Here is a 60,948-nt window from a genome sequence, read left to right on the forward strand (position 1 = left end):
TCGGAATGGCCCCAGACTTGGCGGGCGGCCTCCGTGTGCCAAAAATAGGCCACGGGCACAGCCGCGCCCAAAAATCAGCCCCCGAAGGTCGGGGTCCCAAGACCCCCCAGCGGAAAAATGGCCAAAAAACGGGTGGGCTATAGCCTTGGTGGGGGGCGTGGGCGAAGTTCGTCCGCGGGACTCGGAATGGCCCCAGACTTGGCGGGCGGCCTCCGTGTGCCAAAAATAGGCCACGGGCACAGCCGCGCCCAAAAATCAGCCCCCGAAGGTCGGGGTCCCAAGACCCCCCAGCGGAAAAATGGCCAAAAAACGGGTGGGCTATAGCCTTGGTGGGGGGCGTGGGCGAAGTTCGTCCGCGGGACTCGGAATGGCCCCAGACTTGGCGGGCGGCCTCCGTGTGCCAAAAATAGGCCACGGGCACAGCCGCGCCCAAAAATCAGCCCCCGAAGGTCGGGGTCCCAAGACCCCCCAGCGGAAAAATGGCCAAAAAACGGGTGGGCTATAGCCTTGGTGGGGGGCGTGGGCGAAGTTCGTCCGCGGGACTCGGAATGGCCCCAGACTTGGCGGGCGGCCTCCGTGTGCCAAAAATAGGCCACGGGCACAGCCGCGCCCAAAAATCAGCCCCCGAAGGTCGGGGTCCCAAGACCCCCCAGCGGAAAAATGGCCAAAAAACGGGTGGGCTATAGCCTTGGTGGGGGGCGTGGGCGAAGTTCGTCCGCGGGACTCGGAATGGCCCCAGACTTGGCGGGCGGCCTCCGTGTGCCAAAAATAGGCCACGGGCACAGCCGCGCCCAAAAATCAGCCCCCGAAGGTCGGGGTCCCAAGACCCCCCAGCGGAAAAATGGCCAAAAAACGGGTGGGCTATAGCCTTGGTGGGGGGCGTGGGCGAAGTTCGTCCGCGGGACTCGGAATGGCCCCAGACTTGGCGGGCGGCCTCCGTGTGCCAAAAATAGGCCACGGGCACAGCCGCGCCCAAAAATCAGCCCCCGAAGGTCGGGGTCCCAAGACCCCCCAGCGGAAAAATGGCCAAAAAACGGGTGGGCTATAGCCTTGGTGGGGGGCGTGGGCGAAGTTCGTCCGCGGGACTCGGAATGGCCCCAGACTTGGCGGGCGGCCTCCGTGTGCCAAAAATAGGCCACGGGCACAGCCGCGCCCAAAAATCAGCCCCCGAAGGTCGGGGTCCCAAGACCCCCCAGCGGAAAAATGGCCAAAAAACGGGTGGGCTATAGCCTTGGTGGGCGGCGTGGGCGATGGTAAGTAAAAGTTAGGTTTAAAGGGTTCGTGGTACAAAATATAGTCAAAACATGATAAAAACGCAAATTATGGGTCGAAAAAGCCCGGCAAGCTACTTGGTGGCGAGCTTCCCTCGCTCGAGCATGGGCAGCCTTCTACCACTTCCTCCAAGTTTTCAAAGTCCAGGTTTCTCCATTTTCATTTTTTTGAATCCTAAACATAGTTTCCCATGTCCGCCATCCCATTTTCTGCATCCATGCAAAAAATCTAGGCCTTCCAAACAAGTCCGACGCTTATCAGCTCAGTCCGTCTCCCCATGCTCTGCGTCTGTTCATAAAATCTACCCCAAAAAAACCCGTTTGCTTGTCCCCTGCCCGTTGCCCTTGCCCGCTGTTCATTGGAGGCTACCTGCGCAGGAAGTTGCCTTAATATTTGAAAAGAAGATGCAAAGATTTAGCTGCAGCTTGAACCCTTTACATGGAGGTCAAAATCATAAATAAAGTTTCAAACCCACCACTGAGCCACCATAAATTCTTGTAACTATAGGCACAAATATTATTTAAATGGAAAAGTAAAATGTAAATTAATAATAAAACAAATAATTAATGATTTCACATCGTAATTGGATATTTAAGTTGTTGTTTTTTGTGGTCGAATCAAAATTAAAACGTCTTAGGGTAAAAAGAAATTAGGTTTAAAAAGTTCGTGGTACAAAAAATGTGTCAAAACATGAGAAAAATGTAAAATTAAGGGTTCAAAAAGCCCCACAAGCTCCTTTGGAACTTGACCACCGCATTCCTCTCGAAAAGTTATGCAGTTTAAAAAAAAAAAACACCTCAATCGGACCTCCGAGCACAAAGTTATCGCATTTCAAAGATTTCGACCCTTTCCAAACGGTGCACCGGGCGCCAATGACACTAAAACGCACCGTTTTTTTTAGCTTAGTATAAAGTGGACCTTTCCTCACATACCCGCACAAATGAAGTACAATTTTTCAACTTCCCCCCAAAAAACATATTATCCTCTCTAGTTCGCATTCATTGTTTCTCTTTTCCCTCGTCTCCTCTCGGGCAACCAGTAGTAGCCGATGCTTCCTGTGCTTTATCAAGGGCAGTTTGCATTGCTACAAGGTATGGTGCTGTCCGTAGACAATTCGGTTCAGAGAATGGTGGCCCTCAGGACCCAGGTATTGCTATAGAACCCAATCCTTTTTAATATTATTGAAAAATATTTTAATGTTTGGGCATCTACCTTTTATATGCTTGCGGCAAACAAAATTTCTGGTGATTGGCATGTGTGATTAGGTTCATAAAACGCACCGTTTTTGTCACCTTCCATCAAATGAAGCACAATATTTGAACTTCCCCCCAAACCATATTATCCTCTCCAGTTCCCATTCAACTCCCACCACCTAATTTCTTATTCTTTCCCCCAAAAATTCTTTGTTTTTGTCACCTAATTTCGAATTATATGTCCTCTTATCTTTGTACCCTTATTGCCTGATAAATTTGATGTTTACATTATGCTAACTTGCCTGGGCATGGACTTCCCTTGTGAAATGATTAAGGATGCCTCTGCATTTTTATTGGTTTTTCTATAACAAATTTCGAAGTTGGCTTATTTGGCTAATTAAAAGTATTAGATTGACTTGTGCTGTGGAGCCTTTTTTTTCTCGTTTTGTTTCCAGATAATTCTTCCTTGTCCTGATTTACATTTGCAAGTTTTTTTGGCTACCATTGCTATATTTTGCTGTTAAAATCAATCTGTTTCACTTATGTTCGTGCATTCTTGTTCCCTTGCCTTGCAATTGCGTATGTATTTCAAATGATCTTTCTTACTCTGATTTAGATGGCGAAGGTTTTACGCTAACGTTTTAGAATGCCAATTTTTGAATGGTTTTCTATTACTGTTCAAGCTGCAGCCTTTACTTCGTTAATCCTTTTTTGCTTTTTAAAAGAATGATTTAACTTTGCCAACTTTGGATTCTACTTTAGATGCTGCGGAGTCTACAGACAACGGTTTAAGGAATCCCCTGCCACCCTTTGTTTCCAAGAGGATAATGCTACAGAGTTCATAACCTGCTGTGATTTCCATTATTCTCAGCTTTCTGATAATGCCACTCATAAATAAACAGTTCTGGAATTTGCACATGAAAAAGGAGCGGAGATAGAAGAAATAGATGTTGGTAAAGCCAAAGCACTGGGGAATAATTGCTTACTTTACTGTTACTTGGCTTTACAGTTGTGGTCACTAGTGTATATCCGTTTCGGTTTTAATTACTTTTAATGTCCATAACATATTGCTTTTAATTCATGTTTTTAACAAAGTATGCTTGCTCAATCCTTGTATCAGGTGAGATGCATGTGTACCATATACAGTATTTACAAATACTCGTCACCTGTTTCTACTTCCTCTTTTCCAAGCTGTTGCGATTGCTGCATCATCCATGAGGTTTGTTCAACTTTGTCATTATCAAAAATTAAAATTTTCTAGTACAATTACATACATACATACATACTTTAAATTTTATGTTATCTAGTGATAACATAAAATAAGTGCATTTTATAGATAGGTAGCAGCAGCAAGTTCTGGATTTTTAGCTTCCACTTTAGAGAGTGGAGTCCTCCAGAATTAGAAAGAGTAAAGAGTAGACACAAGAGAAAACAAAGGAATTGTGTTTTCGATTTAAGGGAGCTGTCCTTTTCTTATTCATTCATTTCTTTAAATACTCCTTCAAGAGAGCTATAGACAAATTCGAGAAACGACTAAGAATATTTTCTCTAACAAACTTGACAGCACAGCAAAATAGAATTGCAAATATCTAAGAATATCTAAGTGCTGTAATCGGTTGCACCATCATTCACGAACAAAATCTTGAAACTTGAAGGGGATTTTGGGCTGTCTCTTGGGCCTAGCTTGAGCAACCGGCTGTGCAGTGGTTGTATCAGTTTAGGCACACAAAGATGACTCAACGGTGAACGGAACCCTTAAAATTCGTTCTTAGATCATTTGCCCAAGTTCTTTCTATCAAGAAAGTAGTTGCAACTTCTTCAATGTGCCGAGAATGTTTGAAAAGATTAATGTCTTCTATTATATATTTCTTCTATTTGTACTCACTATAGGATAATTTCTTCTAAGTCTCTCCCATAGTTGGTTTGGCGTCAATGTCGATAGAATACATCTACGATACGTGATTGGTTCTTTCTTACAACCAAATCTTATCTTCTTTCTGGAGCTGATACAAAATACAATTAATATCTAACTTGTCAACCTACCCCCAACATGTTCATTTTGCATATCAGTAGGAGCGTACACACACAGAAATGAAAGTTATTATAATTCTGCTGATGTTTCGTGCCAAAAATCAACCATGTGCCAAAAGTCAACCATATTAAACACGAATTAGACGAATAAACCATTGAGAGGAAAAGCACATATATGTGGAGGAAGGAGGAATCTGACATGACAACTCAAATCTAATTACAAACTACTCAAACACTAGAAGCAACTCCTTAAATCTAATTACAAACTATTCAGACACTAAAAGCAACTCCTTAAATCTAATTACAAACTATTCAGACACTAAAAGCAACTCTTTAAATCTAATTACAAACAACTCATTGGCCGTAAGTGTACAACTTTACAACTTAATTTGTCTTAGTTAAACAAAATGCAACCCCTTGCAGACTTGGAAAGATTGAGACTTGACACTCTTCTTCTCCTTCGATATCCCGTCCACCAGGAAATTGGAATCCTTGGCCAAATCTCCACCTGATTTTGCCTGGGAGTGTACTTTGGCTTAACGATAAAATGCAGTAATGCTACGCTGAACCCCCTTTGGTTTTGGTGATTCGAACTTCCCATTGGACTCTTCAAATCTCAAAATTGCTAATCATTTGCTAATCTTTAATTCATAATCATTAGCTTTAATTCCTTTAGTCATGTAACTTTTGATGAAACAAACACAAACTTTATGCCCTTAATCGTGCATTTCCAAATTAAACACATATTTTCAGGAATTTCGAAAATTACCGTGATCTCCCATGAATCCGACCTTGAAAGCTTTTTATGGAGCCTCAAGAGAGTTGCTAGTTGCTTGATCTAGCTTCTGAATTCCTTTCTCTTGCCTCAGTTCAAGGATCGGCTTGCTTCAAAATTTGCTGTACACACACTCACGGGAGAGAAAAGAGGGAGAGGGAGAGAGAGAGGTGCACTGCACTCATGCCACTGATTTTTCCAACAGTTAACTCCCAATGGGCTGAAGTTACTTAAATACAGCGGTTGAGTGCAGGGACCCCTCATGTGTTAGTACAAAATTGCCCATCCCATTATGGGCGAAAATAACACAATTAAGGATATACTTGTCCATAATATACTACTGTACAGGGTATGTCAAAATTGCTCAACAATATTTGACTTTAGTCACGTATTAATTCGGTAAAATATAGAAAATAATTAGAATGATTTATGTCAGTCCACATAATGTGAGAAATAAATCTAACAATCTCCCACTTGGACGACAGAAATCACTCTAATGATAAATTTAAAATAAAATAATATTTTGAAAACAACCGAATTAATCAATATGTGACTATAACAAAAGGTCAAATACAAGCAATCACCCAAAACATAAACAAGTCCAAAATGTGCCATAAATATCAAATCATATGTGCACCGACAGGATGCTCCATATAACAAGACACTTATAAACACGTGATCATGTAGTAGTATACAAGTATAATTATGGAAATAACATGACAATGTGATCAACATGCTCATTTCCATAAAGTCCAGATGTCTAGCAAAATGAGACAAAAACAATATGTCTCCTAGACCATCGCTTCTTTATAACCATAATGAGACTATAGCAAAATGTCTCGAGAAGCGAGCTTCCTTTTTAATCATAATGAGACTAATACCAAGATGTCTCACAGAAGCCGTGCTTTCTTATAATCATAATGAGACTGAATCAAAATGTCTCAAGAAAGCACACTGAAGCTAAGTCATAATGCTTCAATCTTTAATGTCCATATTGAGACTTAGCAAAATGTCTCGAACCATAATATCCTCAGTATATATATATATATAATGCCATACGTAACCAAATGTGTACACAATATATGGCATATCCATTTCACATAACAACATGCATGCTTAATAACAAAATGAGTAATACATAAGCTCATTTAAGTTGCAACTCATAATACAAACCAGAACTCCCACTGACTCAGCATATATAAGTGGATTGAAATAATCCCATATGCGTCACATGCTCCCTAAATACCTTTGGAGCTAAAGCTTTAGTAAGTGGATCGGCTAACATGAGTTCTGTAGGGATATACTCTACTGATACACAAGATAGAGCAATTTTCTCTCTCACAAACAAGTATTTAATGTCAATGTGCTTGGAACGTGAAGAACTCCCTGTATTGTGAGAAAAAGAAACAGCAGCAGAATTATCACAGTATATCTTTAATGGCCTCGGTACGGCCACTATACAATCTAGCCCTGTGATAAAATTTTGCATCCATAAAGCATGACGTGTAGCCTCAAAGCATGCTACATATTCTGCTTCCATTGTTGAAGAAGCTATGAGTGTCTGCTTGACACTTTTCCATGATATAGCTCCTCCTGCCATCATAAAGATGTAACCTGATGTGGATTTCTTGTCTTCCAAGCATCCTGCAAAATCAGCATCATGCAAAATCAGCATCAGAATATCCAACTATATTCAAATAGTCAGATCGCTGATATGTCAACACAAAATCTTTAGTGGCTTGCAAATATCTAAGTACTTTCTTTGCAGCCTTCCAGTGTTCAAATCCAGGATTGCTCAAGTATCTTCCAAGTACTCACACTGGAAAGGCAATATCAGGGCGAGTACAGACTTGAGCATACATCAAGCTACCCACAACGGATGCATACGGAACTGTTTGCATTCTAGCTTTGTCTACATCATTATCGGGACACTGAGACTTGAAAATTTTGTCACCTTTCGAAATTGGAGCTTTCCCAGGAGCACAAGACTGCAAATTGAACCTTTTCAAAACGCGATCAATGTAAGTCTTTTGAGACAAACCTAGAATTCCTCTAGGTCTGTCACGAAGAATCTCTATCCCTAATACATAATGGGCTTCACCAAGATCCTTCATATCAAAGCTGCATGACAACATTTGCTTTGTCTCAAGTAACAAATTAGTGTCATTAGCAGCGAGCAAGATATCATCCACATAAAGCACCAAAATGATATATTTGCTCCCACTGACTCTCAAGTATATACACTGATCAACGGCATTCTCCTGGAACCCATAAGAGGTGACAATATCGTGAAATTTCAAATACCACTGTCTGGATGCCTGTTTAAGTCCATAAATGGACCTTTTAAGCTTACACACCATGTTTTCTCTACCAGACTCAACAAAACCATCAGGTTGCACCATGTATACATCTTCAGACAAGCTCCCATTGAGAAAAGCTGTCTTCACATCCATCTGATGCAATTCTAAATTGAAATGAGCTACCAATGCCATGATAATACGAAAAGAGTCTTTGGTAGAAACAGGAGAGTAGGTTTCAGTGTAATCAATGCCTTCTCTTTGACTGAAACCCTTAGCCACAAGCCTGGCCTTATACCTCTCTACCTGACCTCTGGCATTTCTTTTGGTTTTGAAAACCCATTTGCAACCAATTGGTCTGCATCCATCTGGTAACTCAACTAAATCCCAAACCCCATTATAATACATAGATGCCATCTCATCAGGCATCGCATGTATCCAAGATGATGATTCTGAACAACTGATGGCCTCTTGAAAGGTAATAGGATCAGATGAAGAGTCAGCATCAAAATCATGCTCCTGCAAGTAAATAACATAATCATCAGAAATTGCAGGTCTCCTGATCCTCTCTGATCTCCTCAATGGCACATCAGTACCATCATCCTCTACAATCATGGGCTCCATATTATGATGAAGTTCAGGATCAACAGAAGAATCATCAATATGTGGTAATCCCATCACAGAAGTCGAAAAAGATGGAATAGGCAAAACCACACGTTCTTCTCTCAATGTCAGACTGCGAGGCTCAGAACTCCCACCATTGTGATCATCTTCAAAATAAATGGCACGATCAGACTCAATGATTCTAGTAGTGTGGGAAGGACAATAAAATCTAGAACCCCTTGAGCCGATACAATAGCCAATAAAATGACCACTAATTGTTTTCAGATCAAGTTTCCTTGATTGTGGATTATAGGGCCTCACTTCTGCTCTGCATCCCCAGACATGAAAATGACGAAGACTCAGTCTCTTTCCTGACCACAACTCATAAGGAGTTTTGGGCACTGACTTACTAGGTACTTGATTCAAAACGTAAGCTGCAGTCCTTAAGGCTTCACCCCATAGAAAATCTGGTAAGGTGGAGTTACTCAGCATACACCGCACCATGTCAAGAAGGGTACGATTTCTCCTTTCTGCAATTCCATTCTGTTCAGGAGTCCCGGGCATTATATACTGGGCTTCTATTCCACATTCCTGAAGAAATTTAGCAAAAGGTCCAGGATTACGCCCAGTTTCATCATATCGCCCATAGTACTCACCACCTCTGTCTGACCTTACTGCTTTAATTTGCTTGCCCTTTTGGAGCTCAACATTAGCCTTAAAGGCTTGAAACACAGATAAGGATTCAGACTTTTCAGCAAGAAGTTCAACATGACCATAACGAGAAAAGTCATCGATGAACGTGATGAAGTACTTATAACCTCCAATGGCAATAGGAGTAAATGGCCCATAAATGTCTGTATGTACCAACTCCAGCACCTGTTGACTCCTCTGAGTTCTCTCTTTTCTGGTTTTGGCAGTAAGTTTGCCTTTGACACAATCAACACAAGTGCCAAAATCAGAGAAATCCAACTTATGTAGAATGCTATCTTTAATAAGCCTCTCCATCCTCTGTTTAGAAATGTGACCTAACCGTTTATGCCACAAAATAGAGGAATTTTCATCAACCCTGACACGATTAGAGCTAACAACGTGCATAACATGAGCATTGGATGATGATTCATCAGCACGAGAAAATAAATCAATCATATACAAGCCATCATATAGAGTGCCAGAACCAACTAACTCTGAATTGCGGAATAAGTAAACTTTTCTATCACCAAAATGAAAAGTATAGCCACATTTATCCAAAATAGAGACAGATATCAAGTTTCTCCTAATAGAAGGAATATAAGCTGTATCTAATAGATCCAAAACATGGCCTGTGGCTAGATGTAGTCTGACAACTCCTATGCTTTCAACTTTGGCTGTCATTCCATTGCCCATGTGAACTATCAACTCCCCTTCATTGGGCTCCCTCCTACTTCTGAATTCCTGTAAGGAATTCGTTATATTAATGGTTGCACCAGTATCCAACCACCGAGTATCAGAAGGAACATCAATAAGATTAGATTCAAAGCCTACAAAGGCTACAGGAATACCTTTCTTTTCCAACCATGCTTTGAATCCCCTGCAGTCAGCTCTCTTGTGCCCAGGTTTCTTACAAAAGTGGCACTTTCCCTTAAAGCTCTCAGAAGTGGAACCAGAAGTGGTAGAAGAAGTACCACGTGAAGTTTTCTTGCCAAACTTTTTCTTCTTGAAAAACTTATTGCTGCCCTTTGAAGAGCCTTTCTTCACACTCCCACTCTCTTGAGTAGTGGCCACCATGACAGTGTGAGATTTCCCCTTCTTCAATGATTCCTCTTCTTGAACCACATAAGCAGTCAACTCAGTGATATTCCAAGTGTCTCTCTGAGTATTGTATTGGCTTCTCAAATTGCCAAATTGTGGTGGAAGGGATTCAAGGATTTGGAAGACCAGGTAGTCATCAGGCAGATTGACATCCATATCCTTTAACTTCTTATGGTAACTGGTCATCTTAAGGATGTGCTCTCTCACTCCAGAAACACCATCATACTGAGTGTTAGCAAGCAGCCTCAGATAGTTACCCTTTTCTGCCTTATCTACCTTCTTAAAAGTTCTTCCAACAGCTGCCAAGTAATCTTTGGCCTTATCACATGCAGGGATGCTATCTCTAGTTGTTCTATCAATTGTGTATTTCATTGTATCCAGACAGTGTCTATTGGATTCATCCCAAGCTGCCCACTCTGCTTTTTCAGCAGCAGTGCTCTTATCTGTGGGCTTGGCTGGTTCATCAACTCTTAATGCCAAGTCTCTATTCAGTGTAGACAAATAAAACAAAATGGACTCACGCCAGTCCTCAAAATTTGTCCCAGTTAAATTCTTGAGGGAGGCTACTTGGAGAAAGGAGAGAATATCTAGAGCTGAGGAAGCAATAACAAAAGAATTATCAAGCATGCAAAACTAAAATCATGCTATAATCAATTACTCCTCATTCTAAGTTTCTCCAATAGCAACACAATACGTTAGGCATCCTTTAACAATATAGGAATGCACTAACCTAAAGATAAAGCAGACAAGTTGAATATAACACCAACATTGACCTATTACCGACAGGGTAATTAAGCCACTCAGTAGAAAATACTCAACAAATCTCTTTATCTTCCCAAGCATCCTACCAAGTAGTGATTTGCCGACAGGGCAGTATCATCACCCGTATGGATCTTGGTAATAACAATAATAATCCATCACATAATCCATAATTCATAATTATAAATGGACAACCAATTGCAAAACACCAAATAATTTATCATGATTGGTCCTACGATAAGCAGATACACAATCACTCTAAATTGTAGTTTTGCATCATATATATATTTCGTATATTAACAAAATTGAGGCTAAATAAATTTTGTCAAATGAAATTAACAAGATATTAAATCAAATAAAATATCTACATGCCTCAATAAAATATATAAATGATATGCCCATAAGATTCAATAACTGATGGATTATTTTAAAATTTAAAATTCTGAAAAATCGCCAAAATTGAAAGGATTTTGGACTAAAATGAAAAAATTTCAGAATTATGTTTACTGTTTTAACTATTAAAACTTTTGGCCCAAACTGTAAATAAACTAAAATAAACTGTTGGGCCATAATATAATTTCCCAAAATTCAAGGGACCAAACTGATCTTTTACATAGTTGACCCTCGGTCAAGGACCCTTTCGAAAAGTTTGCAAAGATTTTGGGTCATAGTGACAATTCACAAAATTTAGGGATCCAAATGAAATTGTCCCATCATCTTCAACCTCGGGCTGTTGCTACAGTATTGTACAGTACATTTACAGCATCCACATCCATACCAACCCGATTTTGGCCACCAAAAAAACACGAAAAATTATATCTTTGCTCCAAAATCATCACTCATGCATTATTTAACAACCGTTTGAGGAAATATGTCCAAATTCGAAGAATTCGAAAAATTCGAAAATAATAAAAAAAATTCCATGAGTGAGATTTCTTCAACAAAACAACTATGGTTTACAAGGAAACGCATAACCATGGGCTCTGATACCAATTGATGAAACAAACACAAACTTTATGCCCTTAATCGTGCATTTCCAAATTAAACACATATTTTCGGGAATTTCGAAAATTACCGTGATCTCCCATGAATCCGACCTTGAAAGCTTTTTATGGAGCCTCAAGAGAGTTGCTAGTTGCTTGATCTAGCTTCTGAATTCCTTTCTCTTGCCTCAGTTCAAGGATCGGCTTGCTTCAAAATTTGCTGTACACACACTCACGGGAGAGAAAAGAGGGAGAGGGAGAGGGAGAGAGAGAGGTGCACTGCACTCATGCCACTGATTTTTTCAACAGTTAACTCCCAATGGGCTGAAGTTACTTAAATACAGCGGTTGAGTGCAGGGACCCCTCATGTGCTAGTACAAAATTGCCCATCCCATTATGGGCGAAAATAACACAATTAAGGATATACTTGTCCATAATATACTACTGTACAGGGTATGTCAAAATTGCTCAACAATATTTGACTTTAGTCACGTATTAATTCGGTAAAATATAGAAAATAATTAGAATGATTTATGTCAGTCCACATAATGTGAGAAATAAATCTAATAACTTTTACTCCACAATGCTGACCGACAAACTCAGAAATTGAATTCATTCTCATCTACTGTTTCTTATGTATGCCGGGTCTAATATTTCTTCAGGATTTAATATTGGACAACGGAGCCAAAATAACAGCTACGATGCTACATGATATTAGACAAAACTTGTATTTGTTGCATAAGTTAGGACAAACCCACAAACTTCTACATTTCATTTAGAAGTTATTGTAAAGAAAACTATGGAAAACAATAATTAACATTTTATTTACGTTACACACTTGATAATATGTATGATTTCCATTCATGATGATTTGCATTTCATGGTAGAAAATAATAAAAAAAAATCAAAATTAAAGCTGATAAATAATTTTTACCCCCTCCACAGAGTAATTCACAAAACTCTGAAACAATGTTGACAATTCTCTCTCTCGGGTATTATTTCAAACACCTCGACTCCATAACCAATAGCATGCATAAATTCTAAAACAACACAAATCAACGAATAGTTATTTCGGAAAATTTCAAGAACCCCTATCTCTTTTATGTCGTTGGCTGTTGTTTTCAATGAAGCTTTTACTTTTTGGCTGAGACGGCTAATGGGATAAGCCTGATAAGTTTTACTTCTAGCCCAATAACTTGCAAAATGTTTTTTTTTTTTTAATACTGTTATACAGGACTGTAGATATTACAATTAATCTTTACAAACAGATTCTACAATTGGGACATTCTTCGTGGCATGTACTCCTCTAAAGCGCTGCCCAAATTTTTCAAACCCTCTCAAATATTCGAGAGTTGTCCACTCCATTCATATTTCGTGAGGGATAAACTGACTCCACTCAATTATTTGATAATTGAGGGAGGATTATAAATAATCCTCATAAATACTTTTATGGAGGCTCGAACCCTTACACTCAACATTGTAAGTGCAAGGGCTCTCCCACTGGACTAAAGGCCCATTGATAACCTACAAAATGTTAAAGACTGTTTAATGGTCAAGTCCAAGCCGGGATCTTTCATTCAAATGGCTGCACGCGAAACCTAAAGATGGATGATGATGGGCTAAACATATCAATTTTAGCACAACAAATTTAAAGTTCAAAATAAATTTATAGTTCATCTTTTGACACCCCTCAATTTCTTGAAAAGTCCCCACTTCCAATTGAAAAATCCCTTTATTTATTTGATATTTTCAATCATAATTATATTCAACCTAAAAGCAGAGACATACGTGGTTTCTCACACCCCATGCAAGATACTTCACCTCTTTCTTACACGTGGTTTTTATTTGACTTCGTTCATTTTGATTTTTTTTTTAAATTGATAGAGCTCTGAGAATGAATACAATATAACATAACACTTTTTTTCAAGTTTTCCATGTTTAAGTTAGTGGCTTTCAAAAGTTTCGTTTGCGCTGTAAAACACTTATAATAAAGTATTAAATTTGTGATTTATTGAGAATTAGAAATTTTCAACAATATTGTATTGTTTTAGGGTTGGTGGCTTTCAAAGATTTCTTTCTCATTTTATTACAAAAAATATGATTTTTTAAATTTAAAGATTAATTCCAACAACTAATTAAGCAACATCAATAGGTAACATCAACACATTCAAAATTCCAGGTCTTTGTCAAAAGGGAAAAATTATAATAAAATTCATGTGAACACCCAATAAGGTTTTGGTACAAAAGGAATAAATCACAATTTTTTAATGTATTTTTTTTCCTACAAGTTTAAGTGGTCAATTTCAAAAGAACTCAAAGGAATTGAGTTGCTCTTTCATGGCTTCTCTGCATGCTTAGGTTCTGTATAACTTTGTGAATTATCAATCTGTAGCTTGCATTTCTTTGTCTTGGTGTACTTATAAAGGACTTTTAACCAATAATCAATTTATATTGAGTAGTGCTATATATCCCAATCTTCAGATGGCCACAATTCAAATATCAACATACATTCTTTTCCACAATTTTTCAATAACCTAAATGCTATTGAAAAATTAAAGAGATACTAAAAAATGTAAGATTATCAATGTGAGCTCCTAGATGGCTAAAATCATTAGATTGCTGTATTACAAAAGTTCACAAATTTAGTAAGCACTTTAGAAAAAGAAAACAAAAATAAGTTAGTACGACTTCCGATTCAATTGGGCTTGATGCATTTTATTACACGTTTAGCCCTAAAAAGAAATACATCACTATCAACTGTAACGCACGCATCTACATAACCTTCACTATTTAATTGCGCACACAGTGCTTCAGCCTCTCCATTCGCTTTTACAACATGCATTCCAAATATTTAATTGCGCACACAATTCCTACAAATCATAGTTATTTGCACAAACAAAATGACCAATCAATCAGATACAGTATTCAAATAAGCAATTATTATTAGCCTAAAAGGCTACACATATTGTAATTTCGATGATAACAAACATGTGTCTTAAGTGATATGATCAATATTGTATTTCACATTTTCATTAGTTCTTGAAGGATAATATTTATGGAAGTGAATCGTGTGAAATTAAGTTCAAGACAATCAACGGACAACGACTTGATCAAGAACAAAATTTAGCTCAACGGAGTCATTATTGTGACAAATTCTTGTAAAGCCGGTATGATTTAATAAATACATGGTTTAGTATTTGAGAAACTCAAGATTTTATAAAACATTACTTTTCATAAAGGTTTTATATTTAAAGTTTTAAAAAACTTAAATTTTATATTTTTGTGTCAAATTTTATTGAAATAAATTTTAAACTTATAAAATTACAAAACAAATATATAAACACATATAATATTAAAAAAATCTAAAATCTTGGTACCCGGATTAAAACCCCGACTAGTGCCGGGCTTAAAAAACCTAGCCCGGGCGTTTAAAAATTTCATTTGGGCTGGGTCCGAGCATTGCAATACCCTAAAACCCTAAACCCAGGTTTTGCCAACCTTACATGGGCCCCCTTATGGCTGCCTTGAAACTTTGACCTAACCTTTTGCACGCGCTTTTCCACGGGCGACACGAGACCACCAAAACAAACGAGAGTCATTTTGGAGCACCATAGTAGTTTTGGCGGAATTTTTTCTAAAATTAAAAAAAATTGTTTTTTTCTGCATAATTTTGGAATAAATTCCCAAACAAACTATCAGAGGCTCCTCACAGCAATGGGTCATTGCTTGGGGGCACCCCCACTAGCCTAAGCGATGTTCCAGGTTAGAAAAACAAGGTTACTTTTGGAGATAAACTCAACTCCTCCCCTCAGGCCCTTAGGCTAAAGGCTATATCTCACTCTTTTTGGCCTTTCCTCATGGGCCCCCCTAGGGCTGCCTTTAAACTTTGACTTGACCTTCTGTACGCACCTTCCCACATGCGATTCGGGGCCGGCAGAAAAAACATGATTCGTTTTGGAGCCCCAAAGTGGTTTTGGCAGAATTGTTTCTAAAATTGCATGAAAAATCGATTTTTTCTACATAATTTTGGAATAAATTCTCAAAAACTTAACAGAGCCTCCCTGAGTAGATGGGGTACTACTTGTGAGCACTCCCACTGGCCAAAGGGATATCCCAGGGGAAAGAAATAAGGTTAATTTTGGAAAGAAACGAGGGGCTACCTTGGAACTTTGACCCAGCCTTCTGCACGCTCCTTCCCACAGGCGAAGGGAGGTCGCCAGAAAAAACGGGAGTCGTTTGGGATTCCCGAGTGGTTTTGGAGGATTTTTTTTTTCTAAAATTCCCGCGGTGGTGGGGCACTTCTTGGGAGCACTCACGTTGGCCCTAGGGATGTTCCAGGGGAAAGAAAAAAGGTTATTTTTGGAGAGAAACACAACTCCTCTCCTTGGGCCCCAAGGCAATATGTTATAGCACATGCACTTTGTCCTTTCCTCATGGGCCTCCCTAGGGCTTCCTTGGAACTTTGACATGGCCTTCTGTACGTGTCTTCCCATGGACGACGCGAGGTCGTCAGAAAAAACGGGAGTCGTTTTAGAGCCTTGGGATGGTTTTGGTGGAATTTTTTCAAAAATCCCAAGAAGATTTTTTTAATAAATTGTCGAAAAACTATTTGAGCCTCCCCGCGGCGGTGGGGCACTTCTTGGGAGCACTCACGCTGGCCCAAGGGATGTCCCAGGGGAAAGAAATAAGGTTACTTTTGTAGAGAAATACAACTCCTCCCCTCAGGCCCCAAGGCCAAAGGCTATAACGCACTTGTTTTGACCTTTCCTCATGGGCCTTCCTTTGGGCAGCCTTGGAACTTTGACTCAGCTTTCTGCATGGGCCTGCCCATGGGCAATGTGAGGCTGCTGGAAAAAATGGGAGTCGTATTTGAGCCTCAGAGTAGTTTTGCAGATTTTGTTTTTAATTTCAAGAAAAAACGATTTTTCTACATATTTTTGGGATAAATTCCCAAAACTTATCAAAGCCTCCCCGCAGCGGTGGGGCATTGCTTGGGGGCACTCCTACCGACCTAAGAGATGTCCTAGGGGTAAAAACATGGTTACTTTTGGAGAGAAACCCAACTCCTCCCCTCAAGCCCCGAGGCCAAAGGTTATATCACACTTGTTTTGGCATTTTCTCATGGGCCCCCCTTGGGTAGCCTTGGAACTTTGACCCGGGCTTCTACACGCTCCTTCCCACGGGAGACGTGAGGCCGCCAAAAAACAGGGGAGTCATTTTCGAGCTTCAATGTGGTTTTGTAGAATTTTTTCATAAATTTCAAGTAAAATCGACTTTTTTCTTGGGGGCAATCCTGCCGGCATAATTTTATAATAAATTCCCAAAAACCTATCAAAACCTCCCCGCGGTGGTGGGGCATTGCTTGGTGGCACTTCTGTTGACCCAAGAGATGTCCCATGGGAGAAAAACATGGTTACTTTTAGAGAGAAACTCAACTCCTCCCTTTAGGCCCTGAGGCCAAAGGCTATATCACACTCTTTTTGGCCTTTCCTCATGGGCCCCCTAGGGCTGTTTTGGAACTTTTTCCCGACCTTCTGTATGCACCTTCCCATGGGCGACGTGAGGCCGCCAGAGAAAACGGGAGTCGGTTTTGAGTTGTGGAGTGGTTTTGGCGAAATTGTTTCTAAAATTCCAAGAGAAACCAATTTTTTTTCCATATTTTTTGAATAAATTCTCAAAAAACTATCAGAGCCTCCCCCCGACAATGGGGCATTGCTTGGGGGCACTCCTGCTGGCCCAAGGGATGTCCTAGGGGAAAAAAATAGGGTTACTTTTGGAAAGAAACCCAAGTCCTTCCCCCAAACCCCAAATGGGATAGCTCTACACGATCAGAGACATCCCCCATAGCTTTACAGAATAAGCACAAAACTTCATCAGTGTAAGAATGCAACCGATATGTGATATCAATAAATTAAAAATAAAGGGGGAAAAGACATTTAATCAGTTCTCATACGTAAAAGAATAAATCTATAAAATCTTTATAATCAAAAGATCTTCAAGCTACTTTCTGACATTTATGAGTGTTTCAATAGGGATAGTCGACCTTTTGATTGAAAATTGATTGTGGAAAATTAAGGCAAATGATCATTAAAGGGAACAAACAGAACATTAGTAGCCTATATAAGAGACCAAATTTGTCATAAGTACCAAGAATCCCAAAACCATGGCCATTGTTAAGATATCCCTTTTTAACATGAGCTTAAACAATGTCAAACCTCTGCTAATCACATGATAAAAGCTAATTGTCACTCTTTTTTAACTTTAATATTTATTTTTTTAAATGCTTGAACTTTGTAATGAGCTCCGATAACTCTGTATCCCACTAAAGAACATATAATTTGTATCTTTCTATCACAATAAATAGAAAATCCTATGCTTCACCCTGATATGAGCACAAAACATAAAATAAAATCAAACCACAACCAATATTAGTGTTGTCCTTGTATAACTCTTAGAAGAATAAAAATGGCAACTCACATGAGGGCGGAAAAGTTAAAGCATTGCAATTCTTCCATATATCGGAACATATCCAACATAGGCTAAACACGAAAACAGATAATGTCAACAAACCTTGCCCTAGTATAAAGTGCATATGTTTTCTCATTCTATTAGGGGAAAACGCAACTCAACACACTCAAGGCTCCAATTGAAGCACTAATGGGTGAATTATTGCAAAAAGAAGAGTGGTTGATCGAGTGGTTCAGAAAAAGAGTTTTCTGTCATGCCAAGAATACTTTATCAAGTGTAAGGGTCTACCTGAGAACAAAGCAAGTTGGGAGCCCTCAAACAATTTGTAGCCCCGCCATGCCAAGAATTCTTTGTCAAGTGGAAGGGTCTACCCGAGAGTGAAGCATGTTGGGAGCCCGTAAATGATTTGTCGACGAGGACATCTTCGGATTGAGTCGGGGAGAATGTCATGGCCAAGGCCTCCAAGTAGCATGGCCTGGCCCATGGATGATTCTAGACTCATGTAGTGTGTAGATATTTCTCATGTGCTTATTATGGGTAGGTGGTGGGTTAATGCTTTCAGAGATAAACGCAACTCCTTCCCTCGAGCCCCAAGGCTAAAGACTGTAGCACACCCATTTTGGCCTTTTCTCATGGGCCTCCCTGGGGTTACCTTAGAACTTTGACCTGAACTTCTACACACACCTTCCCACAGGTGATGCGAGGTTGCTAGAAAAAACGAGAGTCGTTTTGGAGCCCCGGAGTAGTTTTAGTGGAATTTTTTTTTTCAAACTCCGAATAAAAAGGATTTTTCCTACATAAATTTCGAACAAATTCCCAAAAAAAAAAATCAAAGCATCCCCGCGGCGATGGAGCACTGCTTGGGAGCACTCCCACTAGGGTTGGCAAAATTCGGATCCGCATCCGCATTTAAAGATCTATATTCGGATCCGCATCCGAATCCAGAAAAAATTATGCGGATCCGAATGCGGATAATATCCGCAACGAATGTAGGCGGATTTTTCGGATATTCGGATCCTCAAAAATTAAAATTAAATAATTTAAAATATAATTTAAAAATTCAACAATTTAAATAATAATATTAAATAAAATTCAACTATAATCCAATAGTTAACAATTCAACATGAATTACATACAATAACATCACAAATCTACAAATAAAAATATCACAACATAAATCAAACATAAAAAATAACATAAATTCAATTACACCACCATTAAAATTCACAAATAAAATTAATGCATTTAATTTAACTAATTAAACCAAAACCTAATTAAAATAATTAAAGTAAATCTGAAATTAAAGTAATTAAGGAAGATGACAAACTACATTTATGCATAATGACAATAATTAATTTAAAAGCTAAAATAATAATAATAATAATAATAATAAGAGTGTTGATGTTTGCCCCGGGTCAAACCCCGAAAATAAACAAAATGGCGTCGTTTTGTTTTTTCTTTTTCCTTTTTGCTTCTCCAAAACGCTGCCGTTTCACTTACCATTTCCAAAACCTGGGAAGATACAATCCAGCCATTCGCGATTCCTTTCTTCGTATCTTCCTTACCGAAAAAATCGTTACTTTCCATCCTCGACTGAGATCCAACCATTCGGGATCCACAGCAGAATGCTTCATCCTCTTTATCTTAAGCTGAACTGAAGAAAGTGATTAACAAAGAACGCACCCATTTAGTGAAGAACAAGACCAACAGTAGCTGAGTTTCGGCTGCAAAATTTGTCCTTGAAAGCTGAGTTTCGACGGAACAAGACCAACAGCAGCTGCAAAGTTTCGGCAGAGCAAGATTAACATTGTGCCTGAAAGCTTGAATTTTCGAAGCTTGAATTTATTTTTTCAGTACTGTCTTCTTTGCAACATTTTGTTTTTTGAATTTTTTTAATTTTTCCCTGCGTTTTTACAACATTGTAACATTGTAACATTTAATTTATTTTTTCAATTCTCATATTCTTGATATGTCTCATTTCCATTCTCATGTTTGTATGAAACTTTGTTTTGGGTGATATTGCCGTTATTTGACAATTACGTTAATATAATGGGTATTAAGTTGAGTATTTGTTTCTATATTGCATTTTGAATGTTGATTAATGAGTTGGGCATTTGTTTGTATATCTGAACCTTATACTGCAAAAGCTAGGCATTTGTTTGTATATCCGAACCTTATACTGCAAAAGTTGTATCATTTGACCTGTACAATTTGAAAAATTCTTTTCATTAGATTTCAAACCTTAATTTTCATTGTCGTCCTCAAGAAATCAATAAGATATATTGTATACAGCCTTGAGTTGACGGAGTGATGAATATGGAGAAGTTTCTATTACTAATACTCTTGTTAATTACCATTTGTTGGTTTTGAATTATTCAACTTAAACACCTTACCATCTGCTGAGTATTTGTTTCTATGTTGCATTTTGAATGTTTAGTTGTCTCATTTTGTTTTTTAAATTTTGTTTCTAAATTTAATGAATTTGCGATAAATAACTAATAAGATATTGAATTATTTTAATTTACAGCAATTAATGGATAATTTCGAACAAGTGGAGGAGGTTGATGAAGTTGGGGAATTGCAAAATTTACAGGGGGTTGATTTGGAAGAAAACAATGAGGAATTGGTGGTCGAAAATGTTGTTGAGCCTACGGTTGGGATGTCTTTTGATAGTCCTGATGAAATGTTTGAATATTATAAAACTTATGGTCAACAGTTGCCATGTCGTACGAGTTTTGCAATGGAAAAGCAAGTTGAAGAAGTGTACACTATTTCCAAGTTTCAGGAATTTCAGCAGGAACTGATGAATAAGATATATTATGAGGTTTTCAGTTGTGGGGGGTCAAAATATGAAGTTATTGAAAACGATGAAAAGAGTAGAGAAAATATTTTTAAAGTCATTTTTGAAAAAGATGAAGGTGAAATTCGTTATGTGTGTTCAATGTTTGAATATAAGGGCATTCTATGCAAACACGCTATCGCAATGTTGTCACGTAACCGTGTGCAATTACTGTTTGAAAAGTATATCCTACGAAGATGGAGGAAAGAGGTGCGGAGATTCTATAGTAAAGTCAAAGTTAGTTATGATGCAAGGAGTTCGAGCATTGAACATCAACGATATAAAGAGGAGTGCACTGCTTTTTATGATGTTGCTGAAGTAGCTTCCAAAAATGAAGAAAGCCATAAAAACATTATGGGTTGGATCGAGAAAGTAATGAAGGATGTATCTCTAAATGTTCGATGTGACGGTGACGATACAACAATTGATGGTGGACCTAGTAGTAACATACAGGATCTAGTAGTAACTCGGCGCAAAGGTCGTCCACCTTCTCAAAGAAAGCAAAAGTAATTTAAGAGGCCAAAACATAAATAGAACAACGTTTCGATAAACACATCTGTAGAGGTAATTGTATATACTTTAGATTAATTTAATACTTTAATACATTCATTTTAAATAAATTTAATTTAATACTTTGAATGTGTGTTGACTGCATTTCTAGGACGCGGAGACACATGATTTATCTTCTCAGGTGGCTACTACAATCCCAACACAAGAGAGCAATATGGCTATGGTAATATTTTTTTTATTTGTTATTTCCATTCATTGTCATATGTTTGATAATTTGTGTTTAACTTTTTTTTTTTTTGTACAATAGCTACCACAACAAATACCCCCACAACATGCATTTTTCCCCCTTACAATCAGTATTGGATGAATTATGGTACAGCTCATCACGTACACTTGCAACATGCACCGCAACAAAATTTTGAGGAGGCCAATTAAGGGGAGTTTTCAACTAATGAACCAAGCATATAATCGAAGTTAGCTTATGCTTATGTTTTATGTATTATTCAACTAATGAACTAATGTAATTTGGTGTATGTGTATTTCGACATTTTTGAAATTCTGGAGTTCATAAGTCTATTTTAAAAATGCTAGAAATGGATTCATTTGGAAAATATTAGAATAATTTGAGCCATAGTATAATTTTGAAAATACTTTTTGGGGCCAAATTATAATTTCATAACACTGTGAATTAATAAGTCTATTTTAAAAATGCTAGAAATGGATCCATTTAGAATATATTAGAATGATTTGGGCCATAGTATAATTTTGAGAATAATTTTTGGGGCCAAATTATAATTTCATAACACTGTGAATTAATAAGTCTATTTTAAAAATGCTAGAAATGGATCCATTTGGAATATATTAGAATAATTTGGGCCATAGTATAATTTTTAGAAGATTTTTTGGGGCCAAATTATAAATTCAGAGAGTTCGACACATAAATTTTTAGCTGAGTTTAGTCAAATAACTCGGAAACTTATATTTAACATTAAAATGCTATTACATATGTCTACAAACAAGTCTTTAACTTAAAACAAATTAAAAATAATACTTCAATACAAAACATAATACAACAATCATGAGTATTTTAATAAAATCACATCGTGGTGCCTCTCTCTTTCGAAGTTCGTCGTCCAACAATCGCCTCTGCACTTCACGTTCGCATATGCTCAAGTTCTTTATGCAATAATTGAAATTTAATGGCCCATTGAAAGTTCTTACATCCTCTACAAATCCAAAATTTGCAATTTGGATTTTTTATTGTGCGTGACGTTAACAACTCCATCTGATTACCACATCCATTACACATTTGCAATGAGCTTCGATTCTCATTTAACTCGGATGACATTGTTTGTGGTTAATAGTCCCTTGGGAAGAAACTGCCCAAAAAGGGAAACAATTACAGTTAATAATGCCAAAGAAATTACCCAATTCAAATTTTAATTGCAATTACAGTTAGTCAGCCTTTAAGAAAAGAAAACTGGAACATATGAACAACATAAAAAGAAAACTGGAACATATGAACATGAAAACTGGAAACTGGAACATATGAACAGCACGAAAACTGGAACATATGAACAGCATGAAAACTAGAACATGAAAAGAAATTACCACTAAATTCTACAAGCAACCAGCCAGCAACCACCCAGCAGCTAATATGAAATCTACAAGCAATATGCTAGAAAGGCTACATATGTCTCGCGTAGCCGACCCAAATTCGAAAAGTTCAACAAACAAAGTTACCAATAAATTTTACAAGCAACCAGCCAGCAGCCCAGAAATAACAAACAAGAAGAGTGCATAAACAGACAACTGGAGATAAAATAAAAGCCTCCATCAATAATATTAATCCTCATCACTCTGTTACACCTTACATTAATTCAAAAAAGAACATGAAATAACAGACAGAGAGCACCTGCAATTGACTCAAATCATAAATCTCTCATGCCCAGAAATAACAGATAGAGAGCAGCTGCATAAGCCCAGAAATAATAGACAAAGAGCAACTGCAATTGACTCAAATCACAAATCTCTCATGCCCAGAAATAACGAACAAGAAGAGTGCATAAACAGACAACTGGAGATAAAATACACCTTACATTAATTCAAAAAAGAATAGAGAACAGCTGCAATTGACTCAAATCACAAATCAGAAATCTCTCATTTCTTCAACCTCGCAAATCATAAATCTCTCATTTCTTCAACCTCACAATCAGAAATCTCTCATCATCTTTCATCCTCAACTTCAACATTAATAAATTCAAAATTGTACCCAAATCAAGTGCGAAAGGGAAATCAATTGCAATTTAACACACTTAAAATAAAACGGGAATGACAATAGCTATCCAAATTCAGCCGAAAATTAATTAAATGCGAATGACAATAGCTAAGAAATTTTAGCACTTGCAGAGCAATGATATTAACCTAGATCAACCAAATCATCCCCATTTTGCCATAACCTAAAGAGGCAAAAATGAAGCATTACCTCAGGTTGTGAACTTTGACGCTTCGTGAGTTCAATTTCCCAAACAGGTTTGGGCTACCATCGTTGACGGTGACCGTGGTTGTGAGTCCGTCGTGGTGGATCCCGAATGGCTGAACCTCGGTCAGGGAAGGAAAGTAACGACGGTGACCGTGGCTATGAGTCGGTCATGGTGGATCCCGAATGGCTGGACCTCAGTCAAGGAAGGAAAGTAATGATTTTTTCGGTAAGGAATCCCAGGTGAAACGAATTCTTCAGTAAAGAAAGTAACGAATTCTTCTATCTGTCTCAGGTGAAACGAATCCCAAGTGAAACGAAGATGCGAAGAGGAAGAGATTTACGGTGAGTGAAATAGTCTATCAAAAACGGCAGCGTTTTGGAGAAGCAAAAAAGAAAAAAAAAATAAACAAAACGACGTCGTTTTGTTTATTTTCAAGGTTTGACCTGGGGCAAACATCATTTTCCTAATAATAATAATAATGGTGGAAGATGATGATGGATAACAATTATGAGAGGGACACCTCCACCACCAAATGATGTGATTGAATGGTTCTGTGAACGCAATTCATGAAAGCACAAAAGGACACCAAAAAAGCCTAGCCTTGCTCACAGAAAATCTGAAATTGATTTGTTGGAAATTTGTGTGCCCACCTTGTGTATTGGTCGGTCAACCTTATCCTTTGACATTGAGATCTACTGCAACGAACCAACCTTCTCTGAGATTGGATGAGTATTCCCTTCTGGAAACAGTGACCAAGGACATAAATAATAGACAAGGCAACCGTGTGTGGTGTGCTTCGAGAGCTATTGATGCAGTGGTTTGCTGGCGTTCGATGGCAGAGAAATGCACTGAGTATGGCAAGGTAGGGCAGCTGGTGTTCGATGACAGTAACGCGTGCTCAACTGAGGCGAGGCATCCAGTGTTCGGTGACAGTGATTGCAAGGAGGACAACGTTCAACGGTTATGGATTTGGGGTGGTTTTTTATTTCAGCTTCTGTGCACGCCTTTCCACGAGGGAGACGAGGTCGCTAGAGAAAATGAGAGTCGTTTCAGAGCCCCAGAGTGGCAAAAGGCTGAAACTTTTGTAAAATTCCAAGATAAACCAATTTTTTCTGTACAATTTTGGAATAAATTCCCAAAAACTTATCAGAGCCCCACCGCGGCAGTGTGGCATTGGTTGGGAGCAATGCCGCCAGCCAAGAGATTTCCTAATGGAGAAAAACAGAGTTACTTTTGTAGAGAAACCCAACTCCTCCCCTTAGGCCCCAAGGCCAAAGGTTAAAGCACACTCGTTTTTGGCTTTCCTTATTGGACCACTTAGAGCTGGCTTGGAATTGGCCCAGCCTTCTGTATGCGCCTTCCCACGAGCAACTTAAGGTTGGCAGAAAAATTGGGAGTCGTTTTGAAGCCCCATCTTGGTTTTGGCAGAATTTTTTCTCAAATTAAAAAAAAAATTGATTTTTTTCTGCATAATTTTGGAAGAAATTCCCAAAAACCTTTCACAGCCCGACCGCGGTGGTGGATCACTACTTCTGAGCACTCACACTGGCCCAAGGGATGTCACAGCTGAGAAAAATAGGTTACTTTCAGAGAGAAACACAAATCCCCCCCTTAGGGCCCAAGGCCAATGGCTATAGCACACTCGGTTTGGCCATTATTATTGGCCCCGCCCAAAAATAGCACCCACAGGTCGGGGCGCCAAAAGGCCCCAGGAACCGTGAGACAGGTGAGCTATAGCCTTGGTGGGGGGTGCGGGCAAAGTTCGTCCACCGGACTCGAAATTGGGCGAGGCTTTGCGAGGGGCCTCAGGGTGCCTACAGGGGGTTTCGTGCGAGGGGCTGTGGTGTGTCATGGGCACAGCGCCCAAAAATAACCGCCTGATGGTCGGGGCGCTAAAAGCCCCCAGCGGAAAAAGGCCAAAATAACGGATGGGCTATAGCCTTGGCGTGGGGCTATTTTTGGTCGATGTTTGTCCACCAAACTCGGACTGGGACGAGACTTTGCAAGGGGCCTCCGTGTGCCCGCGGGGTGTCCTGGGGACAGCGGCGCCCAAAAATAACGGCCCGAAAGTCGGGGCGCCAAAAGCCCCCAGCGGAAAAAGGCCAAAACAACGGGTGGGCTATAGCCTTGGCGGGGGGCTATTTTTGGTCGATGTTTGTCCGCTGGACTCGGGATGGGGCGAGGCTTTACGAGGGGCCTTAGTGTGCCCACGGGCTGTCCCGGGCAAAGCCACTCCCAAAAATAACCACCCGAAGATCGTTGCGCCAAAAGCCCCTAGCGGAAAAAGGCCAAAAAAATTGGTGGGCTAAAGCCTTGGTGGGGGGCGCGGGCAAAGTTCGTCCGCAGGACTCGGAATGTGGCGAGGCTTTACAAGGGGCCTCGGTGTGGCCGCGGGGTGTCCGGGGCACAGCCGCACCCAAAAATAACCTCCCGAAGGCCGGGGCGCCAAAAGCCCCCGGCAGATAAAAGCCAAAAAAACGAGTGGGCTATAGCCTTGGTAGGGGGCTATTTTTAGTCAAAGTTCGTCCGCCGGACTCGTAATGAGGCGAGGCTTTGCGAGGGGCCTCGGTGTGCCCTCGGGTTGTCATGGGCACAACCGCGCCCAAAAATAACCGCCCGAAGGTCGGGGAGAGAAAAGCCCCCAGCGGAAACAGGCCAAAAACACGGGTGGGCTATAGCCTTGGTAGGGGGCGCGGGCGAAATTCGTCCGCCGAACTCAGAATGGGGTGAGACTTTGTGAGGGGCCTCCGTGTGCCCGTGAGGAGTCCCAGGCACAGCCGCGCTCAAAAATAACCACCCAAAGGTCGGGTCCCCAAAAGCCCCCATCGGAAAAAGGCAAAAAAAACGGGTGGGCTATAGCCTTGGTGGTGGGCGCGGGTGAAATTCGTCCGCCGGACTCGGAATGAGGCGAGGATTTGCGAGGGGCCTCAGTGTGCCCGCAGGGTGTCCCTGGGACAACCACACCCAAAAATAACCGACCGAAGGTCGGGACGCCACAAGCCCCCGGCAAAAAAAGGCCAAAAAAAGGGGTGGGCTATAGCCTTGGTGTGGGGCTATTGTTGGACGAAGTTCATCCGCCGGACTCGGAATCGGGCGAGGCTTTGCGAGGGGTCTCGGTGTGCCTGTGGGGTGTACCGGGCAAAGCCACGCCCAAAAATAACTGCCAGAAGGTCGGGGCTCCAGAAGCCCCCATCGGAAAAAGGCCAAAAAAATGGGTGCGCTATAGCCTTGGTAGGGGGCGCGGGCAAACTTTGTCTGCCGGATTCAGAATGGGGCGAGGCTTTGCGAGGGGCCTCAGTGTGCCCGCGGGGTGTCCCAGGCACAGCCACGTCCAAAAATAACCGCCAGAAGGTCGGGGCTCCAAAACCCCCCAGCGGAAAAAGGCCACAAAAACGGGTGGGCTATAGCCTTGGGGGGTGGGGCTGGCGAAGTTCGTCCGCCGGACTCGGAATGGGGCGAGACTTTGCGAGCGGCCTCTGTGTGCCAAAAATAGGCCGCGGGCACAGCCGCGCCCAAAAATAAGCACCCGAAGCTCGCGGCGCCAAAAGCCCCCAACGGAAAAAGGCCAAAAAAATGGGTGGGCAATAGCCTTGGTGGGGGGCTATTTTTGGTCGAAGTTCGTCCGCCAGACTTGGAATTGGGCGAGGCTTTGTGAGGGGCCTCGGTGTACCCGTGGGATTTCCCGGGCGAACCCGCGACCAAAAATAACTGCCCAAAGGTCAGGGTGCCAGGACCCCACAGCGGAAAAAGGCCAAAAAAACGGGTGGGCTATAGCCTTGGTGGGGGGCGCGGGCGATGTTCGTCCACTGGACTCGGAATGGGGCGAGGAAAGGTGAGGGGCCTCAGGGTGCCCGAGGGGAGTCGCGGGCACAGCCACACCCGAAGGTCGAAACGCCAAAATCCCCCGGCAAAAAAGGCCGAAAAAACAGGTGAGCTATAACCTTGGTAGGGGGCGCGGGGGAAGTTCGTCCGCCGGACACGGAATAGGGCGAGGCTTTGCGAGGGGCCTCGGGGTACCTGTGGGGAGTCATGGACACAGCCACACCCAAAAATAAGCACCCGAAGGTTGGGGTACCAAAACCGTCCAGTAGAAAAAAGGCCAAAAAAACGAGTGGGCTATAGCCTTGGTGGGGGGTGCGGGCTAAGTTGGTCCGCCAGACTCTGAATGGGGCAAGGGTTTGAAAGAGGCCTCGGGGTTCCCACGGGGAGTCACTGGCACAGCCGCACCCAAAAATAATAGCCCGAAGGTCGGGGCGCCAAAACCCCCCAGCGGCAAAAGGCCAAAAAAATGGGTGGGCTATATCCTTGGTGGCGGGCGCATGCGAAGTTCGTCCGCCGGACTCGGAATGGGGTGAGGCTTTGCAAGGGGCCTCGGGGTGCATGCGGGGAGTTGTGGGCATAGCTCTACCTAAAATAAGCACCCGAAGGTCGGGCTGCCAAAACCCCCCAGCGGAAAAAGGCCAAAAAAACGGGTAGGCTATAGCCTTGGTGGGGGGTGCGGGCGAAGTTCGTCCACCGGACTCGGAATCAGTCGACGCTTTGCGAGGGGCCTCAGGGTGCCCGAGGGGAGTCACAGGCACATCCGCGCTCAAAAATAAGCGCCCGAAGACCGGGTTGCCAAAACCCCCCAGCAGAAAAAGGCCAAAAAAACAGGTGAGCTATAGCCTTGGTGGGGGGCGTGGGCAAAGTTCGTCCACCGGACTCGAAATCAGTCGAGGCTTTGCGAGGGGCCTCAGGGTGCCCGAGGGGAGTTGCGGGCACATCCACGCCCAAAAATAATCGCCCAAAGGTCGTGGTGACAAAACCCCCCAGCGGAAAAAAGATGAGAAAACGGGTGGGCTATAGCCTTGGTGGGGGGTGCTTATTTTTGGTCGAAGTTCGTCCGCCGGACTCGGAATGGGGCGAGGCTTTGCGAGGGGCCTCGGTATCCCCTGGGGTGTCACGGGCACAGCCAAACCAAAAAATAAGCACCCGAAGGTCGGGGTAACAAAACCCCCGAGCGGAAAAAGGCCAAAAAAACGGGTGAGCTATAGCCTTGGTGGGGGGCGCGGGCGAAGTTCGTCCGCCGGACTCGGAATGGGGTGAGGATTTGCGAGGGGCCTCGGTGTGCCCGCGGGGTGTCCCGAGCACAGCTGCGTCCAAAAATAACCGCCCGAAGGTCGTGGCGCCTAAAGCCCCCAGCGGAAAAATGCCAAAAAAACAAGTAGGCTATAGCCTTGGCGGGGGGCTATTTTTTGTCAATGTTCGTTCGCCGGACTCGGAATGGGGTGAGGCTTTGCGAGGGGCCTCAGTGTCCCCGCGGGGTGTCCCGGGCACAGCTGCGTCCAAAAATAACCGCCCGAAGGTCGGGGCACCAAAAGCCCCCAGCGAAAAATTGCCAAAAAAACAGGTAGGCTATAGCCTTGGCGGGGGGCTACTTTTGGTCGATGTTCGTCCGCCGGACTCGGAATGGGGCGAGGCTTTGCGAGGGGCTTCGGTGTTCCCGCGGGGTGTCCCGGGCAAAGCCGAACCCAAAAATAACCGCGCGAAAGTCATGGCGCCAAAAGCCCCCAGCGAAAAAAGGCCAAAAAAAATGGGTGGGCTATAGCCTTGGCGGGGGGCTATGTTTGGTGGATGTTCGTCCGCCGGACTCGGAATGCGGCGAGGCTTTGCGGGGGGCCTCGAGGTGCCAGCGGGGAGTCGCACGCACAGCCACGCCCAAAAATTAGTGCCCAAAGGTCGGGGTGCCAGGACCCCACAGCGGAAAAAGGCCAAAAAAACGGGTGGGCTATAACTAGGGATGGCAAATTGCGGGCTTGGGCCGGGCTTTTCAAAGCCCAGGCCCAAGCCCACATTAGTTAAACGATGTCCAGGCCCTTCACTTGGACGGGCCGAACTCGGGCCGGGTTTAGACGGGCCTGGGCCGGGCTCGGGCTTTTTAAATTAATTATAAAACATTTTTTAAATTAAGAAAAATATTTAAATTAAAGATAATAATATAATATATAAATATAATAATAGTCAAATACATTAAATATTAGCAATACAACCTAATAAAATAACAAATACTAATATAAAAAATTAAACTAATTTAATATTTTGATTTTTTTCTTTTTTATTTAAATTAAATTTATTTTTTATTCATAAATTTAGAAAGCCCGGGCCAAGTACGGGCTTTTTTGCTAAGCCCTTGTCCAGGGCCAACATATGCGGGCTTTATAATTTTTAGGCCCATATCCAGGCCCACCCCCTGTGGGCCGGGCTTTAGGCCCGCGGCCCTGGGCTGGGCTTGGACGGGCCTGGGCCGGCCCGGGCTTTTTTGCCACCCCTAGCTATAACCTTGGTGGGGGGCGTGGGCGAAGTTCGTCCGCCGGACTCGGAATGGGGAGAGGCAAGGCGAGGGGCCTCGGGGTGCCAAAGGGGAGTCGCGGGCACAGCCACACCCGAAGGTCGAAACGTCAAAATCCCCTGGCAGAAAAAGGCCGAAAAAACGGGTGAGCTATAACCTTGGTGGGGGGCGCGGGGGAAGTTCGTCCGCCGAACTCAGAATGGGGCTAGGCTTTGTGAGGGGTCTCGGGGTGCCCGTGGGGAGTCGCGAGCACAGCCGCGACCAAAAATAAGCACCCGAAGGTCGGGGTGCCAAAACCCCCCAGCGGGAAAAGGCCAAACAAACAGGTGGGCTATAGCCTTGGTGGGGGACAGGGGCGAAGTTCTTCCACCGGACTCGGAATTGGTCAAGGCTTTGCGAGGGGCCTAGGGGTGCATGAGGGGAGTCACGGGCACAACCGCGCCAAAATTAAGCGCCCTAAGCTCGGGGTGCCAAAACCCCCCAGCGGAAAAAGGACAAAAAAACAGGTGGGCTATATCCTTGGTGGGGGCGGGTGCGAAGTTTGTCTGCCGGGCTCGGAATAGGGCGAGGCTTTTCAAGGGGCCTCGGGGTGCCCACGGGGAGTTATACGCACAACCGCGCCCAAAAATAAGTGCCCGAAGGTCGCGGTGCCAAAACCCCCCGGCGGAAAAAGGCCGAAAAAACGGGTGGGCTATTACTTGCTTGGCGGCGCGCGCGAACTTTGTCCACCGAACTCAGGCGGGGCTTTGTGATCGGCCTCAGTGTGCCCGCGGGTGTCCCGGCCACAGCCGCGCCCATAAATAACCACCCGAAGGTCGCGGTACCAAAAGCCTCCAGTGGAAAAAGTCCAAAAACACAGGTGGGCTATATCCTTGGTGGTGGGCGCGGACGAAGTTCGTCCGCCGAACTCGGAATGTGGCGAGGCATTGCAAGGGGCCTCGGTGTACCTGCGGGGTGTCCTAGACACAGTCGCGACCAAAAAAAACCGCCCGAAGGTCGCGGTACCAAAAGCCCCCAGCGGAAAAAGGCAAAAAAATGGGTGGGCCATAGCCTTGGTGTGGGCCGCGGGCGAAGTTCAACCGCCGGACTCGGAATGGGGCGAAGATTTGCGAGGGGCCTCGGTGTACCCGTGGGTGTCCCGGGCATAGCCGTACCCAAAAATAACCTACCAAAAGATCGGGGTGCCAAAAGCCCCCAGCGGAAAAAGGCCAAAAAAATGGGTGGGCTATAGAGTTAGTGGGGGGCGCAGGCGAAGGTCGTCCACCGGGCTCGGAATGGGGAGAGGCTTTGTGAGGGGCATCGGGGTGCATGTGGGGATTTGTGGGTACAACCGCGCCCAAAAATAAGCACCCGAAGGCCGGGCTGCCAAAACCCCACAGCGCGAAAAGGCCAAAAAAACGGGTGTGCTATAGCCTTGGTGGGGGGGCGCAGGCGAAGTTCGTGCACCGGACAGGGAATCGGTCGAGGCTTTGCGAGGGGCCTCGAGGTGCTCCAAGGGAGTCGCGGGCACAACCACACCCAAAAATAAGCGACCGAAGGTCGGGCTGCCAAAACCCCCCAGCAGAAAAAGGACAAAAAAACGGGTGGACTATATCCTTGGTGGGGGGCGCGTGCGAAGTTCATCCGCCAGACTCGGAATGGGGCAAGGCTTTGCGAGGGGCCTCGGGGTGCTCGCGGGGAGTCATGGGCACAGCCGCGCCCAAAACTAATTGCCCGAAGGTCGCGGTACAAAAAGCCCCCAGCGGAAAAAGGCCAAAAAAACGGGTGGGCTATTACCTTGGTGGGGGACCCGCGCGAACTTCGTCCGCCAGACTCAGAATGGGACGGGGCTTTGCGACGGGCCTCGGGGTGTCCCAGGCACAGCCATACCCACAAATAATCGCCCGAAGGTCGCGGTGCCAAAAGCCCCCAGCGGAACAAGGCCAAAAAAATGGGTGGGCTATAGCCTTGGTGGGGGGCGCAGGCGAAATTTGTACGCCGGACTCAGAATGGGGCGAGGCATTGTGAGGGGCCTCAGGGTACCCGTGGGGAGTCATGGGCACAGCCGCGCCCAAAACTAACCGCCCGAAGGTCGCGGTACCAAAAGCCCCAAGCGGAAAAAGGCCAAAAAATCGGGTGGGGTATTACCTTGGCTGGGGGCCCTCGCGAACTTCGTCCGCCAGACTCAGAATGGGGCGGGGCTTTGCGAGGGGCCTCAAGGTGTCAGTGGGGTGTCCAGGGCATAGCCGCACCCACAAATAACCACCCGAAGGTCGCAGTGCCAAAAGCCCCTAGCGGAAAAAGGCCAAAAAAACGGGTGGGCTATAGCCTTGGTGGGGGGCGCGGGCGAAGTTCGTCCGCCGGACTCGGAATGGGGCGAGCCATTGTGAGGGGCCTTGGTGTGCCCGTGGGGTGTCCTAGACACAGCCACGCCCAAAAACAACCGCCCGAAGGTCACGATGCCAAAAGCCCCCAGAGGAAAAAGGCCAAAAAAAATGGATGGGCCATAGCCTTGAAGGGGGCGCGGGCAAAGCTCAACCGCCGGACTCGGAATGGGGCGAGACTTTGTGAAGGGCCTTAGGGTGCCTGTAGGGAGTCGCAGGTGCAGCAGCGCCCAAAAATAAGGACCCGAAGGTCGGGGTACCAAAACCCCCCAGCCGAAAAAGGCCAAAAAAAGAGGTGGGCTATTACCATGGTTCGGGGGCGCGCGCGAACTTCGTCCGCCGGACTCAGGCAGGGCTTTGCGAGCGTCCTCAATGTGCCCGCGGAGTGTCCCGTCCACAGCCGTGCCCCAAAATAACCGCCCGAAGGTCGCGGTACCAAAATCCCCCAGCGGAAAAAGGCCAAAAAAACGGGTGGGCTATATACTTGGGTGTGGGCGCAGGCGAAGTTCGTCCACCAGACTCAGAATGGGGCGAGGCATTGCGAGGGGCCTCGGTGTACCCGTGGGTTGTCCTGGACACAGCCACGCCCAAAAACAACCACCCGAAGGTCGCGGTGCCAAAAGCCCTCAGTGGAAAAAGGCCAAAAAAACGGTTGGACAATAGCCTTGGTCGAGGGCGCGGGCGAAGTTCAACCGCTGGACTCAGAATGGGGCACGGCTTTGCGAGGGGCCTCGGTGTACCAGCGGGGTGTCTCGGGCACAGCCGCACCCAAAAATAGCCTGCCAAAAGGACGGGGTACCAAAAGCCCCCAGCGGAAAAAGGCCAAAAAAACGGGTGGGCTATAGACATTGTGGGGCGTGCGGGCGAAGTTCGTTCGCCAGACTCAAAATGGGGCAAGGGTTTGCGAGGGGCCTCGGTGTGCCCGTATTGTGTCGCTAGCACAACCGCGCCCAAAAATAAGCCCCCGAAGGGCGAGGTACCAAAAGCCCCCAATAGAAAAAGGCCAAAAAAATGGGTGGGCTATAGCCTTGGTGGGGGGCGCGGGCGAAGTTTGTCCGCCGGACTCGGAATGACGCGAGGGGCCTCGGGGTGTCCCGAGCACAGCCGCACCCACAAATAACCGCCCAAAGGTCGCGGTGCCAAAAGCCCCCAGCGGAAAAAGGCCAAAAAAACGGGTGGGCCATAGCCTTGGTGGGGGGCGCGGGCGAAGTTCAACCGCCAAACTCGGAATGGGGCGAGCCTTTGCGAGGGGCCTCGGTGTACCCGCGGGGTGTCTCGAGCACAACCGCACCCAAAAATAACCTACCAAAAGGTCGGGGTGTCAACGGAGTGACCGGGCACAGCTGCACCCACAAATAACCGCACGAAGATCGCAGTGCCAAATGCTCCCAGCGGAAAAAGGCCAAAAAAACGGGTGGGCTATAGCCTTGGTGGGGGGCGCGAGCAAAGTTCGTCCACTGGACCTGGAATGGGGCGAGGCTTTACGAGGGGCCTCAGTGTGCCCGCCGGGTGTCCTGGACATAGCCGCGCCCAAAACCAACTGCCCGTAGGTCGCGGTGCCAAAAGCCTGCAACGGAAAAAGGCCAAGAAAACGGGTGGGCCATAGCCTTGGTGGGGGCCGCGGACGAAGTTCGTCCGCCGGACTCGGAATAGGGCGAGGCATTGCGAGGGGCCTCGGTGTACCCGCGGGGTGTCCTGGACACAGCCCCGCCCAAAAACAACCGCCCGAAGGTCATGGTGCCAAAAGCCCGCAACGGAAAAAGGCCAAAAAAATGGGTGGGCCATAGCCTTGGTGGGGGCTGCGGACGAAGTTTGTCCGCCGGACTCGGAATGGGGCGAGGCATTGCGAGGGGCCTCGGTGTACCCGCGGGGTATCCTGGGCACAGCGCCGCCCAAAAACAACCTCCCGAAGGTCGTGGTGCCAAAAGCCCCCAGCGGAAAAAGGCCAAAAAAACGGGTGGGCCATAGCCTTGGTGGGGGGCGCGGGCGAAGTTCAACTGCCAGCCTCGGAATGGGGCGAGGCTTTGCGGGGGCCTCAGTGTACCCGCGGGGTGTCTCAGGCACAGCCGCACCCAAAAATAACCTGCCAAAAGGTCGGTGTACCAAAAGCCCCCAACAGAAAAAGGCCAAAAAAACGGGTGGGCTATAGCCTTTGTCAGGGGCCGGCGAAGTTTGTCCGCTGGACTCGGAATAGGGCGAGGGTTTGTGAGGGGCCTCGGTTTGCCTGCGTTGTGTCGCTGGCACAACCGCACCCAAAAATAAGCGCCCAAAGGGCGGGATGCCAAAAGCCCTCAGTAGAAAAAGGCCAAAAAAATGGGTGGGCTATAGCCTTGGTGGGGGGTGTGGCCGAAGTTTGTCCGCCGCACTCGGAATGACGCGAGGGGCCTCGGGGTGTCCCAAGCACAGCCGTACCCACAAAAAACCGTCCGAAGGTCGCGGTGCCAAAAGCCCCCAGTGGAAAAAGGCCAAAAAAACGGGTGAGCTATAGCCTTGGTGGGGGGCGCGGGCGAAGTTTGTCCGCCGGACTCGTAATGGGCGAGGCATTGTGAGGGGCCTCGGTGTTCCCACAGGGTGTCCTGGACACAGCCGCGCCCAAAAACAACCTCCCGAAGGTCGCAGTGCCAAAAGCCCCCTGCGGAAAAAGGCCAAAAAAATGGGTGGGCCATAGCCTTGGTGGGGGGCGCGGGCGAAGCTCAACCGCAGGACTTGGAATGGGGCGAGGCTTTGTGAGGGGCCTCAGGGTGCCCGCGGTGAGTTGCGGGAACAGCCGCAGCCAAAAATAAGCTACCGAAAGTCGTGGTGCCAAAAGGCCCCAGCGGAAAAATGCCCCGAGACGGGTGGACTATAGCCTTGTTGGGGGGCGCGGGCGAAGTTCGTCCGCCGGACTCGGAATGGGGCGAGGCTTTGCTATTAGTGTCATTGCACCCGGGGGGAGGTTCTTTTCCAAAATAATTCCCATTTTCTCCCCTAGGGACATTTCTTGGGCCGCCGGAGTACTGTAGGTCCTTGACCCACCGCCATTTGTGAGGTTTCTGATAGTGTTTAGGGAGTTTATTCAAAACAAATAAGCCGAAAAAGGCAGCTTTTTCATGAATTTTGGAATAAATTCCACCAAAACCACTTCGGGGCTCCTAACGGACTCCCGTCTATTCCAGTGGCACCGCGCCACCCATAGAATTTGCGTCTAGAAGCTCGTTCTAAAATTCTAGGGCAGCCCTCGGGGCAGCCAATGAAAAAAGCCTAAAACTGTGTGCTTTAACCTTTAGCCTGGAGGTCCGATGAGAGAAGTTAGGTCCTTCTCCAAAAGCAAGCCCATTCTTCTCCCTCGGGATATTCCTTGGGCCGTCAGGGTGTCGTAGAGCCTTGCACTACCGCCGTCTAGAAAGCTCTGATAGGTTTTATGGAGTTTATTCTAAAAATATTCCGAAAAAAGAGGTTTTTTTTTTTAATTTTATAATAAATTTAGCCAAAACCACACCGAGGCTCCAAGCGGACTCCCGTCTTTTCAGTGGCACGGCGCCGTCTGTGGGAAGGTGCGCCCTAACGCCCGTTCCAAAATTCCAGTGCAGCCCCAGGGGGGCACATGAAAAAGCCCAAAGCCGTGTGCTATGGCTTTTGGCCTGGGGGCCCGAGGAGAGAAGTTCGGTTCTTACCTAAAAACAACCCTATTTCTACAGACATCACTGGGGCTGTCCTAGAATTTTAGAACAGACTTCTGGATGCACCTTCATGTAGGCGGCGCTATGCCACTGAAAAAGACGGGAGTCTATTTGGAGCCCGAAGTGGTTTTTGCAGAATTTATTCCCAAATTCAAGGAAAAAACCGCCTTTTTCAACTTATTTTTAAAATAAATTCCCTAAAACTATAAAGCCTCAAAGACGGTAGTAAGGCAAGGCCATGTAGTACCCCTAGCAACCCAAAGAATGTCCCAGAGGAGAAGAACGGGGCTGTTTTTTTAGAAGAACCCAACTTTTCTCCCTTGGTCCCCAAGCCAAAGGCTATAGCACAAGGCTTTGGTCCTTTCCTATGGGCCTCCCAGGGGCTAACCTAGAATTTTGGAATGGGCTTTTGGATGCATCTTCTAACGAGCATCGCGATCCCACTGGAAAATACGCGAGTCCGTTTGGAGGCCGGAGTGGTTTTTGTGGAATTTATTCTAAAATTTAAGAAAAAAACTGCCCTTTTCAACTTATTTTTGGAGTAAACTCCCTAAAAACTATTAGAGCCTCCCATACGACGGTGGGCCAAGACCCTGCAGTATCCCCGAAGGCCCAAAACATGTCCCAAGGGAGAAGAACGTGGTTTCTTTTAGAGAAGAACCCAACTTGTCTCATCGAGCCCTGAGGTCAAAGGCGATAGCACACGGTTTTGGGCCTTTTCCATAGGCCTTCCTGGGGGTGCCTTGGAATTTTTGAATGGGCTTCTGAATGCAACTTCTTGCGAGCGTCACCATGCCATCTGAAAATATACGGGTCCGTTTAGAGCCCCAAAGTGGTTTTGGCAAAATTTATTCCGAAATTCATAAAAAAAAAACCGTCTTTTTTGACCTATTTTTGGAATAAACTCCCTAAAAACTGTGAGAACCTCCTAGACGACGGTGGGGCAAGACCCTGCAACACCCCCGGCGGCACAAGGAATGTCCCAGGGGAGAAGAACGGGGTTACTTTTGACGAAGAACCTATCTTCTCTACTCGGTCCCCCAGGCCAAATACTATAGCACACAGTTTTGGGCCTTTTCCATGGGCCTCCTTGGGGCTACCCTGGAATTGTGGAACAAGCTTCTAGATGCACCTTCCCGACAAGAGTCCGTTTGGAGCATTGGAGTCGTTTTGGCAGAATTTATGTCAAAATTCAAGAAAAAACTGCCTTTGTCGGCCTATTTTTGGAATAAACGCCATAAAAGCTTTGAGAGCCTCCCAGACGGCTGTGGGTCAAGGCCCTACAGTAGCCCAAGGAATGTCTCATGGGAGAAGAATGAGGTTGCTTTTGGAGAAGAACTCAACTCTCTGCTCATGCCCCCAGGCCAAAGGCTACAGTACACACTTTAGGCCTTTTTCGCTTGCCACTCGAAGGCTGACTTGGAATATTGGAATGGGTTTCTGAAAGATCTTTCTTACCGGCGGCCCAATGCCACCATAAAAGATGGGAGTCTATTTAGCCCCAGATTAGTTTTTGCAGAATTTATTCAAAAAATCAAGAAAAAAGGGCTTTTTCAGCCTATTTTCAAAATATTAATAGCTTTATTGTGATGAGGTTTATGGGATTGCACGATCTTAGGCGATGATACTGTTATCGCTGATTTGGTTGTAGTCTGCTGATAAGAGAAGCAAGCCTTGTTGAAATAGGGCTAGTAGAGGTGAAAGGTTTCATACAGCTTCAGTGGAAGTAGTGGATGCTGTGAATGATGAAAATGAGTTAGAGGTTGATACTGAGGTTAACGCTAGGCCAGTGCTTGATTCAGGTTATATGAAGATTTTAAAAACAATACTTTTGTAGAGTACAAAATAGAAGTGCATCTTTATTTGATGGAATTATATGAGAACCCAAAAAATGAAAGTTTTGATATATTGGATTGGTGGAAGATTAATTCTTCCAAATATCCAATTTCGTCTTATGTTGCTCGAGGTATTTTGGTCATGCTTGTTTCCACTGTGGCATCTGAGTCAGCATTTAGTACTGGTGGTTACGTTCTTAATCCACATAGGTGCTCACTATCGATAAGGATGGTGGAGCACTAATTTGCACACAAAATTGGTTACGTTCAACTTCGATAAATTTGGATGTTGAACACATTGAGACAGGTAAAATGTAACGACTTAACTTTAATTTTATTTATTGATTATTTTTTTACTTTATATTGTTATTCTATTTTAAAAGTTGACATTTTTCTTGGCTTACACGTACATAGATTTTGGGAGATGATAAAAACATATTTGATGAAGCATGATAGCATTTGATGGGATAGTGAGGGTAAATATTTATTAATTCTTTATTGAATAAAAAATTTTTATTTGTTATTTATTTTCATTATGTCTGTTTTGTTCAGGTTAAAATACGAAACAAAAATTGTAGGTGGAAATTTTTTTCCTTTTCTGTGTTATATTTTGAAACTTTGAATATATTATTGTAGCTTTATTTGAACAATTAATTTCGGTGTGTTATATTTTGAAACTTTGAATGTATTATTGTAGCTTTATTTGAACAATTAATCTCGGTGTGTCATATTCTGAAACTTTGAATGTATTGTTGTAACTTTATTTGAACAATTAATCTTATATTTTAAAATTTTGAATGTATTATTTTAGTTTTATTTAAACAATTAATTTATTTAAATTTTGTTCAATATTGAATTTAATAGGTGGTAAAATTATTTTTATATTAGATTTTTTTTTATTTCATTAGTTCATGGATTGGATAGATTAAAAAATTTTAATCCGCAGATCAATCCGCAAAATGGTGGATTTGATATGGATTGAGTCAAATCCGCATCCAATCCGCAAACGTATGGATTGGATTTGTATTGAATTTAATCAATCCGTGGATTGGATTGAAAATTTATAATTCGCAAAATTGTGGATCGAATATGAATTGATGTCAAATCTATAAAATTCGATCCGCGAACACCCTTACGTGACTGTATCATTACTCTCTTTTATTTAAATATTGACAAAAGTGAATAACTTTTTTAAGCTTTGAACAAATAGGCTAACAAATCCGATTTCGGGATACCGAAAACCAGGCCTGGTTTGGGTGATTTGAAGTGGGGACAACACCACTAGCACTCTCAACCAACTTTGAATTTTGGGTATGCTACTTTAGTCATTTACTATGTATTTTGGTATAATTATTAATTTTTAAAGTTTCTCAGTTATATAGCTGACAATAAAGAGTTTTAAAAAGCATATTTGGTATAGAGGGAAATTATTTCTGTACCACTTTTCTTTTGTCATATGTATATCTAACTATCATAAAATTTTGACATGTACTTTGTATCACCTTTGTTTTCAAGCTTGTATCAATCAACCACTTTGACACAAAAAATAATTATTATTTTATCTCTTAATGAACTAAAATATCATTTTATTATACAAAATTTTGAAAAATAAAAAAAATTATAATTATAGGAATATCCTAAAATAAATAAATCTCAAAATTTAATACGATAATTTTTAAATGAAATTATAATTATAAAAAATAACATCTTTTAATTATATCTTTTTATAATTATAATTTCATTTAATTTTTGTAATTAAATTAAGTATAAGGAAGTTTATAAAAATTAACATGAAGAGAAAAACTCCCTATAATTATTGTAGATTTTTTTATAATTAATATTTAGAAACTTCCCTATACAAATTAAATGAAATTATGATTACAAAAAATTAACATGATAGTTTTTAAATAAAATTATAATTATAAAATTGGAGTTAAGATTTATTTATTTTATTAAATTTAAGGATATTCTTATAATTATAATTTTTTTATTTTTTAAAATTTTATATAATAAAATAATCTTTTAATTTATTTATGAGTAAAATGATATTTTTTAATGTGAAAATAATTTATTGATATAAGTTTAAAAATAAAAATAGCGTAAAATATATTTTAAAATTTTATGATGGATGGATGTATACGTGACAAAACAAAATTGGCGCAGAAATAATTCCCTATACTACAAAGCATTTACGAAGAAAAAGGGGCCAACGGGGAGGGTTTGAGGGCTTTCTTTCAAGTACTCATCGTCAACAGCAAAGCCAAACAGTCTCACTTCGCTTTTACTTTATACGACAAAGATCCCGGAGTTTAGTTTTGTTGAGTTGAGTTGAGTTGATACCAGTAGTTAGGGTTTTATCCATTACTTGATACAATCATGCATTCTCCAGTTCTCGTTCTCAGTAAGTTTTTTTTCTTTTTTTTCCAAATTAAATTTCCTTCCTCACATTCGTCGATGTTACTTTTCTATGCGATCTGTGATGCACATAAGCTAGCAAATTTTTAGTTGTTATGCTAATGTAAAAGCCCTTACATTTGATTTATTATTGATTGAAATGAACAGAGGATTCCTTGAAGCGTGAATCTGGAACCAAGGTTCACCATGCCAATATACAGGCTTCCAAGGTAAACCCAAATTCCCTTTGAACTCTGTCTTCGCCCTTTTTTATTTTTATGTTTTAGTGGACTTTGTCACTAGTTCCAGGTTTTTGTTTTAGAACGTTTCATTTTTGCTGTGTTGTCTGGTATTTTGGTGATGTTGAATCTTTGGTGTAATGTTTAACAGGCTGTTGCCGATATCATTCGGACAACATTGGGTCCCCGGTCCATGTTAAAGATGCTACTTGATGCTAGTGGAGGTAATCTATACCCATTTCTTTTGAAATAAGTCACATGTTCATTTAACAACAGTGCTTTTATTTGTCCTCTTTCTGTCCTGTTTAAGAATATTATTTAGGGTACTTTAATTTTTTTCTTTAACAGGGATTGTAGTTACTAATGATGGAAATGCTATTCTTCGTGAGCTTGATGTTGCACATCCAGCAGCTAAGGCATGATCTCCCTCCGCTTTGATTAACCCTCCATTATATGTTTGTTAAAACAATATCTTTTGGGGATTCTTTAGGCTTACTGATTTTTTTCTTTTTCCTTCTGAAATGTTACGATTGTGATTGTTGACAGTCAATGATTGAGTTAAGTCGAACTCAAGATGAAGAAGTAGGGGATGGAACAACATCTGTCATTGTGCTAGGTAAGTTTTTTGCCCTTTGTTTTTTTTTTTGGCTTTCAAAAAAATTGATGTTCTGGCTGATGTGCAACTTTTGGCATGTTCATCAGCTTAGCCATAATTAATTGTTAATGCTTAGTCAATGCTTACTTGTAATCTGTGTAATTAGTTGACACATCCTAAAATGATTTTGTTCATTTCTTAAAATTAAACAAACTTGTAGCTGGTGAGATGCTTCATGTTGCGGAAGAGTTCATCAACAAGAATTATCATCCTACGGTTATCTGTCGAGGTACTACTGCTACTGCTAGTTTCAGTTCTACCGTTGGTGAAAACTTTGCTTTTGAGTATCTTTGGATGTCATGAAGTAAGTTCTGTTTGATTTGCAGCTTACAATAAGGCTTTGGAGGATGCTGTTGCTGTGCTTGATACAATTGCAATGCCCATCGATGCAAATGATCGTAAGTTTCTTGCGTACTCTTCCTTTCGATTTGCCAACATTTGAATCTCTCTGTAATTTGGCATGTGCATTTAGTTGAAGGTGATCTGGGTCTTTTACTATTGTCTCTATAGTGAAAAATCTGATTTCTGGCTGCCAATGTTTTAGGTTTTCGATGCTTTTTGCACTTGATTAGCACTCGAAATCCAATAAGAGTATTTATAGATTTTATTTTTGTGATAGATGTAAAATTAATTTTAGGTGGGCGAGCTTGTGAGTTGTTTTGGAATCTTGGCTAATTTTATGTCGTTATTTAAGGATTTTATTTTGATGGCAGGTGCAACAGTGTTGGGCCTGGTCAAGAGTTGCATTGGAACTAAGTTCACAAGCCAATTTGGGGATCTGCTAGCTGTAAGTATCTGCTTTTAGAATAAGGACTATGTCAGTGGTTCTGTGCTTTTCCCCTTTTCCTTTTTGCCCCATGTTTACTTGTTACTAATGAGTAGTCAACTTTGCTTATCATCTGTGTGCTTGAAGAGGAAAACGCTAGTTATGTGGTTTCTTTATTTGTTGCATCTTCAGGTCTTCCCGTTTTCTGGGTGTTTAGTGTGTAGGTTTTCAATTGTAGGTTAGTTCTTCATACGTATGCATATGCATGTACAAACTATATTGTTGTGATGGAATTGTTTTGAAAATTTTCAAGTAATCAAAAGGGAAAGCAATGATTTTACTGAACATTTCTTTCAGATATTTGCTCGTAACATTTTTTTTAACTTAGTCTAACACGTTTTTGCATCGCTGGCTATTACTAGGATCTTGCAATTGATGCCACCACTACTGTTGGTGTTGACCTTGGCCAAGGGTTGCGAGAGGTGGATATTAAGAAGTACATTAAAGTTGAGAAGGTCCCTGGTGGCCAGTTGGAAGATTCTAGGGTTCTGAAAGGAGTTATGTTCAACAAAGATGTTGTTGCCCCTGGGAAAATGAGAAGAAAAATTGTCAACCCACGTATTATCCTTCTTGATTCTCCCCTTGAGTACAAGAAAGGAGAGAATCAAACAAATGCTGAGTTGGTTAAGGAAGAAGACTGGGGAGTCATGTTGAAAATAGAAGAGGATTACATCGAAAACCTCTGCATGCTGATTGTGAAGTTTAAACCAGACTTGGTAATTACAGAGAAGGGGCTAAGTGATCTTGCATGCCATTATTTAAGCAAGGCTGGAGTTAGTGCAATTAGGAGGCTAAGGAAGACAGACAATAATAGAATTGCCAAAGCATGTGGCGCTGTTATTGTGAACAGACCAGATGAATTGCAGGAATCTGATGTTGGTACTGGGGCTGGGCTGTTTGAGGTTAAGAAAATTGGGGATGAATTCTTTGCATTCATTGTTGATTGCAAAGATCCAAAAGCTTGTACTGTACTCTTAAGAGGTGCTAGTAAGGATCTCCTGAATGAAGTGGAAAGGAATTTGCAGGTATTTGGAAGGGCTTTTGTTCAAAATTATCCTTTCTTGTGGATTTCTTTTTCTGATGCCTGCGTTTATTATAGGATGCAATGTCTGTGGCAAGAAACATAATCAAGAATCCAAAACTAGTACCTGGTGGTGGGGCTACAGAATTAACAGTGTCTGCCACTCTAAAACAAAAGAGTTCCTCAATCGAAGGCATCGAAAAGGTGAGCAGTTCATTTATCAATTTTCTCTCATCACATCTTTTGAATGACTATTAGATGTAAACTGTGCAGTGGCTTTTCCGCCGTTTTTGTTATTCATCAGCCTGACATCCATGCTTCATCATTGTAAAACAGTGGCCTTACGAAGCTGCTGCTATTGCTTTTGAGGCTATTCCAAGAACTTTGGCTCAGAATTGTGGCGTTAATGTAATTCGGACTATGACTGCTCTGCAAGGAAAAGTATGAATCCATGTGGAAAGTGATTGCAGTTACATATTTTCAATCTTAAAAACATAGGGTTCTCTTCTTTTTCCTTTTGTTGTGCTAGGTTGATTTGTGCTTCAGCATCATTTGATTTTTCTTAAAACAACACACACACACACAGAGATATATACTGATACATCTTGATTCTGTTGCTATGGATCTATAACTTCAGCATGCAAATGGTGAAAATGCATGGATCGGCATAGATGGAAACACTGGTGCAATTTCTGACATGAAAGAGGGGAAGGTAGGAATTGTTATCTCAATATTTTCTTGATGAGTAGTTATCAGATATAACATGGTCAAAAACTCTGAAAATTCTTGTGCTTTCAAGCCCAATGCTTCCCTTATTTCTGTTATTTCGTTTCCGCTCTGTAAGTCTTCTCCAGCTTACTGCATCTGTGGGTAAATTTAGGCATCCAGTAAATAGGAGTTAATTACATGAGCATTTAATTGAGTTTGTTTCGACAGATCTGGGATGCATATAATGTGAAAGCACAGACATTTAAGACAGCAATTGAAGCTGCTTGCATGCTTCTGAGGATTGATGACATTGTCAGTGGAATTAAGAAGAAACAGGCCCCTGGCTCAGGCCAAGCTCCATCGAAGCCCCAGATTGAGACGGAGGCAGATGCAGATAGTGAGCAAATACTCCCTGATTAGACAATGTTATTGTCAACGACTATGCAGTTTAATTATTTGAAAAAATGTTGGTTTATTGTTCTGTTGGCGGTCTAATGATTTTGCTGAGCTTTTCCTCCAAATTTTGTGATATTGCGCCAATGTTTTAGCCATTGTAGACAAACTGGGAAGCTGTGATATGCTCTGCAATATATATATATATTTTAACATCCTGTTTTTGGATAAGTTTTTTCCTAGTACTACTTTTAGGTGGTGTGCAGGCATACCCTAATTTTTGTTTAATTTTTTCAAGTTGTGCGTTTTTCTATGCATGAATGTCAGTAGTGGATAGACTTCCATAAGAGGGACTCGACTAGCTTACAGAATCTGTAAGCTACAGACTGCAGCATCAGCCGTTGGATGTGGTTCGATGTGGAGTGAGAAATTAAACAATAGAAAATGGGATGGTGGGATGATGGGCGCTGTTAGGTACAGAATCTGTACCGTAGGCAGGTCCCCATAAGAGATATGATAGGTGAGAACAAGAGGGAGATGCAGTAGAGCAAAGAGCAGAGCGATTTTTATTCTTCCATCAAATTATTTATTTTAATTTTTTTTATTTGATTTAATTGTGGATGGTACTTTGGAAATTATATAATTTCATCAAGGACACTTTAGTATTTTATGTTTTAGAATTTGAATATTTGATAATCAAATTTTGAAAGTTACCGTAGATTACTTTTGAAAATCGATGCAAAAACAATTTTTTGAGAAAAGATTGCTTAATAATGAGTTTTATATTTGGTTTACCAGGCATGTTTTTGCTGCAAGATTGTCAAAAAAAAATTATTATTATTATTTAATAACTAGAAAATAGAACCGCGCTTCACACGGCTTTAAAAAAATAATTTAGTATTATTATGTTTTCTTATTTTACATTTGATGAAACTGATAAAAAATATGAATTGATTTTTTTTAAAGATGAGATAGCCTTATAAAAAATAAAAATAAAAAAAACTATTAGTCAGCAATACAAATAAAGAAGCAACGCAAGATAAAAAATAAAATGAGAGAATATATTATAGAGTGATTTTATTCATTCCAATTGTGTGTGTACAAAAAAAAAGGTGAGCTCTCCTTTTATAGTTACATAATCACTTCATGAAATTAATGAAAAATTATGGATCATAATTCATTGTGAGATAGTGGGAGTTATAGGGAAGATCAAGATTACTAATGGGAAATAATTGGGAGACTATGAGATATATATGTTATGAACATTTACATATATTTTAATAAATTCATAACACTCCCCCTTAGATGTTCATTACAAAGAATATGTCTCATTAAAATCTTTACATAATTGTTATTAAGTAATAACAATCAAATTAATTATGAGAAGATGAAAAGTCAAATCTAAAAGAAAATTTTTCTATTTATTAGATAATAGAGAATATACAAAGATGAGAAATGGTGATACCACATCACCTCCTCAAGTCTCAACTTTATATATATACTAGAAAATAGAACCGCGTTTCACGCGGTTTTGAAAAAATAATTTAGTATTATCTTTTTTTTTACTTTACACTTGATAAAACTGATAAAAAATATGAATTAATTTTTTTTTAAGATGAGGCAGCCTTATAAAAAATAAAAATAAAAAACTATTAGACAGCAATACAAATAAAGAAGTAATGCAAGATAAAAAATAATATGAGAGAATATATTATAGAGTGATTTTATTCATTCTAATTGTGTGTACAAAACAAAAAGATGAGCTCTCCTTTTATAATTACATAATCACTCCATGAAAATTAATGAAAAATTATGGATCATAATTCCTTGTGAGATAGTGGGAGTTATAGGAAAGCTAAAGGTTGCTAATGGAAGATAGTGGAGAGACTAAGAGATATATGTTATGAACATCTACATTTATTTTAATAAATTCATAACACTCCTCATTGAATGTTCATTACAAAGAATATGCATGATTAAAATCTTTATATAATTGTTATTGTGTAATAACAATCAAATTAATTATGCGAATATTAAAAGCTAAATCTGAAAGAAAATTTCTCTATTTATTAGATAATAGAGAATATACAAATATGAGAAATGGTGATGCCACATCGCCTTCTCAAGTCTCACCTTTATATATATATATATATTTGATGCAATCTGAAACGTGCTTTCAGCCTTACATATTTGAATACAAAATTACCATTACCATTAAATAGATTCTCAGAATTAATATTAATTTATAAGATATCTTAGACATTAATAGCTTTATTACGAAGACGCCTAAATTGCGGTCGTCTACTACGGCTAATATTTTGTCAAAGAAGGTGAATATAACACAAAATCTGGCCACTCCCTAATGGCACAAAAACAAATAGAAATTTAGAATGAAAAGGATCCTATTGGGCCCATTGTCATGAGTTTTGGGAATTCACGAAATTCAACAAAAATTTTGAATTTTTTAAATTTGACCCCTCAAACTTTTTCTACCAAGTAGCTCTCATCACTTTCAACGAATTTACAAACAATACCACTCTAACAAATTCTAAGGTTTACTCAACACTCTTAACAAGCCTCAATACACTCAAAACTCTCAATAAACCTCAACACTCAACACTCTCAATAAACTTTATCACTCTCAGCATAACAAAGGACATAAAATCATCAATTTGATAGCATCTTAAAGGTTAGTGTATGTTGTTTCACAATATGAATTTTAATGCATTAAGTTTAGGGTTTAGATTCAAAATTGATGTGGTTTTGTCATAAATGTTGTTATCCTCCACTCACAAAGTAATGTGATTTGTTAAAGTACTTAGATTTGAGTTGAGAAACAAATAAAAAAAAATCATTGAAAACAATATAAATTAGAGTTAGAAAAGAAACCCAAGTAATGTGTGACGGGCTGGGCGACAAGTGCCCGTCACACATAAATACCATTGTATTATAATGAATCGACATGATCTCCTCTTACCCATCAATATAGCTATTCAAGTTGTAGCTATATTGTAATAATTTGGCATCATAGTCACTGTCGTTCCATAATTGATTTAAGAACATGATGTAGATTAGGAATCTATATTATGCTAGGATATGTTTCCTAGTTAACTAAGGTTTAGGACTTTTAATTTCCTTTCCAATTTAGAATTTTATTTCCTTTTCAATTTGGAATTTTGTTTTCCTTCGTGATTTAGGATAATTACTACTGCTATAAATAGCTCCTCAACACATGTTGATTCAAAGAATATCGTGAATTTAGTTGTTCTTTTATTCAGTTGTTCTCCAAAATCAACAAAATATTTGAACATTAAACTTCTGCTACATCAGCTTAGTATCAGAGTTAAAACCTGGTATCACCAATCTAACCCCATCTATCGCCAAACCTTTTCTTTTTCCCTTTTTTGATTTTTTTTTTCGTTTAGCTTTATAAAAAAAATCAAAAATAGAAGCAAAAACTTCAGCCCGCGGCCACCATCCACAATTGCCGGCGTTGATTTTCCATCGGCATTAGGAGATAAGAAATTAAATCGACTATTATAAGTTTTGTGAACTCATTGCCCAAAAAAACGTGTCCGTGTGTGTGACACACTGAGATAAGGCATTCAGATACGACCTCCGTTTTTCACTAATTAATCAGAGGTACTCATGGATATGTTGTGGAGGAATAAATATTGTAAACTTTACATGGATGTAGCACATATTGTGATTATGTGCAACAGACAACACATGTCGCGCTTAAATTCAGGCAAAGTTTTGGTTCAAACATGGGGTAAAATGACATACAAAGTTCTGGGGTTTGATTCGTCTCGTCGCAATATTGTATCCAACGGCGATCCATTTTTTTTTTTTTAATTGAAGTTACATGAGTAAGTAGAGTTTAAATTAGATCATTTTGTACATTAATTTATAGTAATTTCCATAAATTTCCAAAAGAAGAAAAGTGAAATAAAAATAATTAGTAAACATTATTCATTCATTGATATGAGGGTATAGCTACTGTACATGTATGTATCAGATATATGGATAAAAAAGTCACCATTGGATTCAATATAGTGAATCAAATGACTGAGATGAGTTTAATTATTAAATAATTAAAAAATTTACCAAAACTTGAAACAACACCCCAGCCCAAGCAGCCGTACTTACTGATTTTATACCTAAAATATATATATGAAAAAAAAATCCCACTCTCTCACCTCATGCAGGGCTCACAGCCATGACGACAACGATAATCCCTAATTGCTAATTTCTCTCTTCTTCTTCCATGCCGATCAACGACGGCACAAGCATAGGTGATCTTCTTCTTCCACAACAATTAATGGCGGCACAAGGAAGGGCTGATCTTCTTCTTCCACAACTATCAACAGTGGTACAAGCATGGGCTAGTCATCTTCTTCCACAACGATCAATGGCGCCACAAGCATAGCTCCCTCAGCCCCTCAGCCAATCTCACTGAGTCGTTCGCTTCTAATCCACCGTCGTCTCCGTTGTCTCTACCATACTGTCGTCACTGCTGTCATCTGCAGTCCACACAAGGTAATGACGTTAAGGTTTCTTATGTTTGTGATAGCAATGATGAATGAGACATGGGAATGTACGTTTCAGGAATTTTGTTTTTTTTTTTATTGGTTCGGTTCCAAGCTAATTAAAACCATTTTTGCTTATGTCCCAGAAATTGAAAAAGCAAGTAAAAGCTTAGGGCCAATAGAAAAGATTTGTTGTCAAATATTACTAAGAATATAAAAGAATTGAAAGTGAAACGAATATAAAAGTTGGTTTTCTTAATTGTTACGGCTAGTGTGTTATAACTGATGATTTGCTTTTCATTTGTTTCATTCCCTTTGTTGTACAAGTGCTATCACTATAACCCTAATTAGATGTTGAAACTATTATAGTTTTTTTTTTAATTTATAAAAAGCAGACTTAATGGCATTAATGATAATTTTTATGTAAAATTCAAGTACTTGTAACTTCTATGATTATCTATAATTAATTTAGTGAAATGCATATTTCAACTTTGGAAAATTTTATAGTAATGATGTTAAGGTTTTTTATGTTTGCGATTCCGGTGATGAATGAGACACAGAGAGATATTGTTAATTGAATTTGAATGTATAGTTCGGGAGTAAATTTTTTTATTGGTTCAGTTCCAAGCTAATTAAACCCATTTGTGTAAGCCCTTGAAATTGACAGAGAAAGTAAAAGTTTAAGGCTAATAGAAAAAAAACTATAAAAACCGCAAGTTCTTACCAAATCAAAATATCTATTTAAGACCAAACTGTTCCAATGGTGGCTGTCGAGTGGCAACTTGTTTCTGCCTTTGTAGATATTGGTTAATCATTAGGAGCTTAAAGAAGAATGAAGATGTCTCGGCTTTGCATGCTAGGTAATTCCGAATTGTTGTCCACTTCAGAAAAGCATCATTTTTTGACTCGTATCTTTTTTGCACATCTGAGTTCATATATTTTATATATTGAGAGCCAATGCATTCCATCATGTGCATCACATTCAGTTGCATCATCAACTTCATATTGGGGTTCTTTTAGTTAAGTACCGTTGTTAAATGAGAGTGAGCATAATTTCTTTCTGTGGTTTTCTTCTTCATTTTCTGTTCGTTGATGCTTGATTTGATTGGTGATGGTGATGGTGATGGATTATTAATCTTAAATGTTTGTCATTTGGAGATGTGTTGATGGACATGGATTATTAATCATGATTGTCATTTTGATTTTAGAGATGTAACTTCAGTAGTTTTATTGTACTTTTTATGATTTTTATGTTTTGTTAACTTGACATGTTGTTAAGGATGCTCGCCCCTACTAATTACTTTAGCCATATATACTCAAGCAATCATATATGTTATTTAATTATACATTTTCCTTTTGGCTCAAATCTGCTTATTGGGTTTTTGCCATTAGCTTATTAAATATCATAGCACCTTTTTTTCTTTTTATTCTTGTACTTTGGATACTATACTACAATATATTTCAGAAATTTGATGAAGTGCTAATGGGAGCATGGGAGTTCTACTGCTGCATCATTATATTTGTTATGCCTAAAGTACTGACTAGCGAACTAATTATTGGTAATATTTTTTTTTCAAAAAAATATTTTATTAAGAGGGGAAATTTGTTTGTGAAAAAACCAAAGATCACTGATGTGAGTCAAGCCATTCTATATTTGAAGACAGAACAATGCAATAGAAAATTTCATTTTCGAGGAACTGTCATTTAAATTTAGATGTTGAATTCAATTATTGATACGTTTTACTGCATTCTCAAACTCTTTTTTAACTTTATGGTGCTAAAATTCATTAAAGTTTTGTAACATGTTAATGTATAGGATCCCTCTAAGTTGCATATAATGTAATTTATAATCACTCACATGAACAGTGTGTGGTGTGGGATCCACGCACTATTCATGTGAGTGGTTGTAAGTTACATTACATGTAACTTAGGGTTTACCTAATATATAATACTTTAATTTGAGTCATTCACTAGTGCGATTGAGTTATGTCAGCTATTGTAATCATTTGGTGATGTTGGCTATTGTAATCATTTGGTGTGATGACTCTTTTTTAACCTAATTTGATTTCAATAATTATACAGTTAATTACAGGAGAATTTTGGATTTGATGTATTCAATTATTTGTTTTCTCAAACAAGAACGATGTAAATGCACTTTTTATGTTGTTGCAGTGATGTAGTAATAACCGCAGACACTCTCATCAACCTGTTAAGGGTTGTCTTTTGGTGAGGTTACCTGTTGCGATGATCCGTATTAATTGAGATCTAAACCCCCTGTAGAAATGCTTCCTATGTTTGATGTAGTAGTCATGGTTTTCATCTAAAATCAAGTGGTGAACGAAGCTTGACAAATCAAGAACGGTAAATGCATCCCCTTCAACAAGCATGAAAATGGGCTATCTCTTTCCCGTAAACAACAGAAGGAGTCTAGTGCATTGGTTGGTGAAATATTGAATGTTACATTAATAAAAGGTTTTTGGTTGGTGGATGGTTTAATTTATTACACTTGATTTTAAATTGGGCTAAGCATTTCCATTCCCAAAAAAAAAATTGGGCTGAGCATTTGATTTAACTTGATTTTGAAATTTTGAAAATTAGGTTGAGTTGAATAATTTTACTTGTTTTGAAATTTTGAATATTGGCTCAATTGAAATCTTGAGGTGTGAGTTTGGATTAAGACTCAATACAATTAAAATTGTGATTATGTAAACAATAACAATAAAAAGCAATTATAATAAAGATAATTATTGACCTAAAAGGTTATGCAAACTTTGATTTTAATGATAACAAAGCATGTGAAGGATAAAAATCAAAATTGTTGATTTTAACTTAAAAAATGACTAGAAAAGAAATGAAATTTTTGGCTCACCCATGTAGTGGAGACACTTGTAGCCTAAGTTATAACCTTTGATTTGCACGAAATTCAAGTGAAACGGCTAACTGCCTCAATTGTAGCGGCTAGCCGCTTGGATGGCAATAAGTTTGCCAATTCCAAGCGGCTAACTGCTTGGATGGCAGTAACTTTGCCAAGTAGGAACTAGCTAGCTAGTTTCAACTTTTATTCGTTCATCTTCTTTACTTGCTTCATCTCTCTCTCTCTCTCTCTCTCTCTCTCTCTCTCTCTCTCTATCTATCTTTCTAAGACCAAAACTCCATATTTATCTCACTAAAATTCATCATCTTCTCATGTGTTTCTAGCTCATTTGATACTTCAAAATCAGTATCCATCACTCATCACTCAAACACCATTGCTCACTCAAAATTCAAAAATCCCAAAAACAAAACCCTTGCCCAAGCGTAGTTCTTCAAAATTGACACATTTTTTGCTTTTTTTTTATCAAAATGAATTAATATATTGTTTTGGCACAATCATATCTTCACTTAAATCAATTCACTTTCATCAATTCAGCTTGCTACGCCACAAGAGATGTTTTGCAAGGGAAAATCTCATGACTTTTTGGACAAAAAGTTCGTTCTGGGCCCAAAATCCAAAAGCTATATAGCACACTGCTATTGGAACTTCTATAGGACTCTCTAGGACCCATTAGAGTTTAGACCTTATTTTTTGCACACAACTTAAAGCCAGTGACACGATGCTACTAGAAAAAATTGAAGTCCTTTTAGAGCTTTCTGCTCATTTCTACAGAATTTTGACCAAAATTCCAAGTAAAACTGGGTTTTTCAGATTATTTCTTAAATCAGTTCCTAAAACCTATGAGAACCCCCGGAGAACGGTATCGAACAGCTTCACATGGCTCAATACAACCCAAGGAATGTTTTGCAAGGGAAAAGCTTACCCATTTTTAGAGAAAAACCCAACTTTTGGCCTTCTATGGGACTCTTTAGGACACGTTTTGAATTTTGACCTGATGTTTTGCATGCAACTCGATGTCAGTGATACGATGCCACCGAAAAAAAACTAGAGTCTTTTTGCAGCTTTCTACTCATTCCTACGAAATTTTGACCAAAATTCAAGGGGAAAACCAGGTTCTTTAGCTTATTTCTTGAATAAGTTCCCAAAACCTATGAGAACCTTCTGAAAATGGTATCAAACAACTTCGCACGGCTTGCTAATACCCAAGGAATGTTTTACAAAGGAAAACCTCAACACTTTTTAGAGAAAATCCAACTTTTCTCCCTAAGGCCATTTTGGGCCCTAAATCCAAAGGCTTTAGCAAACTGCTTTTGGCCATTCCATGGGACTCTCTAGGACGCATTGAAATTTTGTGCTTATTTTTTGCACGCACCTCTGTGTCAGTGACACAATGCCATCGGAAAATACATAAGTCCTTTTGGAGCTATTTGCTTGTTTCTACGGAATTTTGATCAAAATTCCACAAAAAAATAGTTTTGCAGCCTGTTTCTTGAATAAATTCCTAAAATACTATGAGAACCTTCTGAAAATGGCATCGAACAGCTTCACATGGCTCGTTACGACCCAAGGAATGTTTTGCAAGGGAAAACCTTACCAAACATTTTCTCCTCGGTGCCATTCTATGCCCATAATCCAAAGGTTATAGCACACCCCTTTTGACCCTTTCATAGGACTCTCTGGGACGTGTTGGAATTTTGACCCAATTTTTCACACACACCTCGCGTTGGCAATACGATGCCATCGGAGAAAACATAGTTCCTTTTGTAATTTTCTACTTAATTCTACAAAATTTTGACCAAAATTCCATGGAAAACTGAGTGCTTCGTCCTATTTCTTTAATAAATTCAGGAAATACATTGAGAATTTTCTAAAAAATGACATCGAATAGCTTCACATGGCTCATTACGCCCCAAGTAATGTTTTGCAATCAAAAACCTCACCACCTTTTTGAGAAAATCGCAAATTTTCTCCCTGGGGCTATTGTGGGCCATAAATCCAAAAGCTATAACACACTACTTTTGGCCCTTCTATAGCACTCTATGAGAAGAGTTGGAAATTTAACCAAATTTTTTGCACGCAGCTCAGCGTCGGTGATACGATGCCATAAAAAAAAAAAACTGCAGTCCTTTTAAAGCTTTCTGCTCGTTTCTACAGAATTTTGAACAAAATTTAAAGAAGAACTGGTTCGTCGACCTATTTCTTAAATAAGTTCCTAAAAACCTATGAGAACCTTCTAAAATGGTGTCGAACAGATTCACACGGCTCATTATGACCCATGGAAAATTTTGATAGGAAAAAAAACCATACCATTTTTTGGAGAAAAACTTTTCTTCCCAAGGCCATTCGGGGCCTAAATCCAAAAGAAATAGAACACTGATTTTGGCACTTCCATGGGACTCTTTGGGACGCGTTAGAATTTTGACCCGATTTTTTGTACACACCTTGCGTTGGCGATACGATGCTACCAAAGAGAACAGAGTTCTTTTTGCAGCTCTGCGCTCGATTCCATGGAATTTTGATCAAAATTCCACGAAAAACCAAGTTCTTTTGTCTGTTTCCTGAATAAATTCCTGAAATACTGTGAGAACCTTCTGAAAATGGTATTGAATAGCTTCACATGGCCGTTACAACCCATGTAATGTTGCAAGGGAAAACCTCACCACTGTTTGGGGAAAAACCCAACTTTTCTCGCGCAGGGCCATTTTGGGCCCCAAATCCAAAGGATTTAGCACACCGTTTTTGGCCCTACCATGGGACAATCTAGGACACATTGGAATTTTATGTCAATTTTTTGCATGCAACTCAGTGTCAGTGATACGATGAAGCCAGACAAAATTAGAGTCCTTATGCAGTTTTCTGCTCGTTTTTGTGGAATTTAAACCAAAATTCTAAGAAAAAGGGTGATATTTGACCAATTTCTTGAATAAGTTCTGAAAAATATAAGAGAACCTTCTAAAAATGGTATCGAACAACTTCACATGATTCGTTATGAGCCAAGGAATATTTTGGCAGTAGAAAACCTCACCATTTTTTGGAGAAAAATCAAACTTTCTCCCCGATGCCATTTTGGGCCTTAAATCCAAAGGCTATAGAACACTGCTTTTGGCCATTCCATGAGACTCTCTGGGACGCATTGAATTTTTTACTCAATTTTTTGCACGCACTTTAGTGTTAATGATATGATGCCATCGGAGAAAACAAGGGGTTCTTTTGCAGTTTTCTGCTCGTTTTTACGTTTGACCAAAATTCCACGCAAAATCGTGTTCTTTGGCCAATTTCTTGAATAGATTCCTGAAATACTATAAACCTTTCTGAAAACATTATTGAACAACTTCACGTAGCTCGTTACGACACAACGAATGTTATGGTAGGAAAAAACATCACCACGTTTTGAAGAAAAACCTAACTTTTCACCCGAGGGCCATTCTAGGCCTCAAATCCAAAGGCTATATAGTGCATTGCTTTTGGCCCTTATATGGGACTCTCTGAGACGCGTTTGAATTTGAACTCGATTTTTTGTCCACACCCTAGTGTCGACAATACGGTACCACAAGAAAAACAGGAGACCATTTGGTGTATTCTGCGTGTTTTTACAGAATTTTGACCAATATTCTAAGAAAAACTTGGTTCTTTAGCCGATTTCTTGAATTACTTTCCCAAAACTATAAGAACCTTCTAAAAGTATTGGAAAACTTTACACGACTCATTACTACCCAAAGAATCTTTTGGCGGGGACAAATCCCAAAACTTTTTGGAGAAAAACTAAACTTTTCTTTTCGGGGCCATCATGGGCCTCAAATCCAAAGGATGTAGCACACCTTTTTTTGCCCTTCCATAGGACTCTTTGGGACGGGTTGGAATTTAGGCCCAAATTTTTGCACACACTCAACGTTGTCAATACGACACTATCAAAGAAAACAAAGGTCCTTCTCGATCTTTCTGCTCATTTCTAAGGAATTTTGACCAAAATTCTACACAAAACCGAGTTCTTTGGCCTGTTTTCCAAATAGATTCCAGAAATACTATGAGAACCTTCTGAAGACGGTATCGAACAACTTCACATGGGTCGTTACGACCCAAAGAATGTTTTGCAAGGGAAAACCTCATGAATTTTTGCAAAAAAAAAAAATCCAACCTTTCTCCTTAGGGTTGTTATGGGCCCCAAATCCAAAGGTAAAAGCACATCGCTTTTGGCCCTTCTAGAGGACTAGGATGCGTTGCAAAATTGACTCGATTTTTTGCATCCACACAGCATTGGCGATATGATGCCACCGGCGAAAACAGGGGTCCTTTTAGAGCGTTTTGCTCGTTTCTACGCAATTTTGACAAATATTCCATGCAAAATCGGGTTCTTCGACCTGTTTCATAAATAAATTCCAGAAATACTAAGAAAACCTTCTGAAAATGATATTGAATCATTTCACACAGCTTGTTACTACCCAAAGAATGTTTTTGCAGGGCAAAACCTTGTCACTTTTTGGAGAAAAACCCAACTTTTTTCCCTAGGGCTAATCTGGGCCTCAAATCCAAATGTAGCACACTGCTTTTAGCCCTTCCATGGGACTCTCTAAGACGCAATGGAATTTTAACCCTTTTTTTGTACGCACCTCAGCATCGACAATAAGATGCCACCATTGAAAACAGAGATCCTTTTGGACCTTTTTGTTCGTTTCTATAGAATTTTGACCAAAATTCCACTAAAAATTGGGTTCTTCGGCTTGTTTCTTAAATGGATTCCAGAAATACTATAAGAACTGTTTCAAAATAGTACTGAACAACTTCACACAACTCATTAGGACCCAAGGAATGTTTTGGCAAGGAGAAACCTCATCACTTATTGGAGAAAAACCCAACTTTGCTCCGCGGGGCCATTTTGGGCCTCAAATCCACAGGGTATAGCACATCGCTTTTGGCCCTTCCACGGGACTCTTTGGGACGCGTCAGAATTTTGACCCGATTTTTGTACGTACTTCAGCGTCAGCGATACAATGCCACCGTAAAATAACATGAGTCTTTTTAGAGCTTTATGTTCATTCCTACGGAAGTTTGACCAAAATTCTAAGAAAACCCGGGTTTTTCAGCCTATTTCTCGAATAAGTTCCTAAAAACCTATGAGAACCTTCTGAAAATAGTATTAAACAGCTTCACACGGCTCTTTATAACCCAAGGAATATTTTATAAGGAAAAACCTCACCATTTTTTGGGAAAAAAAAAACTTAACTCTCCCTGGGGCCAATTTGGGCCCCAAATCCAAAAGTTATAACGCACCGCTTTTAGCCTTCTATGGAACTCTCTAGGACACTTTGGAATTCTTACTCAATTTTTTACACGCACTTCGGCATTGGTGATATTATGCCACTGAAGAAACAAGGATTCTTTTGGAGCTTGCTGCTCATTTCTACATAATTTTGACGAAAATTCTATGAAAAACTAAGTTCTTCTGCTTTTTTTTAATCGATTCCTAAAATACTATGAGAACCTTCTGAAAACGGTATCGAACAACTTCACATGGCTCGTTATGACCCAAGAAATCTTTTTACAATAAAAAACCTCACATGTTTTAGAGAAAAACTAAACTTTTCTCCCCGGGGCGATTCTAAGCCCCAAATCCAAAGGCGCACAACGTTTTTTGCCCTTCCATGGGACGCTCTAGAACATGTTGGAATTTTGACTTGATTTTTTGAACGCACCTCAGTGTCGGCAATATGATGCCATTGGAAAAAATAGGAGTCCTTTTGGAGCTTTCTAATCATTTCTACGAAATTTTGACCAAAATTTTAAGAAAAATCGAGTTCTTCGGCCTATTTCCTAAATAAGTTCCCAAAGCCTATGAGAACCTTCTGAAAACTACATTGAATAACATCGTATGGCTCGTGACAAACCTAAAGAATGTTTTCACAGGGGAAAAGCCTCACCACTTTTTGAGGAAAAATCCAACTTTTCTCCCCTAGTCCATTCTGGACCCCAAATCCAAAGGTTGTAACACACCATTTTCGATCCTTCCATGAAGTCTTTGGGACGCGTTGGAATTTTCACATGATTTTTTGCACGCACTTCGGCATTCGTAATACGATGCCATCAGAGAAAATAGGGGTCCTTTTAGAGCTTTTTGCTTGTTTCTATGGAATTTTAATCAAAATTCCATGAAAGATCGGGTTCTTCAGTCTGTTTCTAGAATAGATTCTTGAAATACTGTGAAAACTTTCTAAAAATAGTATCGAACAACTTCACACGACTCGTTACCACCCAAGCAATGTTTTTGCAGGGAAAAACCTCACCACTTTTTGGAGAAAAAACCAACTTTTCTCCTTTGGGCCATTTTGGTCCTTAAATCTAAAGGCTATAACACACCGCTTCTGGCCTTTCCATGGGACTCTCCAGGATGCATTGGGATTTTGGCCTATTTTTTGCACGCACATCAGCGTCGGCGATACGATGCTACCAGAAAAAATAGGAGTCCTTTTAGAGCTTTCTGCTCGTTTCTACAGAATTTTGACCAAAATCCTAAGAAAAACCGAGTTCTTCGGCCTATTTCTTGATTAAGTTCCCAAAGACCTATGAGAACCTTCTAAATACAGTATCGAACAGCTTCACACGACTCGTTACGACCCAAGGAATGTTTTGGCATGGAAAAACCTCACCACTTTATTGAGAAAAAACATAACTTTTTCTCCTTGGGGCCATTCTGGGCCCTAAATGCAAAGGTTATAGCACATCGCTTTTGGTCCTTGCATAGGACTCTCTAGGACACATGAATTTTAACCTAATTTTTTGCACGCACCTCGGCACCAGTGACATGATGCCATCTGAAAAAATAGGAGTCCTTTTGGAGTTTTATACTCATTTTTTATGGAATTTTAACCAAAATTCCAAGAAAATTTGTTTTCTTCGGCTTATTTCTTGAATAAGTTCCCAAAAACCGATGAAAACCTTCTGAAAACGGTATCAAACATCTTCACACGATTCGTTATGACCCAAAAAAAGTTTGGCAAGGAAAAAATCTCACCACTTTTTGGAGAAAAACTCTAACTTTTCTCTTTGGGGCCATTTTGGGCCCTAAATCCAAAGGTTATAGCTCACTGCTTTTGGCCTTTCCGTAGGACTCTCTGGGACACCTTGGAATTTTGACCCAATTTTTTGCATAAACATCGGCATCGGCAATAAGATGCCACTAAAGAAAACATGAGTCGTTTTGGAGCTTTTTGCTCATTTTTAAGGAATTTTGACTAAAATTCCAAGAAAAATCGAGTTCTCCGGCCTGTTCCTTTTTCCTCTAGCGACTGTTGCATGGATTTTTTGCCATTAATGATGCTTTGTGCTCAAGAGGATTTCACATGGTTTCTTAATGCTTATCTAGTCAAGCTGCCAAGACTTCTAAGCATCTATTTCTTGATTGCATGTAGGCGAAACAAGTTTGGCACCATTTTCATTGTATCCTTGGTTTGAAGCATGTTGCTTTTATAATCCCTCAGACTTTACTTGTTCACTAGCAGCGTTGTGCCTCTTCTCAGAGATATGTATGAGTTCTTCTTCCTTACTTAATTTGTGGCATGTTTGGAAGGCTCAAAATGCTTTCAAGTTTGATTTGATGGCATTTTCTTTTATTGTAGTTTTTTATAGGGTGGTATCTAAATTCAGGCTCTCAGATTAAGGAGGGGTGCATGTTATTGAGCAAACTAGGAGGTTGATTGGATTAGTTTCTTGGTTACAGCTGCTGCCTAGAGTGGTGAAGCTAATTGTGGATGGTTGTTTTAGGGGAAATCCTGGGTTGTCTGTTATTAGTGGTGTTTTGCACGATCATGGGGGTGTGATCATAATGGCTTTTGGTTCTTTTCTTAGGCACTAGCCGATCCTTTATGCCGAGTTGTTGGTTGTTTGTGAGGGTTTGGAGCTTGCTACTCAACTTAGTTATTATGTGCTTAAGGTAGGGTCACTGTGGTCTCTTAAGTTGTCCATAACTTTTTATTCTTTAGATTTAAGTTTAGTTCTAGCTACTTGCCACAAAAAAAGAAACCAAATTCTTTCGCTTATCTATTTTATTCTTATTTATTAATTTTTACTTTCTCATCACAATTCACAACTAGTCATACTCTAAGACCCTGTTTGGGATTGAGGTTGGACAGTTGTAGTTTTTAAGTTACAATACTAAAGTATTTTGTAAACATTAGCTCTTGTAGTTTAGAAGCTAGTTAATTTGATTTTTTACTTATATGATGAAAAGTTTTTTTATATCTTTATTATTTTTTTTTAAATTATTATTTAAAAAATATATTTACTATATACTATTAACTTTTATTTCACAGTTACAATTTTTTTTACAGTAGTTATAATTTAAAAGTTACAGCACTTTAATACCAAATACGGCTTAAATACATCCTTATTTCGTTTTTGCCACTTTCTTTTTGTCAGTAATTGTACATGGATTTTAAAATACGCTTGTTACAATTTTACAAGTCACATCCTCTATTAAAGTATTATTACTTGCATACTAGGAAATATTTGACAATGAGTACTGTTGCATACCCTAAAAATTCATCATTAATAAAGTGATATTGTGTAGTAGCACTACTCCTTTAAAGATTTTGTTACCCAAATTTTTGGAATTATTTTAAGAGTGAGTAATACTACATATATTAATAACTATATTGAGTTGTTTATTGTAATAATATCTTCGGCAAGGAAGCATTTTATCTAAAACTTGTCTTAGAGAAATTTGTAGCTTATTAGAAACTTCTATTTACACGTTGAGGACTCGAACCATAAACCTGAAGAGTCCAATGTTCAAACATTACTTAGTGGAAAAAAACTGAAAATTTTATAATTGTTATAAGTAACTAGTCAGATTGATGATAATCAATGAAGGGCAAAATTAACTTTATTCAATATTGAAATACGCTGTATATGGGGAGGTATAGACATAGGATTCCTGGAGTGATTAAGTACAATGATATTAATGATAAAATGTAGTGTTCGTAAAGGCAACGGCACAACAGTTTTCTTTGCAATATATATAAATAATTCATGTGATATGGAGGGCTCTGTAACAGTACATTATATCGTGCAATAATATTATTAGCCAAACTAATTTGGTGTTTCATGCACCGTGTTTGACCGGGAATCAT

The 60,948-nt window shown here is 40.6% G+C and overlaps 2 protein-coding genes across 2 annotated transcripts; both read left to right on the top strand.

The window, feature by feature from the left end:
• Positions 1-20,702: 20,702 nt before the first annotated feature.
• Positions 20,703-21,518, top strand: LOC127899711 (protein FAR1-RELATED SEQUENCE 1-like). The gene has a single exon (XM_052433409.1). The coding sequence runs from the start codon at positions 20,703-20,705 to the stop codon at positions 21,516-21,518; it is 816 nt and encodes a 271-aa protein (XP_052289369.1).
• Positions 21,519-40,365: 18,847 nt separating this feature from the next.
• Positions 40,366-44,637, top strand: LOC102616859 (T-complex protein 1 subunit gamma-like). Its single transcript, XM_006493654.3, has 13 exons — positions 40,366-40,587; positions 40,749-40,810; positions 40,971-41,043; positions 41,168-41,235; positions 41,366-41,435; positions 41,635-41,703; positions 41,801-41,872; positions 42,188-42,261; positions 42,663-43,325; positions 43,400-43,525; positions 43,658-43,762; positions 43,959-44,033; positions 44,258-44,637. The coding sequence occupies exons 1-13, from the start codon at positions 40,563-40,565 to the stop codon at positions 44,447-44,449; spliced, it is 1,674 nt and encodes a 557-aa protein (XP_006493717.2). The 5' UTR covers positions 40,366-40,562; the 3' UTR covers positions 44,450-44,637.
• The last annotated feature ends 16,311 nt before the right edge of the window (positions 44,638-60,948 follow it).

The sequence above is a fragment of the Citrus sinensis genome, chromosome 9 (genome assembly GCF_022201045.2).
Source record: "Citrus sinensis cultivar Valencia sweet orange chromosome 9, DVS_A1.0, whole genome shotgun sequence".
NCBI classification, from domain to species: Eukaryota; Viridiplantae; Streptophyta; class Magnoliopsida; order Sapindales; family Rutaceae; genus Citrus; species Citrus sinensis.

Coding starts and splice junctions, on each gene's coding strand:
- LOC127899711 (XM_052433409.1), top strand. CDS start 20,703: ATGGATAATTTCGAACAAGTGGAGGAGGTTGATGAAGTTGGGGAATTG.
- LOC102616859 (XM_006493654.3), top strand. CDS start 40,563: ATGCATTCTCCAGTTCTCGTTCTCA. Junction 40,811..40,970: donor CCAATATACAGGCTTCCAAG/GTAAACCCAAAT, acceptor AATGTTTAACAG/GCTGTTGCCGATATCATTCG. Junction 41,873..42,187: donor GCCCATCGATGCAAATGATC/GTAAGTTTCTTG, acceptor TTTTGATGGCAG/GTGCAACAGTGTTGGGCCTG.